The sequence below is a fragment of the Canis lupus genome, chromosome 14 (assembly GCF_048164855.1).
Source record: "Canis lupus baileyi chromosome 14, mCanLup2.hap1, whole genome shotgun sequence".
Lineage (NCBI taxonomy): Eukaryota > Metazoa > Chordata > Mammalia > Carnivora > Canidae > Canis > Canis lupus.
Genome location: NC_132851.1, coordinates 60513168 through 60585256, shown reverse-complemented (window position 1 = coordinate 60585256; position 72089 = coordinate 60513168). Strand labels below are relative to the sequence as shown.

General features: G+C 37.3%; 1 protein-coding gene across 1 annotated transcript; it reads left to right on the top strand.

The window, feature by feature from the left end:
* Nucleotides 1-21522: 21522 nt before the first annotated feature.
* On the top strand, nt 21523-71854 carry TMPRSS11D (transmembrane serine protease 11D). Its single transcript, XM_072773903.1, has 10 exons — nt 21523-21653; nt 41107-41228; nt 43138-43256; nt 51995-52062; nt 56204-56361; nt 60013-60051; nt 63024-63201; nt 66493-66752; nt 67874-68016; nt 71660-71854. The coding sequence occupies exons 1-10, from the start codon at nt 21646-21648 to the stop codon at nt 71819-71821; spliced, it is 1257 nt and encodes a 418-aa protein (XP_072630004.1). The 5' UTR covers nt 21523-21645; the 3' UTR covers nt 71822-71854.
* Nucleotides 71855-72089: the final 235 nt, after the last annotated feature.

The following is a 72089-nucleotide window of genomic DNA, read 5'->3' as shown; positions in this document are numbered from 1 at the left end:
CTGCGCAGCCCCAGGAGTGCTAATGAAACAGCGCAGGCCCCAGAGCACTGGTCGCCCGGACACAGCCCAGGATCCGGCCTCCCCCGGGACAGGCAGAGGCCGGGAGGGCCCAGGACAGCGAGGACGCTCCTGCCCCAGCTGAGCAGATCAGCGGCCCCGCCCCGGAGCCTCCAGGCCCTGCAGACGGAGAGCTCCGGAGCTACTGCGGGGGCTGACTCCAGGGCTGCAGAGCTGGCCCCGCCACTGCGGTTGTTCCTCCTGGGGCCTCACGGGGTAAACAACCCCCACTGAGCCCTGCACCAGGCAGGGGCAGAGCAGCTCCCCCAAGTGCTAACACCTGAGAATCAGCACAACAGGCCCCTCCCCCAGAAGACCAGCTAGACGGACCAGTTCCAGGGGAAGGCAAGGGACTTAAAGTACACAGAATCAGAAGGTACTCCCCCGTGGGTTTTTCTTTTTGTTTTTGTTTTTGCTTTTTGATTTCTGTTTGGTTCCCCCACCCCCACCCTTTTTCTTTCTCTTTTCTCTTTTTTCTTTTTTTTTCCTTTTTTCTTTTTCTCTTTTCTTTCCTTATTTCTCTCCTCTCTTTTTCTCCTTTTCCCAATACAACTTGTTTTTGGCCACTCTGCACTGAGCAAAATGACTAGAAGGAAAACATCACCTCAAAAGAAAGAATCAGAAACAGTCCTCTCTCCCACAGAGTTACAAAATCTGGATTACAATTCAGTGTCAAAAAGCCAATTCAGAAGCACTATTATACAGCTACTGGTGGCTCTAGAAAAAAGCATAAAGGACTCAAGAGACTTCATGACTGCAGAATTTAGATCCAATCAGGAAGAAATTAAAAATCAATTGAATGAGATGCAATCCAAACTACAAGTCCTAACGACGAGGATTAACGAGGTGGAAGAACGAGTGAGTGACATAGAAGACAAGTTGATGGCAAAGAGGAAAACTGAGGAAAAAAGAGAAAAACAATTAAAAGACCATGAGGATAGATTAAGGGAAATAAATGACAGCCTGAGGAAGAAAAACCTACATTTAATTGGGGTTCCCGAGGACGCTGAAAGGGCCAGAGGGCCAGAATATGTATTTGAACAAATCATAGGTGAAAACTTTCCTAATCTGGGAAGGCAAACAGGCATTCAGATCCAGGAAATAGAGAGATCCCGCCCTAAAATCAATAAAAACCGTTCAACACTGGACATTTAATACTGAAACTTGCAAATTCCAAAGATAAAGAGAAGATCCTTAAAGCAGCAAGAGACAATAAATCCCTGACTTTTATGGGGAGGAGTATTAGGGTAATAGCAGACCTCTCCACAGAGACCTGGCAGGCCAGAAAGGGCTGGCAGGATATATTCAGGGTCCTAAATGAGAAGAACATGCAGCCAAGAATACTTTATTCAGCAAGGCTCCCATTCACAATGGAAGGAGAGATAAAGAGCTTCCAAGACAGGCAGCAACTGAAAGAATATGTGACCTCCAAACCAGCTCTGCAAGAAATTTTAAGGGGGACTCTTAAAATTCCCCTTTAAGAAGAAGTTCAGTGGAACATTCCACAAAAACAAGGACTGAATAGATATCATGATGACACTAAACTCATATCTCTCAATAGTAACTCTGAACATGAACGGGCTTAATGACCCCCTCAAAAGGCGCAGAGTTTCAGACAGGATAAAAAAGCAGGACCCATCTATTTGCTGTCTACAAGAGACTCATTTGAGACAGAAGGACACCTACAGCCTGAAAATAAAAGGTTGGAGAACCATTTACCATTCAAATGGTCCTCAAAAGAAAGCAGGGGTAGCCATCCTTATATCAGATAAACTAAAATTTACCCCGAAGACTGTAGTGAGAGACGAAGAGGGACACCATATCATACTTAAAGGATCTATTCAACAAGAGGACTTAACAATCCTCAATATATATGGCCCGAATGTGGGAGCTGCCAAATATATCAATCAATTAAAAACCAAGGTGAAGAAGTACTTAGATAATAATACACTTATACTTGGTGACTTCAATCTAGTGCTTTCTACACTCCATAGGTCTTCTAAACACAACACCTCCAAAGAAACAAGAGCTTTAAATGATACACTGGACCAGTTGGATTTCACAGATATTTACGGAACTTTATATCCAAACTCAACTGAATACACATTCTTCTCAAGTGCACATGGAACTTTCTCCAGAATAGACCACATACTGGGTCACAAATCGGGTCTGAACCGATACCAAAAGATTGGGATCGTCCCCTGCATATTCTCAGACCCTAATGCCTTGAAATTAGAACTAAATCACAACAAGAAGTTTGGAAGGACCTCAAACACGTGCGGTTAAGGACCATCCTGCTAAAAGATGAAAGGGTCAATCAGGAAATTAAGGAAGAATTAAAAAGATTCATGGAAACTAATGAGAATGAAGATACAACCGTTCAACATCTTTGGGATGCAGCAAAAGCAGTCCTGAGGGGGAAATACATCGCAATACAAGCATCCATCCAAAAACTGGAATGAAATCAAATACAAAAGCTAACCTTGCACCTAAAGGAGCTGGAGAAAAAACAGCAAATAGATCCTACACCCAGCAGAAGAAGAGAGTTAATAAAGATTCGAGCAGAACTCAACGAAATCGAGACCAGAAGAACTGTGGAACAGATCAACAGAACCAGGAGTTGGTTCTTTGAAAGAATTAATAAGATAAATAAACCATTAGCCAGCCTTATTAAAAAGAAGAGAGAGAAGACTCAAATTAATAAAATCATGAATGAGAAAGGAGAGATCACTACCAACACCAAGGAAATACAAACGATTTTAAAAACATATTATGAACAGCTATACGCCAATAAATTAGGCAATCTAGAAGAAATGGAGGCATTTCTGGAAAGCCACAAACTACCAAAACTGGAACAGGAAGAAATAGAAAACCTGAACAGGCCAATAACCAGGGAGGAAATTGAAGCAGTCATCAAAAACATCCCAAGACACAAAAGTCCAGGGCCAGATGGCTTCCCAGGGGAATTCTATCAAACGTTTAAAGAAGAAACCATACCTATTCTCCTAAAGCTGTTTGGAAAGATAGAAAGAGATGGAGTACTTCCAAATTCGTTCTATGAGGCCAGCATCACCTTAATTCCAAAACCAGACAAAGACCCCACCAAAAAGGAGAATTACAGACCAATATCCCTGATGAACATGGATGCAAAAATTCTCAACAAGACACTAGCCAATAAGATCCAACAATACATTAAGAAAATTATTCACCATGACCAAGTGGGATTTATTCCCGGGACACAAGGCTGGTTCAACACCCGTAAAACAATCAGTGTGATTCATCATATCAGCAAGAGAAAAAGCAAGAACAATATGATCCTCTCATTAGATGCAGGGAAAGCATTTGACAAAATACAGCATCCATTCCTGATCAAAACTCTTCAGACTGTAGGGATAGACGGAACATTCCTCGACATCTTAAAAGCCATCTACGAAAAGCCCACAGCAAATATAATTCTCAATGGGGAAGCACTGGGAGCCTTTCCCCTAAGATCAGGAACAAGACAGGGATGTCCACTCTCACCACTGCTGTTCAACATAGTACTGGAAGTCCTAGCCTCAGCAATCAGGCAACAAAAAGACATTAAAGGCATTCAAATTGGCAAAGAAGTAGTCAAACTCTCCCTCTTCACCGATGATGTGATACTCTACATACAAAACCCAAAAGTCTCCACCCCAAGATTGCTAGAATTCATACAGCAATTTGGTAGCGTGGCAGGATACAAAATCAATGCCCAGAAATCAGTGGCATTTCTATACACTAACAATGAGACTGAAGAAAGAGAAATAAAGGAGTCAATCCCATTTACAATTGCACCCAAAAGTATAAGATACCTAGGAATAAACCTAACCAAAGATGTAAAGGATCTATACCCTCAAAACTATAGAACACTTCTGAAAGAAATTGAGGAGGACACAAAGAGATGGAAAAATATTCCATGCTCATGGATTGGCAGAATTAATATTGTGAAAATGTCAATGTTACCCAGGGCAATATACACGCTTAATGCAATCCCTATCAAAAATACCATGGACTTTCTTCAGAGAGTTAGAACAAATTATTCTAAGATTTGTGTGGAATCAGAAAAGACCCCGAATAGCCAGGGGAATTAAAAAAGAAAACCATATCTGGGGGCATCACGATGCCAGATTTCAGGTTGTACTACAAAGCTGTGGTCATCAAGACAGTGTGGTACTGGCACAAAAGCAGACACATAGATCAGTGGAACAGAATAGAGAATCCAGAAGTGGACCCTGAACTTTATGGTCAACTAATATTCGATAAAGGAGGAAAGACTATCCATTGGAAGAAAGACAGTCTCTTCAATAAATGGTGCTGGGAAAATTGGACATCCACATGCAGAAGAATGAAACTAGACCACTCTCTTACACCAGACACAAAGATAAACTCAAAATGGATGAAAGATCTAAATGTGAGACAAGATTCCATGAAAATCCTAGAGGAGAACACAGGCAACACCCTTTTTGAACTCGGCCATAGTAACTTCTTGCAAGATACATCCATGAAGGCAAAAGAAACAAAAGCAAAAATGAACTATTGGGACTTCATCCAGATAAGAAGCTTTTGCACAGCAAAGGATACAGTCAACAAAACTCAAAGACAACCTACTGAATGGGAGAAGATATTTGCAAATGACATATCAGATAAAGGGCTAGTTTCCAAGATCTATAAAGAACTTCTTAAACTCAACACCAAAGAAACAAACAATCCAATCATGAAATGGGCAAAAGACATGAACAGAAATCTCACAGAGGAAGACATAGACATGGCCAACACGCACATGAGAAAATGCTCTGCATCACTTGCCATCAGGGAAATACAAATCCAAACCACAATGAGATCCCACCTCCCACCAGTGAGAATGGGGAAAATTAACAAGGCAGGAAACCACAAATGTTGGAGAGGATGTGGTGAAAAGGGAACCCTCTTACACTGTTGGTGGGAATGTGAACTGGTGCAGCCACTCTGGAAAACTGTGTGGAGGTTCCTCAAACAGTTAAAAATATACCTGCCCTACGACCCAGCAATTGCACTGCTGGGGATTTACCCCAAAGATACAGATGCAGTGAAATGCAGGGACACCTGCACCCTGATGTTTATAGCAGCAATGGCCACAATAGCCAAGCTGTGGAAGGAGCCTCGGTGTCCATCGAAAGATGAATGGATAAAGAAGATGTGGTTTATGTATACAATGGACTATTCCTCAGCCATTAGAAATGACAACTACCCACCGTTTGCTTCAATGTGGATGGAACTGGAGGGTATTATGCTGAGTGAAGAAAGTCAGTCGGAGAAGGACAAACATTATATGTTCTCATTCATGTGGGGAATATAAATAATAGTGAAAGGGAATAGAAGGGAAGGGAGAAGAAATGGGTAGGAAATATCAGAAAGGGAGACAGAACATAAAGACTCCTAACTCTGTGAAATGAACCAGGGGTGGTGGAAGGGGAGGAGGGCAGGGGGTGGGGGTGAATGGGTGACGAGCGCTGAGGGGGACACTTGATGGGATGAGCACTGGGTGTTATTCTGTATGTTGGCAAACTGAACACCAATAAAAAATAAATTTATTATTAAAAAAATAAAAATAAAAACTGAACGCATTTTTACCAACAATCCAGCAATTGTGTTCCTTAGTATTTACTCAAATGAACTGAAAACTAATGTGAGTACAAAAGCATGCACAGAGGCACCTTGGTGGTGCAGTCAGTTAAGCCCCAAGTCTTGGTTTTGGCTCAGGTCATGATTTCAGGGTCATGAGTTCAAACCTGTCATTAGCCTCCCTGCTCGGTGGGAAGTCTGCTCGAAATTCTCTCTGTCTACCTCTGCCCCTCCCCATCAACTCTCTCCCTCTCTAAGATAAATAAATCTTTTTTAAAAAAACACTATGCACACAGATGTTAATGGAAGCTTTATTCATAATTGCCAAAATTTGTCAGCAACCAAGATGTCCTTCAGTAGGTGAGCAGATAAACTCTGGTACATCCAGACAGTGGAATATCAATGATAAAAAGAAACAAGCTATCAAGCCATGAAAAGACTTGGAGGAACATTTAATACATACTAAGTAAAAGAAGCTAATCTGAGAAGGATAAATACTGTGTGGTCCCAAGTATATGACATTCTGAAAAGGCAAAACTATGGAAACAGTTAAAAGAGCAGTGGCTGCCAGGGACTAAGGGGAGTGAAGGATAAGCAGGTAGGGCATTGAGGATTTTTAGGGAAGTGAAACTATTCTAAATGATATACATAATGTTTGTCAAAACCCATAGGAAAAAAAAAAACCTCATAAAATGTCCATATCAAGAGTGAATCCAAATGTAAACTTCAGACTTTGGGTAATTATGATGTATCACTGTAGGTCCGCTGATTGTAACAGAGGTACCACTCTGACTCAGGTATCAATAGAATCAATAGAGGGGAGGCTTCGTGTGTCAGGAGCAGTGGGTGTATGGGAGCTCTTTGTACTTTCTGCTCAGTTTAACTGTAAACCTAAAATTTCCCTGAATGTGAAAAATATATTTTTTATTTATTTATTTTTAATTTTTTTAATTTATTTTTTATTGGTGTTCAATTTACTAACATACAGAATAACCCCCAGTGCCCGTCACCCATTCACTCCCACCCCCCGCCCTCCTCCCCTTCCACCACCCCTGGTTCGTTTCCCAGAGTTAGGAGTCTTTACGTTCTTTCTCCCTTTCTGATATTTCCCACACATTTCTTCTCCCTTCCCTTATATTCCCTTTCACTATTGTTTATATTCCCCAAATGAATGAGAACATATAATGTTTGTCCTTCTCCGACTGACTTACTTCACTCAGCATAATACCCTCCAGTTCCATCTACGTCGAAGCAAATGGTGGGTATTTGTCATTTCTAATAGCTGAGGAATATTCCATTGTATACATAGACCACAGCTTCTTTATCCATCATCTTTCCATGGACACCGAGGCTCCTTCCACAGTTTGGCTATCGTGGCCATTGCTGCTAGAAACATCGGGGTGCAGGTGTCCCGGCGTTTCATTGCATTTGTATCTTTGGGGTAAATCCCCAACAGTGCAATTGCTGGGTCGTAGGGCAGGTCTATTTTTAACTGTTTGAGGAACCTCCACACAGTTTTCCAGAGTGGCTGCACCAGTTCACATTCCCACCAACAGTGCAGGAGGGTTCCCTTTTCTCCACATCCTCTCCAACATTTGTTGTTTCCTGCCTTGTTAATTTTCCCCATTCTCACTGGTGTGAGGTGGGATCTCATTGTGGTTTTGATTTGTATTTCCCTGATGGCAAGTGATGCGGAGCATTTTCTCATGTGCATGTGGGCCATGTCTATGTCTTCCTCTGTGAGATTTCTCCGAGCTGCTCCCGCCCCGCAGCCCCCTCCGCGGAGCCGCTGCCCTCCCCCCTCCCCCCTCCGAGCTGCTCCGGGTTCCCCGTGCGCGCTGCAGCCCTTAGGGAGCTCCGCGCATCTCCTGGGGCGCAGGTGTCTGTCAGTGTCCCCGGGAGCCCGAGGGCATCCCCGCCCTCCTGGGTCCTGCTCCACCTCCCTGCAAGCCCCTTTCCACCCGGGAAGGTCGGTGCAGCTCCTGCTCCTCCGGGACGGGGCTCCGTCCCCCCAAAAATATATTTTTTAAAAAGCCACTTGGAAATGTAATAAAATAGTATAGAGGCATACTGGTTCTAACTCACAGTGGAGTTAGTATGAATGAATCCTTCTGGAGCTGAATTGTGTTGTTGGCAGAAAATACAAAACATATTATATAATTATCAAGCTGAAATCCTGTTTATCAGTAGAATTGAGCAGAGAACAAAACTAAAAGCATATTTCTTAAATGAATACCTGAATATCATGTAGCTTAAAATTCCATGCAAACTGAGGGTAATAGTGTGGAGTGAGGCGCAGTGCGGGGACTGACAGCCTCATGAGGGCAGTGGAGACCCCCAGGGGAGTGCTACATCAGTGCTGGTGAGCAAAATCAAAAATAGAATGCAGGTTTCAGGGGTGAGAAAAAGAAAAAAACAATATTCCCTCAGATTGTACTAATCTGTCCTAAGCCAAAAAAAAAGGTGTTAGAGGTTTGGACATCGTAGATGATGTTACGTGGTATGCAGTCCCTGAAAATCCCTGCATAGCCCGTTGAATATTTTGTATGGGCTCTAATGGTCACCTAGGGTAACATCATGGTACAGAGAGAATGCTAGGTTGAGCACTTCCCTGACCGATATGTGGTCACTGCCTTCATAGAGCAGACTATGTCTGCACTCCGGGCCTCCTAGGGCCATCTCAGAAGGTTCTGGCATTCAGTTACACACCATCATCCGTAGGAATTCTCCCGCTGTCCTTCGAAGGATCATCTGCTTTCGCTGGAAACTGACAGCTAGAGGACTTCAAAATTCTCAAAATTCTCTGTCTACTTCAGCCAAAGCAACACACTCAAAGAAACAGCTGTGGTAACTGTGGGTGGTACAGGCCGCAGAAGTCTAGGCGCAAGGTTCTATGATACTGGTTCCCCTCAAAGGAATATGTTTAATGTTGAAGAGATGATATTTCTTCAGGGTATCTTATCTTTGTGCGAATGCTTTCCTGGTGAACTGGGTATAAATGGAGATAATTCCAGTTTCAGTGGTAAAAGGCAGGGTTAGTTTATAGGAGGAGGTCGGAGGAATCCCTGTCATTATCTATAGACACTACACAGTTACCTCTGGGGTTTCAAACAAACCTTCCTTCCACACAAAGGTTTGTTTCACTTCGTTTAAGTGGCCAAGGCATTAAAGTATAAAACGAATCCCTGGGAAACCATAAATGTAGGAGATCCCCACATACAAAACTGTTGTGTTGCTTACCTTGCTAGGACCCTGCCTAGATGGAGAGAGCATTCGAGGCTCCTCTTAGCACTCTTTTTGAAACTACACTAAACGTGGTAACAGTCTGGCTCGGTCACATACACACAGCGGTGGTCTAGCACAAGCCTCTGGCTGAGCCTTCAACTGTCAAAGCTCCTCCTGCTTTCCCAGCCCTCTGGGGGGGCACCCTCGTCTAGGTCAGGAGTCCTGCCCACAGCTGAGCACAGCTCTGTCTCCACTCTCCCACTGTGTCCGAGGCAATGAATACTACCCCCGGTGCAAAAGCACAAACTTCACTCCTGGTGTTTCATGAAAACCTCTCTAGAAACAGCCTTGCCCTCACATTGCCTTTCACTGAGCCAGTTTTAAAAAGAACTTAACAACATGCTCTGATTACACCATCTCCTATTTGATCTGAAGTCCTTATTTCTTTCTCATTAGGAAAAGATCAGATCAAAAGATTAGAGCCTAGGACGAAAAATACGCAGACACTAAAACACAGACTGGATCCCAGGATGAGCTGGATAGCTCCTCCCTTTGCCATAACTACAGACTATTCCTAATCCCGGACAGCTGTCATAGTATTAAAAGTATTCATCGTAGTATTAAATGTTCAAAAGTCCTGGAAAACAAACCAAGATGAATCGGTGGAAATGCACCAATATTACTGAAAACAGAAACAAAAACAAAAAAGAATTCAAGTAGGTGCTCTTCTGACAGTCAAGTGAGAATTGTGATCTTTGTGTCCGAAGGATGTGATGCTGCACATTCATGGCTCCAAAAGGCCCCAAGTTCTGTTTAAGTACCTCTCTACAGTCACGTATTTCACGGTTTAGTGGAAGAGTGAGACACAGTACAAAACCTGACCATTGATGGCTCATTTAAATCAACCAGAAATTGAATAGAGGTTCAAATATTCTTTTAAAGTATTTGTAAAAGATTACACTACCAATCACCCATTTGCTGAATGGTGGACAGTGGAACACAGAAGTAAACAGTATGAAGTTCAGTGGAATGTATTTGAATCCCAGTCCCACAAGCTACCAGGTGAGGGATGACGGGTCTGTTCTTTGAACTTCATGATGGTTACTTTTATGTGGCATCTTAACTGGGCCACGGTACCCAGATATATAGTCAAAATTTATTTTGGATGTTTCTATGAGATTGTTTGGATGATGTTAACATTTTTCCAGGTTTAAGATATAACTGACAAATAAAATTGTATATATTTAAAGTATAGAACGTGATAATTTGATAATACACATACATTGTGAAGTGATTAGCATATTAAGTTAATTAACGCATCTATCACCTCACAGTTGTTTGTTTGTTTTTGTAGTGAGGACACTTAATATTTGCTCTTTTAAGAAAATTTCAAGTATACAACACAAAATTATTCACTATAATCACTATCGTCCTTACTATGTATGTACATTATGTTCTCAGGGGCTTAATGGGAGACATTGGTTAAAGGGTACAAATTGTCAGTTATCAGATGAATAAGTTCCATGATCTAAGGCATAGCATGGTGACAGTAGCTAATAATACTGGATTGTATACTTGAAAGTTACTGTAAGAGTAGAGCTTTAATGTTCTCATAACAACAGCAACAGCAATGGAGGTGAAGGGTCACATTTTGCGATATTTATGTGTATCACATCATCCCATGACACGCATTAAACTTACACAATATTATGTGTCAATTATATCTCAATTAGGCTAGAGGAAAACCAGGAGATTACCTTGAATTTAGCCCTAAATACCTATAAAAAGAAATGGGAAAAATTAACCTATTCAAAATAACAACTACAAATTTAACAAAACCAAATCAAGAAATTTACTCTAGCAATCCCCAGGGCCAAGGCAGGAAGAAAAATCCAAGTTCAATAAAAGGTCTACGTGACTAAAGATCTTGTAGGACATGTTAGGTGTAAGTATAACTAAAAAACGGAGTTCTCAAATCCCAACCCTGAAGTGAAGATCATGAGGGCAAACACTGTAAATTACAAGTGTTTGATTTGTAATCTATGTAAGTGACCTTATGCAGCTTTTTCTAGATAAGACAGACCCCAGGGTTTATTTATTTGAATACAGCCAATAATTCTCAGAATGGGATTGGTATACTTAATGTTCTATCAGATTTTAATTAATCAAGATAATGTCAGCTTTATAAAACTCACTGAAAAGTTTTCAGCATGTTCCATGCAGTCAAGGGAACAGCCAAGATAGCATAGAAAAATAACTGTTTTCCTGAAACAATCAGGAGTCCAGATGCTTTTAGGAAACAAATATTTATATGTTTTTCATTTCTTCCACACTTGTTTTCCTGTCCAAGTTTCCTAGTTCTTGAATCAATTTTGATAATTTTCATATTTTTTTCGGAAATCTATTTTCTGAACACTAAATACTTTTAGCATAGTGTCACATATTATAATTTGTCTCTTCTACATCTCTTGTTATTATCGTTCTCAACTTTTTAATTGTCGTGTATCTGTGTACTTTTTTATCAATGCAAGCTACCCTCTTTATCCTGGTTAATGTCGTAGCTTTGGACCTCCATTCTTATCCTATCTGTATATTCACTTGCTTTATTTTTCTTCTCTTTAACTTTCTTCTTGAATTAGTTGTGCATCTAATAATGTACAGGTTTCTGACAATTGAATTTTCCTTTTAAAACCATTAGAAGAGACTTCACTTTTTGCTATAGCTGTTGAAACCATTCATATATATTGGCGTAGTTTTTATGTTCGTTATAACTTCTGTTGCCTTTCTTTCTACTGTGTTTTTTTCTTGTGTTGCCTGGCTAATTTTTTTTTTTTTTTTTTTTTTTTTTTATTCATGAGAGACAAAGAGAGAGAGAGGCAGAGACACAGGTGGAGGGAGAAGCAGGCTCCATGCAGGGAGCCCGACGTGGTACTCGATTCCAGGTCTCCAGGATCACGCCCTGGGCTGAAGGTGGAGGTAAACCGCTGAGCCACCTGGGCTGCCCTAATTTCTTAATTATCTATATTTTATTCTCCAAAAAACATGCCCATCCCCAGAGCAACAGAGACTCTACTAAATATTTCTGTGTATTTCCTCACTTGGGGGAGGTTTTCTACATGGTATTCATAGTGGTCTAGTAACTTTTAAACATATATAAATTGTTTCCTTTAAAACTTCTGAAACAGATATGAAAACAAAAATTTTTATGCCAATACTTAATGTAATGTCATCTTCCACAACACTTCCTCTCTTCCCTCCTCTCCAGGGAAATCCCTCCTTTGCCAGAGGCCTGGTTTGTACTCTAGAGTCATGGTAGCTCCCAGCAGGGTATTCGGAAAAATACTCACCATGGGAATCCATACTCATAACTTAATAGGTTCTAAAGTCCTTAAATTACAACACTGCACAGATAGAGATATATTTTTCAAAAATAACTACTTTAAAAAATGTTACCATATATTCAAGTCAATATTTGATGAGGCATTGTCTTGGACCTTAAGATTATAATCAAATCCCTTCCACTTTTTAATCATCTTTGCTATCTTTCATACCATTAATGATATTAGAAAAAATATTCTAAATAATACTATCTTAACACTGAGCAAGAGCCATGTCCAAATGCTTGTGGGATTTTTATACTATTTTTGATACAATTTTAAAATCAATTTTAAAGACCAGTGCATGGTTTTATGACTACTCAAGAATACTTCTAAAATGAGAAGACAGATACAAAAAAATATGACGGTAGAAAAAGCAAGCCTCCCCATTGCACACCCCAAATCACACTTAGTCATAACCTGAAGAGAACATATTTCATAGCCAAAAACCTGTGACTTCTCTGGTTATTTTTTTTTCCCTACATGTCAAAAAAAGTGAAAGTAAATGGCAGGTGGTATTTTCAGACATTCTCATTTCACTTTTGAATGCACAGGACAATATGCAGTACTTTTAGTGACTTGAAACAATCACAACGAAATCAGTTATTAAAGAAGTATCTCCAGATTTTGAAAACAAAAGAAAAAGTTATACTCGTGATTATATGGAATTGACCCAATTAGAATGTTCACAACACTCCAAACAGTGCTGCTGGCTATGGCCTTCTGGGTAGGCAAGACAAACTCCTATCCAGAATAGATGTCTAGTCCTATAAGAAAGAAATGGCTGATGCTTTCAGGATGGAAGGGTTCCAATGCAGTCAATACGTTATCAGGTGGCCAGTTGGTCTCCTTATGGAACAGTGCCATCTTGTGGATTCAGTGTGTGTCTTTGATGATGATGGTAGGTTGGACATTCTAAGAAGGCATTTGTTAGACCGGTGTTGGTTAAGTGGTAAGCACATGCTGTTGGACTCATATGGAGCCCCCATCTCTCCCACTGCAGCCATCTCATTTATGCACCCATCATGCCAACACTTAGTGATACTGCACTAGAGTGACCAACTATGCCAGTTTACCTAAGACTGAATTTCCAGAATGTTAGACTTTTGAGTTTTAAAGCCTGGCAGTTCCAGGCAAAATGGAAGAAGTCAATCCCCTGTTGATACCCCTCTCACCAGCACATTCCTGATGGCCTTGGTGAATGGTGTATTATCTGGTCTCGCCCATGCAAAATAATTCTGTGATGAGGTGTTGCATAATATATCCATTCCACCATGCCTGAGTCTCTGAGCCTTTAATCCCTTGTCTCTAACCAAAATTCTGGAATTTTGACCTTGTTTAATATGGGCCATTGTTTTTTCCTGGCTCTAAGAGCCACTCCAGCAGCAGATAGGCATCATTCCCTGAGTACCTTGGTAGGTACTCAGTCCTATATACTGAGAGACTGCCCCGAGTCAATCAACCCCTCCTTATCCAGCTTTATGTTCCAGACTACTTAAGTAGATCAAGCATACCCAAATCCAGTCAAACAGAAAGTACTCACACAGCCCCTGATGGCACCTACTGCTAATTTTTGCAGCAACTTTTTCCTCTCTCTTTAGCCCTGACACATGCCCAGATGTAATGTTATGTTGTGACCAAGCCTTAGTTAGAGGACTGGCAGCCAGGAGAGGAGATGCATGCAGCTCCTGAAGAGGACAGCTATCACCTCTAGGAAAGAGGCCTCTGCATCTCTGCAGAACACTAACTCTCAAAAGAGAGAAAAGACCTACTTCTGTGGATTTAGAAGGCTCAAAAGAAGTCTGCTGAGCCAAAATCTTCAGGGACATCTAGCCAAATATCTACATTCTATGTATCAGGTCCCAGGTCTTCCCAAGTAGGGTTCTGATTTTAGAATAATAGACCTGTCTCTGTTGAGCATTCAACAATCATGGGAGTTCAGCCAGTCTATCCAATCCTGTGTTTGGTATTGTTTTCCTGCCTATCTACTGCATGAGATGAGGACTTCTTAATAATTGAACAAAGAGAACCTCTGGATCTCATACTCAACTTTCAATTATGTTAATTTCCCTCAAAATTTCATTATTATTATTATTGCATTATGCAGCATACACACAACCTAGCAGCAACCATGCAATTTGACTGTCCTTATGTTTACCACCCCCTCCTCTCTACCTTTCAAATACATGAATCAGCACACTGACCAGTGCATTCACCTCTACTAACATGCTGGCCTAGCTCACTAGTGGTAAGAGTTTTAATATCACGCCTGTGTTAGAGGCTGTCGGCCTGCCACCTACCACCAAGTCCTCATTACCAGCTGGGAGGTGAGTCATCCAGGCCCCAAATCTCATTTTATTCCTTTTTTTTTTTAAGATTTCATTTATTTATTTGAGAGAGAGACAGAGATAGCAATAAAGAGCACAAGTGGAGAGGAGATGGAGAAGCAGGCTTCCCACCTGGCAGGTGTCTGATGCAGGGCTCCATCCGAGGACCCTGGGATCATAACCTGAGCTGAAGGTAGACATTTAACTGACTAAGCCACTCAGGCACCCCTCCCCCACCAATCTCATCTTAATGCCTGTTTTCTTGGAGCTCTCTCACTACCACCTAATGCAAGTTGGATTTTCTGGAAACAAACACTTCGGAAACGAAGTACAAAGGTGAGTTTCCTTTCCCTGTTAAAGGAAAAGGAAGTGGGATTGGGCAGGGGAGTTATCAGACAGCAATGCCTATCTGACAAAATCTCTGCCTACCAGCTGGGAACTCTGGAGTAAATATGACCTGTTAGAGAAATGCATATTATGTGGCAATAGCTGTACTTTTATATCACCACCTCACTCAGTCATTGAATGGGAGCCACCAAGAGAAGAAAATGCCCTTGACTTTAAAACTGAGGCAAACCTGGACAAAGGTAGCAGCTACGGCCTGTCAGGGTTGTATTAAGCATATCTTTTTATTCTCATGATTTGATATCTGGGACTTTGCTAGCCCTAGAGGGACTGCTGCTCCCAGGGCTAGCTAATACCTAGAGACAGCAAATAGCTCCACCCATGAGCGAGTCCTTCATAGGCAAACCAGCCAAGCCAGAGCTCATATCCCAAACATCTCCTTTTTTGAGCTCTTACACTCTGAGCTATTATTCCTCTGCCATAGAGGAATGCGCCCTCTATTATAGTGAATGTACCCGGGCTGTGTACCAGACAATTTAGGGACAGCTCCTATACCACAGGGCTCACTGAAATTATTCAGACCTACATCCTGTAGTTGCTTATCTTACCTCACTTGCTTCTTCTGATGAAATTACAAGAAAGGCTTTTGTTCATAGTTCCTCCTTTTTCTCTCTGCCTCCTGACTAACCCTGGTGCTTCCCCAGGTGGCCCCACCTAGTATGGCATGCTCCTTCCTTTTGGGAGCAGTAAATAACAATCTTTTCAATAGCCACCATCTCCTGATCTGCTGGCCTTAAAATACCTAAACAAACATAAAATTTATAAATCTATATTTTAAAATACAGTTACTCATATACTTTGCAGCTGAACACTTTATCTTGAAAAATGATCTGAAGGATATCTCCATGTATCCTACAAGAATGATCTTTTTAAAAAGCTCAAACATAGCTATGGTACTTCTCATCCATATGAATGAATGCTTAACCACCTGCCAGGCAGAGATGACAAGCTCTGAAAACTTAACAGTCCTTTCCCCCACGGGCCTATGGTCTACTGTGGAAGAATGTCAGAATGTGTATTGAGTTCTGAAATGAGTATAAAAGGAGAAGCAAATTGATGTGGATCATCCTGAAGAGGAACCAACCAACCTATCCTAGCAATTAAGATGTTCTGGTGGAGAAAGAAGCATATAAGCATACCTTAAAGACGAATCAGATTTGAGAATTTAAAAGAAATTTATTTAAAAAGGTGGAAAAGGATGGTGAAAGCCAAGGGAATAGAACTGGAGGAGACAGAGAGGGCAGTATATTCAAGTATCTAAAGGAGACTCAAGGGCAGCCCTGGTGGCTCAGTGGTTTAGTGCTGCCTTCAGCCCAGGGCCTGATCCTGGAGACTAGGGATTGAGTCCCACGTCGGGCTCCCTGAATGGCACCTGCTTCTCCCTCTGCCTGTGTCTCAGCCTCTGTGTGTGTGTGTGTGTGTGTGTCTGTCTGTCTGTCTCTCATGAATAAATAAATAAAATCTTTTTAAAAAATAAAGGAAGTACAATGGATAGGATATAGAGTGAGGGGGGAAAAGGTAGGAGAGGAAGGTAAAAAGGAATAGACAAGGCCTAGAGTCTGTGGGACTTTGCCACCCATGTAAAGGAGAATGAACTGTATGTTAAATGCAAAAAAGCTACTGAAGAGTTTTTAGGATGGTGACATAACTCAATTTGCAAATGGTCATTCTTATAGGTATGGAGAATGTACTACAGTGAGAAAAGATTAGAGATAGGGAAGCTAATCAGAAGAATGGTAGTAAACCAGCTGAGGGATTGTGGTGGTCTGGAATCACATGGAGGCAGTGGGGCTGAAGACAGAAAGGAAATGGGTTCAATAACTATGTACATAAGACATTTAGAGATGGAGTCAAGAATGATATCCAGATTCTAGTGTGAGAAACTGAGTGAATGGGAGGGAACATGGGGAATACTGGAGAAGCAGGTTTAGGAAGAGGAAAGATGAAGATGTGAACACCAAGCACAAATGGAAAGATTAGCCTCCCAAAGGAGGACAGAAACCTCTTCCACTATAATAGGAAGGATATAGGCAGACACATAAGATATATGGATATGACAATAAGTAGTCGAAGGAGTGGCCATCTGAGAGTGTCTATATCTTTCTCCAACAATAGAACTGTAAATAATCTGTTAAAAGCAAGAACAGGGAATAAAGAATAGAAAATAAATATTTGGGGAAGAGTAGAGAAGATCTGAAATGGTTTTTATAAACACTAACCTAGAAACTGACCAGAGAAACCTAGCTATATTGCTGGACAACACTGAAGAACCAGTTAAGCCCAACGGTCGTTAATCGATAATGCAATCAATCTGAAAATAGATACTACTTAAAACATTTGCAGGTATTCATATTAGTCCCTTGTTATCAACCAAATAAAAAAAATCACCTAGGAGACTTTTGTGGATATACTGGATAACTTTGAGTTTATCAGCCAGAACCTTCAGTTGATAAGATCACTTACATTATATATTAACATGTATTAGATTAATTTGCCTGGATTGCTTTTCTGAAGGTAAAGAAGAAGTGCAAGAACCAAATTTATGTTTACGCTCAGGAATTTACCCTCCATAGGAGAAAATAATTCTATGCAGCACAAGGGAGATTAATGTGGAAACCTTCACAGAGGGGTAAATGATACATACTTCTTCCTTTAATAAGATTAAAAGGAGGGGATCCCTGGGTGGCACAGCGGTTTGGCGCCTGCCTTTGGCTCAGGGCGCGATCCTGGAGACCCGGGATCAAGTCCCACGTCAGGCTCCCGGTACATGGAACCTGCTTCTCCCTCTGCCTGTGTCTCTGCCTCTCTCTCTCTCTCTCTCTCTCTCTCTCTATCATAAATAAATAAAAATTTAAAAAAATTTAAAAAAAGATTAAAAGGAACCTATGACCAAGATGCATCTTTGACCTCTTACTATTAGAAACTGGTTTAAAAAACTTACAGGAGGAAAGCACAAGAAATCACTGGCTGCCAACCTGAAAGCCATCATAGGAGGTAATAAGCTCTGGATTACTTAAACCACATTTGAACAAATGCTTTAAGAATAAGATTGATTTGGAGAAGCAAGATCACATGTGCAAATCTAGGTGGGTGGGGATTTTAGAAACATTCAGGGCCATTTCCAAAGTACATGCTCTCCACATCTGAGGTAATTTTAACCCCTACACACATACATGCACATACTACCTTGAGCATCAGAGGTGAAGGAATGACTACATTACATGTTGAACATGCCCCTGCTTTAAACGAATTTGTTCATTCATTTGATTTGATTTGACTGAATTTAAGTTTTACAACTCTATGAGAGTAGTACTTTAACTCCATTTGTACATGTAGGAAATCTGAGGCTTATAAACAATTTTTCTGAACCCTGTTGGGTAGTAAGCAGAGGAATTTAGATTTGATTCTAGGTGTATTCTAACTCCTAAGAGTGTCCTGTTTGCACTGCAACGTGCCTTCTGAATAGACAAAGGCCACTGAAACATAGTGAGATATGCTGATTCCCTAACTTCCAACTACCTACAAATGATAATATGCAAAACTAAATTTGGCCACACAAACAAAATCCAATTATTACCTGATTTTAAAATGTACCTTTATAATAAATGTAAGTGTGTATATTTAAATAACATTTTACAACTTTCAAATGGTGGGCACATCAATTATCTTTCTTTCTGTATCTATATAATAATTCTGTGAGGGAGCCCATGACACATTCACTATTAACCATAGCCATATGACTGCGCTACCCTGAACCTGATGACTAAACATTTAAGTTCCAAATTCAAAGAAGATACCACTGGCCCACACTTTCTTAGATCATCTGCTTTTTGGTTGTTTTCTCTGCTCATATTGTTATGACGGGCTCCACTGAATGATTCATACTTCTGTCAAAGCAAGGTTTATTAGTACACATTTGCATATTTGGAGATATTCTCTTTACCATGATATCTCCCCCTCAGCCTAGGCAGGCAAAAGACCAATTTTGATAGCTCATACAGGGCATGATTTATCTTCCACTAAAATAAATTATCTCTTCTATTTTCCCGAACCCTATTCATGTCAGTCCCCTTAAGTTGGGTTGTCTTGGTTTTGTGAATGCACAACTGGAGAAGTAAAATCAAGCATATGACAAGGAAACAGAAGATTCTGTTATTTTTGGTATAATGTCATTCTATATTCCTTATTCTTACAATAGGCTGCCCCTCAAGAATAGAAAAGTCAAGACTATCCCGCCACTCTCTGAGGATCTGAAGATTAAGATTCAACATCTTTAGAACTAATCTCTATTAAGAGCAATTCCTTTGCCTCACAAACTATAATTTCATGCCCCACCTCTCTTTCTGTGTTGAGCTCATCACAGGCAAGCAGGAAGTTGCTTTCAGACTGTATGCAGTTTTTTTCCCCATGCCACTCCTCTGATTCACTCCCAAGATCTGTTGTGAATAGTGATAGGGCACTAGGGTCTGTGTTAATACACTCAGTTACTGAACATTTAAATAATATGTGTTGACTAAGTACTTACTCACTAAAAAAGGCTTTTGCTAAATTTCCAGGAAATACAAAGATGGAGGAGAAAGAGCATGCATCATTGGGGGAAAGTGCTGTCAACAAAAAACAGAAGGCAAATACTTCACATCCTTGAAAAAATTATTTTTAAAAAAGTAAATTTGTAAAACCCATTAAAATATTTATATAGTTTGGCCCAATACATTATTTTTCCTTTCCATTTATTTCAAGGGAAAATTTAGCAGTGGAGTGAAAAATAAAAAGTATATTAGTTAATGATAGTCATTGAAAGAATCACCTACTTGGGGTGCCTGGGTGGCTCAGTCTGCCTTCAGCTCAGGTCCTGAACTCAGGGTCCTAGGATTGAGCCCTATTATGGGCTCCCTGCTCACTGGGGAGTCTGCTTTCCCCTTTGTGTTCCCCTCCTCAAATAAATATGTAAAATCTTAAAAAGAAACCCTACAGTTAATAAATAAATAAAATCTCAAAAAAAGAATCACCTACAGATTTTATGATAAATCTATTCAGTATAAGATGATTTACCCTTTAAAATGCAAACATTGAAATTGTTAATAATTGATGAATCTATATATTATATCAGTAAGTTTTCTTGAAGTTTGAAATTACAACAAAATAAAGTTATAATGCACATTCTAAACAACTATTAAGTCCATATACAACTACTAAAATAATATATATAGCTATTAGACATAAAAATTTAATAACAGAGGTATACTTAAAAATTACATTAAGTATAAAAAGCATAATACAAAGTTATACACTATGATATAACTGTATGAAAAAAGCTTATACTTGCTTAAAGGTTAACATGCAAAATGAAGATAGTTTGCTTAGGTAACTCACAAAAGTTTTTAAAATATTTTTTCATGTTTTTACTAAAAAAATTAGATTATCAGGCATGAAATATAGGATCTGATGAAAATATATAAGGGAAGGATGGGGAGGACCCACTCCTTCAGTTCCTCTTGTCTGATGTACACATTATATAAGAAATTGAACACTTGTCTAGTTGAAGTCCTAGAATGAATTCATTAGCCATTAGCTATCAGTGATTTACAAGATAAAGGCATAGAATTTGAGTTGAAAACAGTCCTCTAAAGCCACCTGATTCAGCTTTCTTTCTCAGTAGGTTAATCAGATTCATAAAGGAATAAGTGATTTTTCCCCTTAGACTACACAATTAGTTGGTGAATAAACTAAGAATAAAATTTAAATTTTAGTACGCCGTCTAATTCAATTCCACATTCCAATTCTATAATATGCAGGAATTCCCACACAGTTACCTCAGCACAACTTTCCAGATATATTTCCTACTCCTTCCCAACACATGAGACAGAGATGTCCTTCCTCACTTCCACACTGTCCCTGCCTCTGTGTTTTCATGGGCTCTGCCCTGGCCTGCAAACACTGCCGACATCCCCCTCCTTACCCTCACCCCACACATGCTCTGACTACAGTCTACCATCCACTCATCTGCTACCGGTAGTGAGTTAGAATACTTTTTGCAAAAGACATACTTGAAAAAAGACAAAGTCAACTTTAGTTACAACTGTTCTGCTTCCTTATCCAACAACGTGTACTCCTACTCAGTTACTTCTCTAAATCTCTGTTTCACATTCTATAAGAAAAACAGTATTTTAATCACAGAAAAGAGTGAAGTCAGAGGTAGTACTACCATGAGTGCTTAGAAAGTATTTTCTGATCACCCTCAGCTTGCAGAGAAGGAGGTGTGTAACAACACCACACAGGTAAGAGGTTGTCATATCCTCTTGAATTAAAAATTCACGTGGAGTAGTTGCAAGCTTTCTCAAAATAGTTATCACCTGCTATCATGTTTTGTCACAATTTACCAGAATAAATAAAGTTTTTACTGATTTGTGAAGTCACCTGTTTCTGATTTCATCCCGCAAGTCATACTATTGGTTCAAGTTGATTCCTTCAGACTTGTTTAACAAGTTAGATTTTAATTATGTGGGATTTCCTCCTTTGTCTTCAGCTCCTTCATAGATCACACATAATACATGAGAGTCATTCATTTGTGTAGAAATCTCAGAGAAGTTAGATAGGCAGCAGAAAGGATCTCTTCATTATTCAGGATCAAAATGTATAGGTAAGTCCTGTTTTTGTCTCTGTAGTTTTAGAAATTTTATGATTCACTTAGGGCATGTGAAAAATACACAGAAGCTGAAGAAATTTGGCTGTGTCTAGCAATCTTCTTGTTACTTTTCCAGAGCCTTCACTGAAACTTATATTGTTTAGAGAATACATTTGATTGTTTAGATAATATGTTTGATATTGTTTAAATAAGGTACTTGCTGTGTGACTATTTTTACAAAATGAGTAAATAATACAGTTGAGGGTTATAACTTTAAGGAAGTGTTTTTGTTCTCTCATGCTTAACTGTGCGAAGAGTGATGTGTAGATTTAAAAAAATGTAATCAGTAAAAAAAATCCTCTGTTGTTCTAGAATTTTTCCAGGATTCTGTATTTTGACTTCTGTATTATTACTAGCTTGAAATACACAATGAAACCTGAAGTCCTCTTGAAGAAAATAAGATAACATTTGTCTACTTTTCATATACCTGCCATATCACTATTTTTGAGTAAATTTTTATTAATATGTAAGAAAAAATAGTATTTGTTTAGTTTTCCTTTTAGTTAATGAATACTGATTTTTATATACATGCACACACAAAAAAGGCAACAAATTGTGGTATCATCTACTGTCGGTGCAATCTCAGTCATGATATAATTTGATGTGTTTGTATGTGCATCTATGAGTGAACATATTGTTCATTTTGTTTTTCCGTGAACACAGAAAAATATGATATAAGCCATTTTAAAAAGGTGATAAAAGCATAAGCAATGCATTAGCTATGTTGTGTAGCTCAGTTTACTTTAAATCTACCAAACTTTAGAAAACTCAATCAAAATTTAAATTATTTTAGTAAAATATGTATACAGTTATTCGCATTTGAATATAAATAAATACACAAGTGAAAAATGGGTAGCCATCTAAGTTTCTAACAAGAAATAATTAAGAATTAACAGTAATATAAATAAAATAATTTCATATTCCATAACGGATATGATGAATTCATTAAAAGAGGTTAAAGCCTATGAATTTGTTATATACTATACCTGTCCTCACTTTATACAAAAAAAATCACAGAATTGTATTTATTTATTGACTATCACTTCAGAAAGTATACATCTGAGAAAGTCTAATGGAGTATATAAAACACTAATCATATTTGTTGGATTACAGTGGTAAGCTTGGGGCACCTGGGTGGCTTAGTCAGTTGAGCAGCTGGCTCTTGATTTCAGCTCAGGTCATGATCTCAGGGTCCTTAGATCAAGCCCCAGTGACAAGCCCCATGTCAAGTCCCAAGAGGAGCCCTGTGTTGGGCTTCATGCTCAGCGAGGAGTCTGCTTCAGAATTTTCTCTCCCTCTGCCCCTTCCCCCACCCTCTTTCTCTAAAATAAATAAATAAATCTTAAAAAAGGAATAAGGTGGCAAGCTTATGAATTATATTTTTTCCATTATTTTAAAATTTCTATAACAATGTAATATTGTCTTGATAATCACAATACAGTCTGAAATGCATTTTGCTGAAACATTTTTAATTCCGTAAAGAAGTTTCTCTGATTTTTCAAAAATTGACCCTTAAAAGCAGCTAAATGTACATCAAAATATCATTCAAGGGATAATAAAGAAAGATAAACAATGCAAATAAATGAAAGAGATATACAATTTCAGAATGCCTTGACTCAATCTAATTCCTAAATTGATTTACCCTTACATTAAATGACACTCAATCAGAACCAAATTTTCTGATTACAAAAGACTCTTTGAAACCTTGATTTCTACAGATCACAGTCCGAGATATTTTATCCCCTTAATAGCCTACATGTATTAAAAACCAATTCATTGTTCCTTTTTTAACCTAAAATTTATGTAATTCCCAATTAATTTCATGGGTTGGTTTGTTTTTACCAAAATGAGATCATCAGGGTTACCATGTCAAATTGATGAAATTTGGAAAATAACTTACGGATCCTCATCCACCAATTTGAGGATCCATGGCTAGAAAACTATGCCATCCACCAACCTGAATAAAGAGCAGACTTTTCAGTAGAAAGCAGAAAGCATATTCAAGTGGACTGGGGAATTAAAATTAGACAAATTTGCAGTCTGATAGTTTTACTGCAAAGCCAGTTTAATATTACAAGCAATAAATTAAATCATAGAGTTTCCTTCTCTGCTGGAATATTCCTATCAGCATAAAGGTATGCTATGCTATCTCCAACTTAAATCTCAACCTCCATGATTTTCCAATTCCTCCATATGCTCTGAGAAAGCATCCAAATTGGATAAGGGGAGGAAAATAAAAGTGTATAATATATTTTTTAGGTGATTCGAGGTAATTTTTGGTAGATCTCCAGATGGAAAATAGATGCTCTTGGACTGTTTGCTTACTTTTATATATAAATTAAAGCCCCAGGCCCTTCCAGGTTGTCCTTTCCTAAAGGTTACCCACCTTTTTTACACCTCTCCAAAGAAGGAAATCCTATCACAGGGCTCAGGAACCTGGACAGCTACATTATCATGATATAATTGTTATTCACTTCAAATCTCTGTGTATTCCAGACTTTGTCAAGTCTACATAAGGTGTGCGTATGTCCACCAGATTACAGTATGAAAGTATGAAATGAGGTTTGAAAAACAAGATAAAGATTTGTAGGCTGGAATTCAGAATGCAGTTTAAGGAAAGACTTAAGGTAGGGAGCATATCTCAGCTCAGGAAGAGACAAGTCTTAGCAGAATGCCTCAGACCATAACAAATCTTATTTCCATTTTCTTCCCTTTTGTCTGTGCTTGTGATATGATTAACTGACTAAACGGACATGCCAAAGCCAATCAGGTGGCTTGCCTTCTACCAACCCAAAACAACATGAGACAAAAGTAGGGAAAAAAAGCCATAGCTGTCAAAAATACATTTCAAACTCTGCCTTTTGCTTTAATCCTGCTTTATGAATTGCTATGTTAACTTTCAAAAACCATGCTTAAAATTGCAAAGCATTAGGCAAAGAATGTATCTCTTAATAGCAATTAGACAAATGGGCCTTATCTTTACAGTCACAGAGCCCCAAAATTGTGGATTTAAAGTTCAAGTTCTGCCCACAAACACCTCAGGCTGCATGCTAACACAGTTGCCATATTGAGCCAGAATTTTTTTTCTAATCCTCCAAAATTTGTTACTTACCTGATTTTTATGATGCTTAAACCCCTAACATGACTATGGTTGAAACCTCTAGAATAAGTCATGAGGATAAAAATCAACATCCACTATTGTAAGGAAAGTTAAAGATATTCAATCCAATTCCTTAAAAGGTATTGCTCCAACTTGAAGGATCTCATTCTCTTGAGCAAAGAAAACTTGCCATAATCTCAGTTTTTCAGAGTATGCTTTAAGCCTAAATACAGCATATGCTTATAATATGTAAAATAGAAGCACCGTCCTAATAAAACCATTCACTGGGTAGCTATCTAAAATGATTGAAAATAAAACTAACTTTTGAAAAGTTTACACACTAACGACTAACTCAGCAGAAAGAAAATGGCAGATTCTATTGAACATTTAGAGTATCCATTTGCCAGACTTATGAACAAGTGTCTTAGTGATTAATAAAAGAATATGTGAGCTCAAGCTTCAAGGAAGTATATTAAAAAGAGCCATTGAACATATTTTTTCTAACCTAGACAAATTTTTATTCTGCCAATCTTACTTCTTAGCCAGGATAATCGCCTGAGTTCAATATTGCAAAGAGTGAATTAAAACAGTTTGCTTCTCTGCTAAAAAATTACCATCAGCATAAAGACATACCACACTATATCCAGTTAAACAATAAAACAAAGCAAAAACCTTCTTCTTTGACCTACAGCCCCCTTCCAGCTACTGCCTTATTTCTCATTTCCTCCCCTCAATAGCAAAACTCTTCCAAACGTTTCTCTAGACCCATTGCCTCTGTTTCAATTTTCCTACCCTAGTCAGTCCCTTCACTTTTTATACTTTTTATTGGGAAATGTATCACATCAAGACTAATTTTAAAAATTAATCCCAAAGTAGTCATCATTAAGAAAAATAGCATCACCAGTTAACATCCTGTCTGCTAACTGCCCTCTCCGATCTTGCCCAATCTGTAATCTGACATGTTATCTAAATGTCCTTGATTTTCTTTACACTTTTACTGTTCATAGACAGAACCCCAAATACCAAATCATTTGGTTCTACCTATATATAAAATTAATATAAATGGAATCAAAATTACGTTTCATAAAACACATAGTAATAATTTGTTCATTCACACAACTATATGATGTTCCATTTTAAGAATATACTCAAACTTACATAGCTGCTCTTCTGGTCCTTTGCCATTACAAACACTGCAGCTCTGAACATTCTCAAATGGATCTCATGGCACAAGCATGCTAGAGTTTCTCCTGAAAATGGATTTTCTGGGTCATAGAGTGTGCACCTGTTTAGCTTTAACCCATTCCCTCTTATCTCACTTCAAAAAAGGTTCTCATCCCTACAGCACTGAAATAGCTCTTTTCAGATCATCAGTGATTGTCTGCATTGCAAAATCCAATAGTAAGACCTCAGCACTCATTGTTAATTAACTACTCCAGAGCAGATCATTCCCTCCTTGAAATACAATATTCACAAAGCTCCTCAGACACCATTGTTCTTAATTTTTATCCTAGCCCACTTGTCAAACTTTCTGAGTTTCTGTTACTGGATTTTTTCATTTTTCTAGTCCCCAAATTCTGAGTAATTTGAGGTACAATTTCTCTTCTGTAGCTACACTTAGCTTCTGTGTGATTCCAACTGGTTCCAAGGTTTTTAATACTATATAAGCTGATGGTATCCAAGGACAAGCAGTGTTCCCTCAAGTCCTCAATTATTCATTGGTAAACCCAAAGTGCTCTTGCTTTAAAGCAACTTTTAATTCAATGTGGCAAAATAAGCCATTTTGAATCTTATATACATAAGCACTTTATTTATACTTTTATATTTTAGTATTCCTTATAAGTACTATGAGTACTCATGATCATTCATTCATTCATTCATTATTCATCCATTAAAAAATATATGCTTTTTTGAGGGCATAATACCTGAGAGTAGCTGTGTAGTGCGCTAGACATAAAAAACAGAACACATAGTCCTTAACCCTGATCCCATATTGTTTATTGGGAAGACAAGCACTAAAACATTTAAATAAGCAAGGATCTATCTAGTTATAGCTGTGGTAATACTATGAAAAAAAGTTTGAGAGGGTGGCTTTTACTAATTAAGATGAATGGAAGGAAACAACTGTCATTGAACACATTTAGTCTATGGAAATCTCAGGAGAGCAAAAGATAGTCTTTGATGAAAATCACAACCTTCCTAGACAAAACCCTATCAGTGATTCATATGAAAATATGTGATTTCATTTTGATTTGTTTAATAAGATGATGCAAACAGATCATGCTGGTCTTCAAATGCCATATTAAGGAGTTGGGATTATATCATGAGAGAAATGTAAAACTGTTAAAAATTTGATGAGGGCAGGGGCACCTAGGTGGCTCAGTGGTCGAGCATCTGCCTTTGGCTCAAGTCATGATCCCAAGGTCCAGGGATTGAATCCCTAATTGGGCTCCCAATTAGGGAGCCTGCTTTTTCCTCTGCTTATGTCTCTGCCTCTCTCATAAATGAATGAATAAAATCTTTTTAAAAAATCCAATGAGGGCAGAGACATTATTATATTAGGATTTTTCCCAGATCATTCTGGTTGTCTATAAAGGATAATCATTGGGGAAAGAAGATTGATGAAGAAAGACCAGTTGAAGGCTAGTTCATTATTTCAGGAGAGGGATGAAGATGGCATGGACAAAAGTGGTGGGAATGGCAATAAAACTGAAGACAGACATAAATAGAAAGGATGGGACTTGGTGCTTGATTGGATATAAGAGGTGAGAGAGGTGGTGAATAGGACTTTCAGTTTTTCCACAGAAGTAACTATAGGGATGTTGGTGTCATTTACTGAAAAAGAAAATGCCGACAATGGGTCTATTTGATGGCACAGAAAGACTTTGTGAGTGTTAGGAGGGAGCAGACAATCAATTCAGCTTTAGAAATGTTGAGTTCTAAATATCAAGTGGTAATATGTGAAAGATGTAATTGGTATTATGGCTTTAAAATCATGTGTAGATCAGTGTTTTCCGGAGTGTATGTTTCAGAGTATATAATCTCCATCTCAATCCCCTAAAATACTTATTTAAAAATGAAGGTTTCTGAGGCACCTGGGTGATGCAGTTGGTTGAGCGTCCAACTCTTTGTTTCAGCTCAGATCAAGATCTTGGGTCATGAGGCTGAGCCCTGCGTCAAGCCTGGCTTGGAGCCCCACATTGGGCTCTGCACTCAGCGTGGAATCTGCTTCAGATTCTCTCTCCCTCTCCCTCTGCCCCTCCCTCTTATGTGAGTACTTCCCCCCCCTCTCTAAAATACATAAATATTTTTTTTTTTAAATGAAGGTTTCTGAGTAGCAAGACCAGATCTACTGAAACAGTCTGCCTGGATGTTGGATGCAAGAATCTGTTTTTCCAAGCTTCTCAATTGATTCTTATGCACACAAGAACTTGAGAACAGTTGGTTTAGATGGTAATTGAAACTAATTGAATGAGATCAGCTAGAGAGAAAAGAGAACACCCAGACAGAGCATGAAGCAACATCAGAAACTTAAGATTAAATAGAGGGGAAGCAACCAGCAAAAGACATATAAAAGGGAATAAGAAGGATAGAAAGAATGTGGAATCATGGAAATTAAAAAAAAAAAAAAAGACAGTATTTCAATAAAAAAAAAAAAAAAAAGAATTGGTCAGCTGTGGAAAACGTTGCTAACAGACATCTTATCCTCCCCCAGAAAGACAGGAATGCTTTAAGGCAAGGCACATTTTGGCCATTTTTAAGATCTCCCCAGTTCTTAGCAGAATGGTATTATAAGTAATCAGTTACTATTGATTTCTCTAACATATATTTAATAAATACTGTTAATAGAGTGCCCACCACGTCCTGGGTTTTAAAAAATATATATCAGGCAAAAAAGTCAACAGGCCTCCCCATAGCATCATCTAATCTCTCTGCAGATCAGTGTATTCTTCTGCATAATGGGAAGTCAGAGTGGTTCTTCCTGAAGCTCTCTTCTATTGCTAACATTCTGTGATTCTATAGGATGTTATCACTCTTGAGAAATGCCATTTATAAAAAATTACATTATTTGCAGCTAAAGCTAGGTTATACCTAAAAGAGGAATGTAAATTTACCATTATTGAACACATGTCAGAGTTCTAAAGCACTTTACAAATAGCATCCCATTTAATCTCACAACCCTCTGAGGCATGTGATAATCCTTATTTTATGAATTAGGAAACTAAGGCTCAGAGGGGTTTTATCACTTGCCAATGGGTCACTTAGGCATGTCTGATTACAAAAAGTCATGATTATCACGATTGTACTATATTATCTTTCTATATTACTTGTGTAGTAACTAAAAATACAGATTATGGACAGGACTGGTGTTTCATAGAAGATTTATATAAAAATAGAAGAAACCCAGTTCAAGAGACAGAAAAGAATCCCTATGTGTGTATCTCTTCATGCCCATGACAGGAGCCATGTTTACAGAGTCGACAGGGCCTCACTTCCATCATCAAATCCATCCTCCCCTATAGAGCCCCACTTAAAAACTTTGGGAGATACAATGGAGAACTAATCACCAGAAGTGCCTGCCCTCCTTTATTTGATTGACCAAGCACTGACACAGGGCCAAGTACCAGACATAATTCTAGTTCTGTTAACAAATGTTTAATTCATTCGTCCTCACAAAAATCTGGAAGTAGATACTACTGGTACCTTCATTTTGCAGGTCAGGAAATCAAGAAGTTAAGTGACTTCCCAGTTTCACAAAGTAAATAGCAGACATGGATTAGAACCCAGTTAGTAGAGCTTCAGTGTCTACGCTCTCAACTGCTGCCACTCATGGAGCTTACAGGCTACTAGGGAGGAGGGGTGAGGGGGAAAGGGAGGGAGATAAGGACTTTGTAAGCAGACTTTCTTAAAAAATACAGTGTTTGCAAAAATAGAGCGGGCAGTAAAAGTGAGAACATGTACCAATAAAGTGCTCATGGAAATGAGAAGGAGCCATCTTTTTAAAGGAAGAAAGAATAGTGGGAAGGTGACAAGAAAACTCACTGATTCTTTGTATAATGACAAATGAGAAAACTGGAGTCCAGAGAAGTGATTTGCCTCACGTCAAGCAGTTTTTCTAACCACTTCAACAGTGTTTTTTACCCACCGCTATACGTACTACTTCCCAAGATAAGTGATGTGTCTGCATTTTTCCTAAGCTCTGAGGAACATATTTTATTGTGTAGGCCTCAAAAATATTAGTATCACTGTTCATTTCATTATGACACAAAACCATCCTGGGAAAATGATACTGAGAGTATCAATTCTTTCTTCTGCTTCTGTAGACAATGTGGGCAGGGAGCCTCTAGAATTAAATTCAGAAGAGGTTAAGTACTAGATGTTTTAAAAAACATATTGATGTAACTAAATATTACTCAAGAGCATTTGAAACACCTAATCTCGGTTTTTCTCCATGATTCACTAGAAGTCACCTTTTTTTCCATGAGAATAATTATCATGTACTAGATATAATAAAATATAACTAACTATAATGAATAGATGTGGGGCTCTGATTCCATTCTCCACTCATTCCCTCTGAGTTACAGATAATAACCCTCTCCTGAGAGAAGCATTCCAGGAAATTCTTGGGTAGATTCTATCCAGCCCATTAACCTATGCCATCCAGATTGTACTGAAATGTCTTTTTTGCTTTAGACCCTTCACTAGTATATTTTTACTTCCTTAACCTATGCATTTAAAAATACTTTTCTTTTTTCTTTCTTCTACCCTGTCATTCACAGTATCTCCTTCCCTGCCTCCCTGCTCCCCTCCCCAAGCAAAACGTGGCATATATCCTTCTATACAAATTAAGCAGGATGGTTTCCTGGCAATCTTTAGATTTTTTTTTTTTTGTATTTGGGTCTATATATAATAATCATATCAAACACATTTAGGGCCAAAAATGCTGCCTTGTGCTTCTTTAGAGTGTGATGTACCAAATTCTTCGCCTCAGTGGGACTCACTTTGTAGAAATAATGAAATATCCTGACACTGTCAGTTTCCCATTAAAAATCAAGTCAGATTGAACTGGATGTAAGGTACCCTAAATCCTTTACTCATTTATTTTCTGTAGAAAGAAATATGTATCTAGTTCCATGTTAGGGTCAGTAATTTTGACAATGCACTAAACAACTACAATTAAACTTAACAGCTAAACAGTCATTTCTCAAGTATCCAAAATGGGGAGAGAGGTAAGCAAGAAGCATCCTTGTATATTTAGATATGAATAAGCATGCCCTCTAAGCTGGGTGTGCAATAGTTCCCATGCCTCTCCTGCAGAAACACTTAAGGCTTTGGGCAAGTTAGAACTCACAGAGCAGCATTTTCTTATATGCATTCTGGGAACATTGTATTCCTCAAAATGTAAGGTATTTCAGGAATAAATACTTCTGTGCTCAACTAAGCTTGGGAAACATTGCTGTCAAGTCAGGTCATGGCACATGTGGGAAGGAAGAAACAGGAGAATTGGAGAATATGTAAAGAACAAATGGGTTTTATCATTTCACAGCTTGAATTTAAATATAAGCTTACTTCTGAGGCTTACCAGCCTTTCTTCCCCACCCTGACACATGACAATAATATGTGTGACACACTCCCATGTATCTAACCAGGCTTATAAGCAATTCCCCATGCACTACTTGTAACTCCACCCCAAAATATAAGAAAATGCAAGTCAGTAAGAGCAATGTTATGCTAGAATTATCTGCTCTGAATTGTGTAAGAAGTAAACATTTCAAAACTCTGAGGCTTTAACTATTATTTGAAACCAATTGCTTGCTATCAACAATATTACACCACTGGATCCCAGTACCTCACTGAGAATTGCATGGCACTGGGATTGAAACTTGAATTGAATGGGTTATTGAGTCCTTTGCTGCTTCTGGGAGTTCAAGCCTACCCTCACTGTCAATTATTCACTGACAGCTTGATAATTGTGTTACTGGAGGAAGATAACAATCATTTAAAAATGACTTTAAGGGCACCTGGGTGCTCAGTGGTTGAGCATCTGCTTTTGGTTTAGGTCGTGATCCTGGGGTCCTGGGATTGAGTCCACATCAGGCTCACCACAGTGAGCCTGCTTCTCCCTCTGCCTATGTCTCTACCTCTCTCTCTGTGTCTCTTAGAAATAAATAAATAAAATCTTAAAAATAAATAAATAAAAATAAAAATGACTTTAATTTTTAACAGTTTTTTGAGATGTAATTCTATACCATAAAGCTCACTTGTTTAAGGGTACAATCCAGTGGTTACTAGCATATTATGGAGTTGTGCCACCATCATCAAAATCATCCCAGCAGATATGCTTAAATTTAAAAATCTCAGGTACTCATTTCCCAAAGAGCCTTTTGAAAATAAAATATCACATATTTATACTGTCATGAATATTTCCTTATAATTTTCAGAAAGTCGGCTAAATCATGTTGATGCCAATAGAGGTTACAGATCATCTTCAGTCAAAAATAAAGAACAAAAGGAAAGGAAAACAAGGAAAAGAATAAAGAAAAGAGAAGGGCGGGAGAAAAACACCTAATTTCTTGAAAACTAAATCTAGTTAAGGACAAAAATTTTGTTTGGCGGAAAGCAGACATGGAAGCAAATCTTCAACTAAATAATTGTTCATTGCTTAGAACCTGCTCTAGGTTCAATGGTTCTGTCAATAGCTAACTTTCTAGAGCTCAGAAGGAATACTCACATTGAATAGCAGTGCCCTCCAGAGTACATAGAGTACATGCTAGGCTCTCCCTAACATTAATTAGCAAGGAGATGGATAAGTAACTTCTCTCAGGAATTTCTGTCATGACTGTTGGTATTGAAACACTAGGTATATATTCTTCGACAATGGTAGAGTCAACAAAATATTGCTCCCATTACTTTCTAGATTGATGAATTCTACAGAAATGCATTTAAAGTATCAGCACCATGAGAAGAAATATTTCTATCTGTTCTGTTGTTTCCAAATCATCTAGGTAGGCTCACCTTCGTAGATGCCACCATCTACCATAATGCCACTGTGCCCATTTGCATACTGCGAAGCCTCCATAATCTCAATTAGGGGAGCCAGAACCTACCCTTTGGGCAGCTGTTGAGTTCCAGCAAAGATGGCCTTTCTTATAAAAGCAAGTATAAATTAAGTGTAGCAAAGCAATAACCAGAATATGCCTCCAAGTCCTTAACTGACTCTGTCAATAATCTTTAGACATCTTCTACTAATAATTACACAAGATTAACTCTACAATGTAAATCCCCTAACTCCAGGTCTTTCTCCACATCCCCGTAGAAATCTTTTACAATGTGAGAACGAAACACGATGCTCAGAAGTTTAAAGTCAACTAAACAAATCTTTTATATCTCAAATCTTTTATTTCAAAAATATGACTGCTATTGGAACAAAGAAAATCTCATCAAAGAAGAAATCATTTTTAATTGCAAAAAATGTCAGTATCTGCCTTATTTATTGCAGAAACATAAAGTGAACATTATTAACAAAGAAAATATTATAAAACTAAAACCATTTTTCAACTTATCAGGGTCCAAATAAATTAAGATTTGATACACTATGATGGAGCATGACCATCATATTCTTTCTCTAGTAGTTGTTTAATGCAGCCTCAATCACTAGGACTCAATGAAATTTTTCTAAATCAGGCAATAATTGTGGTAAATTATCTTGAAATACATTTCAATAGTATAATAAAATAAAATGGAGAAAAGGCCCATGGACTTCAGTATAAGAAAACGATTCCTTCAATTTTAGGACCAATTAGACAAGTATGAATAGAGCATCATTAGAGAAGGCAATTTTCCCCCCAGCAATAAAGGTAGATTTGCCTTCTTGTGGCCACACTCTCTCCTGGGATTCATTCTATGACCTTGATTTATTTAGAAGAATCTGAGTTCCAGAGTATATATGAAATCCTACGAAAGAAAAAGCTTAACTAGCCTGTGAAGCAATTGAGTCCACACTCTTAACTTCATTAACGGCAGGATCTCATAAAACATCATCACCTCCCAACTCCACTACTAGATACATACATATATGCATGCACGCACGCACGTGTGTGAGCACACACACACACACACACACACTAGTCATTTGTTCATATCAACTTGCAAACTTTGTGAGAAGAATTTGAATCCTGGATTGGCTTTTCCTATACGTAGAAGATTCCAGAACTTCAACACACCACTTCAGGTCTGCTATATACAGTTGTGAAGTTTGTGCAATGGACAAAATTGCATGGCTCAGGGGAAGATTGGAAGCTGAGAAGGAAGGAGCCTATGCTTCTTGCCAAGTTGTCTGTCCCAGAGGGTAGCTGCATGCAGCCCAAGGAGCACCCTTTTATAATTGTCTCTGTCTCCCAGAAAAGCTGCCTTTTCTTAATTCTCACCAAAGTATTACATAAGTTAGCTCAGGTCCCTGACTACTTGAGCAGCCTCTGTATCCTCAGAAAGTATAAGGTGATTTTAAACTTATTTAAAAACTAAAAAAATAAAAAATAAAAAATAAAAAAAAACTTATTTAAAAACTACTAAAAATAAACTGGCACATAAGTCCCTAAATTAAAAGAAAGTCACATAGTACATTCCAAAGGCATACACACATAAAGTGGTGTGGGTTTGTGATTCAAGGATAAGATTCTAATCTTCCATATGAACCTAGAGTTTTCAGAATGCACCATGGTTTAATAAAATAAATATATTCAAGAGGTCTTAAAACTGTGGCACTGACTCTGCCACCATGCAATCAGAATAATCCTCGTGTCTCTCTTTCCTTTTACACTGGACTTGAGTTTACCAAGAAGAAAAAACCTTAAGAAAAAAAGAAAAATATTGCACTAGATCAGTGAAAATTTGCTGGAAAGAGGAGGAGGGGATCCTTTTCTCCCATCCCAAATTAAAGCAGAAAATCTATTCCATTTAATGTGTTTTCCATTGTTGAGCTTCTAAACAAGACCTTGTTTAAACGCAGTGTTTCTCAACTGAAAAAAGTTAATATCCTGAATTAGGTAGTCTCTACTTCCTGCCTAGTGATAAACATCTAGAGTTAATGAAATGGACTAAAATAAACTAAGTCCCTTTACTTTGGACTATTTCTCATAGTCTTCATAACTCCAATGTATAATGTAACATAAACACACACATATTCAAATATTTGTGTTTGAATATCCTGTAACCTAAGGTCTACAGCAGTATTTTTGAACCTTCCATTTCCTTGCATCAACAATAAGGTAGAGTGATAGAAATGAATAACAACAACAACATAATTAACAGAAAAATCTCTTCCCATTTGATGTGGACATTTGCAATTTGAGCTTGACAGACCTGGATTCACATTCCAGCTCATCACTTACTAGCTGAGTAAGTAAGCTTCTATTTCAACATCTGTAAACTAAGCTTATTTACAAGGATTAAATTAAATGATGTAGAAAAACTCAACACAGTGCCAGGTACATGGCAAGCACTCATTAGATGGCAGAGATTATTCTCCAGTCTATATTTTGCCAGTATTTAAAACAAAAATGCACATTATATAATCCTATATAAAGTTCCTCCAAATTATAGTCAAATTTTTTAAACCCCTCTTTGCATTGTTATTCATCAATTTTTTCATAAATAATTCCTGATGTGGACTCTGTAATGGGTGTTGTGCTAGGGATGGGATATGTCCTGACAGACAAGATATACGTCTACTCTTCATGAGTTAGAGCCTAGAGGCAGGTGCAATAAGGACTAGAATAGAGAAATTCACTGGGCGGTATGAGATCGGATGAGGGGAAGCTCTGGGAGAAGAAGGTATCTACCTGGAGGGAAAAGAAAGATGGTTGAATTACCTTAAGAACAAAATGGGAATCTAGCACACAGTTGAGGCATAAGATTTTCTAGGCAAAGGGTCATCACATAGAGAAGTGGCTGTCTCATTTGGGCTGGCTGGGGTTAAGAGGGGGATATGGCAGGAGCTGAAGCTGCACAGGGGACTGTGAAGGGCTTTCAGTGGCATGTGGAAGGTTTGGATGACATCCTGAGGATCTGACAAGCTATACAGATAAATGTCAAGTGAGGCAGGGGAAGGGGAGAGTGTCCAAACTTAAGATGTAAATTCAAACAACTCAGGAAGGATTTGAAAAGTTGATTAGAATGAAGTAAAAATCTTGAATTCAATCTAGATTCCTCTTTTTCCCATATTTCATAAGGGAATCATCAGCAAATCCTTTTGGGGCTAAATTAAAAATATATCCAAATTAGACATTTCTCACCACCTCCCCTACCACCATGCTTGTCTAAACTACTATTATTTCCCACCTCAATTACTGAATGACCTGTCATCCCCCTCTTCATCCCATCACTCAGTGATCCTATTAGAGAAATAGATCTGATGTCACTCCTTTGCTCAAAACCCTCAAAGACTTTTCATTTCACTCAGAAGGCAGACCAAAGCCCTTACATGCAAAGCCCTAAAAGATCTGCCCCACCTGCTAACTCCTATTCCTATCTTTCTGACCTTATCTCTTTTTCATGCTCACCACCTCTCTACCTTGCTCATTCTACCCCAGTCCAGCTGCCCCCCCTCCCACCCTGCTGTTTCTCAAATTTACCAAGCAAGTTCCTGGCTCGGCACCTATTCTTACCTCTGCTGAAATCATTCATCTCCTGGTATCTTCATAGCTTGCTAATTCACCTGCTTCTGGTCTTTATTCAAATGTCACCTTCTCAGTGTGGGCTTTCTTGGCCACTCTACCTAAATTTTCAGCACCATATACACACTTCCTTTCCCACCTCTATGCTTTTTCCCCTTATTTTATTTATCTTATTCATTTCTGTTTCCCTTCACCATTAGGACTGCTATGTTTGTCTGTTTCTTTTCATTGTATTCCAGTTCCTAGAACATTGAAGTCACTCACCAAATGCCTCTTGTGTTAACTAATTAATAACAGTAATAATGACTGAGTTAATGGAAGAAGGGAGACCAGTTAAGAGGCATTTCAAGTAATATAAGTCAAGTGGTAACAGTCAAAATTAAGAATAAAATAGAGGGCATAGGAAAAAAAGATTTAAGTATAAGATAAAAACTGTGTGGTGACCTCTTGAATGTGATAAGTGACCAGGAGGGATCAGGTGCAGCTAATTCCTAGGTCTCCAAATTAGGGCATCAGGTAGATGGTAGTGACATTCATCAATTTTAGAAATAGTAGGGAGTGTGGTGCTGGGAGAAAAGTTCAGTTTCAGAATGGGTTTCTTTCTTTCTTTTTTTTTTCTTAGATTTTACTTTACTAGGTAAAACTCAGAAACTAATAACCAATTCACAGCCCCTCATCTCCTTCCCTTTAAAGAAAGAAGTTCCCCAGAGACATACAGGCTGTGGTTTGGGTATGAACCACCACCTCTAGGTTTCATACTTGGGCAGCCCGTGGCCTGGTAGTCAGGCCTCCAGACCCAAAGCTCTCAGGCAATAGAGAAAGCAAAAGGAAGCTCTCATTTCAGAGACAATGAAGCTGTCTCACCTTTCTTTCCCCCTACACACAGTCTCTCCTCACACCTACAACCTAAATAAAAATAGCAGAGGACAATGCGTGAGTGCGAGATATACACTCATAAATACAACACACACACACAGCTTCCTTCCAGCCCAAGAGCTGCAAAATCCCTCTCTGGAGGGACAACAATTGGAAACACCAATCAAGGCTTGGTGATCAAGTGACAGTTGGAATCCTCTGAGACTGGTAAAAATCCAGGGAGAAAACATCTCACCTTCACCCCATTCCCAGACCTCTCACATTTTGGGAAGTTGTAAGCATCCATAAGATGTCTGGTGGTGACTGGCAATGATGGCATGGAGCTCAAAGACAGAGTTCTGGGCTGAGGATCTATCCTAGGAAATGTTATCCTATAAAGTGCTTCCTGATACCATGGTCTTTAACTGGGATTATCAAGAAAGAATGTTTCACAGGAGAAGATGACTGTGGACCAAATCTTGATTACTATGATACCTGAAATCTTACTTAAAAGGACACAAAATTGTCTATAAGTCCTTTATATACATACCATATGCATTTGAATTTGCAATTACCCTGTCACTGTTTTCCTCCATTCTTGCAGATAATGGAAATGATTGCCAATTGGCTCTATTAATCCATAGCCCTATATTGGTTATAACTATGTGTCAATGGCAAAGATTAATTAATATTCCTAAATAACTTTGATATATTAATATTTTTCTTTCAAATTAAAATTAAATGAATAATTATTTTATTGCACACTTGCTATGTGTGAGACAGAGTCCTAACACTCAGTGGATGTTGATCACTTTTGCTTCCCCCAAATGAAGTCAAAAGAGATAGGAGAGTCCCAAAGCTTTCCTGTCTTCCGTAGTGTGAGTGAGGTCTTGTCTGTGAAAGGAAGTGCATGTGCGTTGATTTAGAACAACCTAGTTTCAGTTCTCAGCTCTGCCACTCCTGAGTAATTTTGAGTTATTTACTCTCTGAGCCTCAGTTTCCCTATCCTCAAAACAGGGATCATAATACCTGCTTTACAATTGAGAAGACTGGCGATATACATGTTCAATGCCTGATGCTTAGACTCTCAAAGGTATTGAATAAATTTTCCAACATTGTTAACTTTTCCAAGTCAATAAAAGAAAGTGAAAGAGAAGGAGAAGCTGGCTAAACATGTTATAACTGAATTATTTGTTTTACTTTGTTCAAACACAAGCACTAAAAATCTCACTGATCAGGAACCAGCTTTGAAAGCAAAGTATTTTCTTGCACAGATTTCCATCACATCGAGTCAAAATTCAGTGTTTGCAAACATTTATCTCTAATAGTCAACAAAGTAAATATTGCACACAACGTACTTTGCGTTAGCATAAGCTTTGTCATCAACCACATACAAACGTTCAATGACAAGTTGCGCTACCAACAAGAGAGTAGATAATTCTTCAGCTGTTTCTACGGGGTGGAACATCCCATTCTTATGCAATTAGTTATGGCATGTGAGATTAAGGTGATTTGAGCTACACACCCATTGTTTATTGAGTCATATGTCTCATGATGCTTTTTTAGTCATTGAGTTTAAGGTGTTTTCCATGAACTGAAGCAAAGTCGGCGCTAAAGTCATTCCCATGGGAGCCTCATCCAAGCTAACACAGCACATGCTGACTCTAGCCTTCGGTTTTTGTTTTCGGCCTCCAGCTTACTCCTTGTTTGTCAGCACTTCTTCTCCACACTCATAAATCTTGACACATTAGTTCATTTCCGGTTGAGGAAAAGGATCAATCAGTTTGGAAATTATTCAGGCTTTGGGGTTTACCCTGGACCCCAATTCTGTCTCCTTTTGGCTCTGCCACTACTCAGCACCCACTAACATTTACTGACATCACAAATGCCAAACACTGTGCATTTGTGATCGCATGTCATTGGTTCCGTGACTACATATGGTGACAGATAAGTAAACTGAGTCTCTAGAATCAGCAAAGGTTAAAGTGCCAATTTTTTCCATTTGGAGCTTACCACAGTAGGAGTTTCCAAATGTTGGACTCTGGACAGGTGTCATTAAAGGTCGATTTTCACCAGTATAGCAAAATGAACAAATAAGAGCAATATAGTAAAAAGATATAAAGCTAAAGCTAAATCACTCATTTTATGTTAGCCTGAGACTATGTCCTTCCTACTTCATGTGAATGACCTTTCACTAACTGATAATGTTTGAGCATGGTCTGTATGTTTAATGTCTTTATTCTCCAAAACTGAAAGTTGGCCAAGTCTAGGTTGGCTTCTAACAATCACCTGATATGTTACTGGTCCCAGAACCACAGAATACAATGTGCAGTTGGTACATTGCAAAACACCAGGAAGTGCTCTTCTATAAGTCTGTGAGTTGTGTAGAGGCCAAACAACATCAGGCAACCCTGCTATGGAAACTAAGTGTCTGGGAATCACTGACCCTCAGAGTATTCTCTTTACACTTATATCAGAATGTTGGCAAAACAAATAGGAAAAATGAAAGACTATATTCTTGCTAAATGTAACTGCTTTTCAGCTATGTTAAGGCTTTATATCGGAAACATGCTCAGAAGTTAACATATGTAACAAATATTTTTAAATATTATGAATATTTATGAACTGCCTATTTGTGCCAGGCACTTTGCAAAGTGTCAGAAACATAAACATGCATACTGTCTTTCCCCTCAAGAGGCACATGCCCTAGTAGATAACCTATTTAACTAGAAATATATTTCCTAACATAACCTCATTGATCTTCAAGACGGCCTGTGAGGCAGATATTATTAATACCATTTGTCAGAATAGGAAAGTCTCAGATAAATGACAACATGATCCCTAAGCAAAGAAGTGATAAAACAGAAATTCACACAGCCCTTCTGGTTACCTCCCCAGTGCAAGTGAATGTGGTTGTGGGGAGGGGGTGAAGAAGATAGGACCTAATAATTACCAGATATTATATTAGCACAAATGTATTGGCTTAGACTGCAGTTGACAGATTCATGGGGGAAAATAATAAATCACACAAATCTGCTATTGGGACAGTTCTAATTCACTTCAGGAGCTTGCTACTCTCCTAGATCTGAGCACTTAACCTCTGGTCACACCCCATTTTTAATAATATAGAGAATATGACAGTGAGAAATGCTACGTTCTGAATCCCTCCGCCCCTCTCCCCACCCAGAATGACTCCCCTTCTGTACACTGGTGGAGATGGTGCCCAGTTAAGGGAGATTTATTATAGTAATTGTCCAACATAGTGTCTTGGAAAGACAATAAAACAGTACAATTAGTTGTTACTCTTGAGAACCTCATCAACTGGCAGAAGAAGGGAAAATAATTGCAAAGCGTAGGCCAGATTTACTTATCTTTTCATCAAACTACCAAAATGTCAGCATTTTTGTGCTGAAAAAATTTTGAAAGAAAAGTCATTAAGGAGAATGTTGTTAGTTCAGGTTCAATTTCAGGATCATCTCCTGATCAAGAATCATGTTGTTTCCTATAAATAGAACTATGTTGGGGCACCTGGGCGGCTCAGGAGTTGAGCCTCTGCCTTTGGCTCAGGTCATGATCCCCGGGTCCTGAGATCGAGCCCCTCATCAGGCTCCCTGTGGGGATTATATATTCTCTCATGAATATATAAATAAAATCTTAAAAAAAAAAAAACTATATTCAGGCTAAAAGACTTAGGAAGGCAGAAAATGTTCATGAGCACTGAAGTAATGGCTTCTCTGAGTGAAAGGATTAGTCTCTGATCATTTTCTCTTGTTTTAAGGCCAGCACGGGTGCCATCAGGCTCAAGATTCCTGAATCCATATGTAGTGTGTTTCGTTGTTGTGGCAGGGGTGGTAATCCTGGCCGTAACCATAGCTCTACTCATCCACTTCTTAGCGTTTGGTAAGTACTTAGAAGACTCAAAGTTCTACTTTTCAAACCAAATAACTAAATATGTCTTCAGATGGAAAGTCTGGCATTCTCTCTTCTATTGCCACTTTTCTTTCTTAATATAACATAATTGTATGTCTTATATATCCCTAAATATATGTTTATGTCTATATTTTCCTTCAATCAGTACTTTTTTCTCTTCTCTCTCTTTTTTTAGCATAATAAACATCATTACCCAGGCAAGAATTTTTCTAGCCAAAATAGCCAAAATTTGCCTATTTTGTTTTCTCATTTAATATCATTATTTCCTTCTTCATATAATAACCCAATAAAATTGTAAAAGTGATATATTGCAAAGAACTTTAAGTTTCAACATCTAAAAATCTGTTAGTATTTGTTAATTCATGATCTTTCTCCAGATAAAACAACCTTGAGAGGACCATTATGAAAGATAAGAAGTAAAAACAAAATTTAAAAAGAATCTCTTATTATTTCTCTTATTATTATTATAATACAAAAATATAGGACACATGGGCAAGAAACAATATAAAGAATACATGATACCCTGTTTACTCATAATGTTCTTAATATCCCAGTGAATATTCTTTCAGATGTTTTAATGTAGATAAATAAAATCTGTCAAATTCACTAAATAATATATGCTATAATCTGCTTTTTTCACTTTAAAATGCACTTTGGGGTTATTTTATTCCAGTTATAATTCTGTGAATCATTGAAATCACATGTGTGAGTATGTGTGTAGGTATATGGGTATGTATAAGTATGGAGAGACAGAACATAATTTATTGTATGTTCTCTTGTAAATCGGCAAAACTATTTATGTGAAAGTTGAAAAACTCTTGAGGGTATAATAAAATTACCAACATTAGGAAAACCAGTGATAATGAATAATCTTTTCTGTCATGCTAATTATAAAATTATAGCTACATTTTGCTATCAAATCACCTGAAGTTGACTACATCTAAGGTGAATTACAGAGGCATGAAACCTCAAATTTCCAATAAATTAATGAATTTTCACTCTTAATGGCACTATATTATCACACAGGTGGAGGAGTCTAGGTTAGTGCTCTTCAGAATGTGTCCCAGTGACCATTCATTGCCCTCAAAAGACTTGTCCTTCCACCACAAAGGACTATATTACCCTTCCACCAGGCTCTCCAGCTCTTTCCCCTGATTGAGGTAATTCACTGCATAAATTATACATATGAATGATCAAAAGAAAGCAGAGATTTTTCCTGGGACAGGTTAAATTACATTCATGTTCATAACGTTTCTAAGAGGTATACAGCATGTTTTGGAAATGTTTACTTTCTTCACATGGCTGAATATGTCCTCTGGAAGGCTTATTTTTGGTAAAAACAATTCACACTGGACAACCAATCTGTTATCTTGTTCAAAGGCTTATTTTCTAGCTTAGTCTAAAAAACTAAGGACAAGCCATCAATTCCTCTACAACGATAATTATTTGAAATAATTTTTAAAACTATTCAGAATTCATTTGGGTTATTCCTTAGTGATAAATGAATAATAGCATATTATAGACATTCATTAATACTTCTTGAATGAATAAATCAGCAATCATAAATCTCCCTAAAACATAATAAAAATGAAAATTATGATACATCTCAGCAGTTTAATTTCACAAATAATGTTGCTCTCGTTTTCTTACATCCTTACATAATTACATCCTTACATCTTACATCCTTACATTTCTTAAATCTGTCAGTTTTTCAAAAAACTGAAAGAAAATAATTTTATTATAGCTACATTTCTAATAAGTTTGGGGCTTTCTCTAAGAGAACCAAATTTTTTTAATTGTGTAATATAGCATCCTGTAATCCAGGGTAAATTAAAGTACTTAGTGGTGAGACTGACTCTGCCTTTTCTTTGTTTTCCAGATCAAAAGTCTTACTTTTACCATAGCAGTTTTCAAATCCTAAATGTCCAATATAGTAATCAATTAAATTCACCAGGGACACAAGAATACAGGACTTTGAGTGGAAGAATTGAATCTCTGGTAAGTTAATATTTGTCTTTGCTCTTTATTCCATCATAAAACAAATTTGATAATAAACCTAATATTTTGTGATCTATTTGTAATTACTAAATGCTCTGCATATTTTAATTCCCTGTATAGTAAAAGATGTGGTTCTTTGGGCTTTCTCCAAGTTAATTTGCTAGTATAGTGGTTCTTTACATTTTTTAAGTTATAAGTGAAAAGCATTAGAAAACTCTTGAGTAAATTCTTATTTTATATGATTATGACTTCAAAGGTTGGAAGTCTGCTGTTTGTTCAAGTTGAGTATTTATGACTGCTCTCCTTGAAACTGCCTTTTTAATTCTTTCCATTTTGCCTTCTTTCCTTTTTTCTTGTCCAATTAAATACACAGGTAGCAGGTGTTAACAGACATGTTTGCATGTCAATAATAACATAGTTTAGACAACATCTTACTCTGGTTCAATGATAGGCATAGAAAGTATGCAAAGCAAGGTCAGGCTTTCACTTGAAGAGGCCTGCCAGGAAACCCCACAAGTGGACCTTTTGCATTCATTTATGACCATGGACTAGAGTCTGGTCTTTAACCCACAGAGTCAGAGTTGACCAATCTCAAGGCTGCTTACTTACCTTTTTAAAGAGTCCTAAGAATACAAATTAATCCAATGGCTCTAAAACTTTAGCATGTAACAGAGTCACCTGTCATGCTTGTCAAAACATGGATTTCTGAGTCCTGATGTCAGAGCTTGCTGATTCAATAGGTAGGTCTAGGGTGGATCCAAAAATTTGCATTTCTAAGTTCCCAGGTGATACTGGTGCTAATGGTCCAAGGACCACACTTTAGGAACCACTAGGTTAATCTATAATGAGAACTCTTATGGCTGAAGGACTGAATCATTGGCTTGTCTAACACATTTTCCCCCAGAGGCAAACTTCGCTGGAAGCCAAGTTATGAAACATCTGCTTAGTTAGCATGGGATTAGACCAAATGAAGTTAGGTATATCATTTAAATGTTTAATGAGATCAGAATAAGTAGCTGAATCAGTGATTTGGGGAGAGACTCTATGACAGTTCCTAAGATGTTCCTTGTTTTTGAGAACCTTGACATTCTGCAGAGTACTGCAAGTGGCCTTTTTTTCCCCAATATTTTCTCTTGTTTAGAGTGGAGTTACAAGTTTTGAGGAGGGAAGAAGACCAAAGAGGAACAGTATCATTTTCATTCCATCACATGAAGGGGGTTCATTACACTGTCAGTATATGACTTATCACTGTTGACTTAATCACCCAGCTGAAGCAGTGATCATCAGGTTTCAACATTGTAAAGTTATTCCCTCCCTTTTCCATATCATACTCTTTAGAAGGAAGACACTATGTCTAATCCACACATAAGGAGTTAGAAGAGTGGAGAGCTATGCTCTGAATATTTGAAGACTATTTAAAATTCTTCTATCTGTATATTCTCTCCATATATTTATTCAATCACTTGCTTATATCAAATTTAGTGGCCTAATGCATTTTTAAGATTAATTTTTAGACTAAACTCCAGAAGTGCTCCAGTTCACATTCTCAACAGCAGTACATAGGTATACGCAGGTATGCTTATTTCCCCACAGCATTAATATGATGCAGCATTGTAAATCATTTTAATGGTTGCTAATCCAATAGGTGAGAATTGCCTGGTCATGACCTTTCCCATTTTCTTCTGGAGCTCTTGTCTATTTTATGTGGATTTGGAAAAATAAAAAACTTATCCTTACTAGAATATCAAAGCTGCCTATCATTCAAATTGCATATATTTCTCTAATAATATGATTTGACTCTCAATCTTGTTTATATTGTAGGTTTTTCTAAATGTTAAACATTTAACTTTTCGTATAGCCAAATTATCAATCTTTTTTATGATTGCTCACTTTTGTGTCAAGCTAAAAATGGCTTTCTCCACTCTAAATTCTCTTTAAAATATTCACCTTCGTTTTCTTTTTATAGTTTTATTATTTCAGTTTTTATAGTTTTATCTTTTATTCATCTGTAATTTACTTTGCAATAGGGCAGAGATCCAGCTTTATTCCCAAAATACGTAGGTGGTAGTACCAAAACAGTGTGTTAAATAGTGCAATGGATTTGTCAGGCCACCTTTATTATACACTAAATTGCTCCTTTTCTTTTGTCTGTACTTTTCCTTCATTGATTAATCTTTGCCTGTACCAGTACGATGCTATTTCGAGTACTGTGGTTTTACAATATATCTAAACATCTGGCAGAGAAAGATTTCCCTTGAAATATTTATCCTTCTGTGAAAACACTTTGAACATTAAAAACACTATATAAAAAAACACTATATGAATTATACTCTAATGCAGTGTTAATTTACAGTTTACAAGGCACTTTCTAACCTCCGGTTTACGACAGCCACATGAATTAACAAATCATTTTTATAGATGGGTAAAGTAAAGGTTGTGAGATGAGGAAACAGGTCAGTCAAGTGAAGAGTAGTAGAACCAGAATTCAAACCAAGGTCTCCTGACTCCAAATCCAAGGATCACACCATTTCCCAATGGTAACATGAGTACCATCATTATCCTTGTCCCACAGACAGCATTGTTATACTTAATAAGCAGAGTAGTCTCAGAACATTCTATTACATTAGGCAATTCACATGTATTTTCTAGCTCTGTTTACTCATCAGTGAAATAAAATCATTAGACCAGATGATTTTTATAGTACATTCTAACATAAAAAGTCTATGATTTTGTGACTTTCAAGCATGATATTCATTCATCTGTTTTTCCTATCCTGCCTCTCCAGCCACTCCTCTGTGTCCTTACAGGATCACCCTCCTGTACACTAATATTCAATGTTGAAATTCCCCAAGGTTTTGACCTTGCTCTTTTCTCCAGTCACACTTTTGTATCTTTAGATGATCTCATCCATGAATATTACTTCAACCAATACTTATCTAATGACTCACTTGGTCTCAAGCCCAGATTTTTCTTCTGTACTTCAGACCTTTTCACCCAGCTGCCAGCTTAATATCTCTACCTGGCTGTTGTTGTTTTTTAAATCTCAAATATATTATGTCTCATAATCAAACTCATGTTCTCCCCACATTATAGTAGCCTTCTTCCAATAGCCCTGTTCCCATAAGGACAACAACATTTATTCACTTTTCCAAACCAAAAACCTAGAATTCATCTTTGACCTACTGTCCTCTATCATTCTAAATATCCAATCTATTACCAACCCTTGTGAGTTTTATCCCCTCTATGTCCCTCATATCCATTCATTTCTCTTCATACCTAACACCATGCTCTTCCAAAGCCACTTCTACTCTCAAGCACTAAAATAGCACAACTGGGACACATGGGTGGCCTGGATTCTGGAGTCTGGTGGCCTCTGGTGATCCTGGAATCCCAGGATCAAGTCCCAATCAAGCTCCCTGCATGGAGCCTGCTTCTCCCTCTACCTGTATCTCTGCCTCTCTCTCTCTCTCTCTCTCTCTCTCAGTGTGTGTCTATGGATAAATAAATAAGATCTTTAAAAAAATTAAAAATAAATAAAATAGCACAACTAATTTGCACAATTTCTTCCCTAATGTTGAATTTCCATATACAACAAAAGAAATTATTCTTGGGGCACCTGAGTGGCACAGTCAGTTAAGTGTCTGACTCTTGGTTTCAGCTCAGGTCATGATCTCAAAGTCTTGAGATCAGGCCCTACATCAGGCTCCACTCAGCAGTAGAGTCTGCTTGAGATTCTCTCTCCCTCTCCCTCTGCCCTTTCCCACCATGCTCTTCTCTCTCTCTTTCTCTCTCTAAAATAAATAAATCTTTTACAAAAAAAGAAATTATTCTCAAACTGCAAATCTAACTATATTATCCTTTTGTTTAAAACACTTCACTGACTGCCACCATTTATGTTAAAGGCCAAAATCTTTACACACTAACAAGACCTGCATGGTCTGGCCTTTCTGTCACCCTAGCCTCCTTGCTCTCCATGCTATTGTTGCACTGGCCTTCTTTCATTCCTAAAACAACCTGTGTGTTCCCATCTCGGGACTTTGCATGAACCACTGACTTCATCTGTGAGGCTTTTCCTTCCTCTTCAATTAGCTGACTGATTCTTCCTAAAAATCTCAACTCCATAAGCATTTCCTCTGAGGAATCTCTCTAATCTCATTGGTTGGATCAAATGGCTCTATAATATTATTGTACTTATAATTTATTCAAATGTGAATAATAACTTGATTGGTACTTGTCTGCCCCCCCTTAAATATAAGCTCCATAATGACAAAGACTGTTTATTTTCTATCACCATTGTATCCCAGTGCTTGATAGAAGGGATGTGCAGTGCAGGAAGTGCTCAAAAACTGTCGTTGAATGAGTGAAAAAAAGAACAAGGTCATCTAGAAATAATGAAAGAAACTGTTTGCAAAATACATGCGTCAAAACTATGAGTACATTCTGATTGGATGGGTCTTTCTAAGTAAAACAAAAGACCTCAGTTGGGATTCATACCTGGGATCAGCTAAACTGTTGAAACTCTCCTTTGGTATCGGGACTGTTATTGCAACAGATTCTGCAAACAATTGCCATTTTTTCCAAATATACCTAATTATAGTCCCATAAACAAACTAGGACATAGGAAGATAGAGAAAACAGTTATCAATTTGAGATTAATCTTATCGCATCACTTAGACCAGCAGGGCTTCTGGATAAAATTCATTTCAGGCACATTCATTTAATGAGCATCGGTTGTTACTTAATGCCTAAAAAATAATTTGGTACACACTTGACATCAAATGTTTTTTGAATGAATAAATAAATGATCCATTCTGTCTTTTGGTTCCTGTGCCAACTCTTAGGGACACAAAATAAAGACATCATTGCAGTTAGGCTCACAGCGGTCTCCAAAATGGTGTTGTGCATTCCAGGAAGAGATTCACAATAATTGTGAATACTCAAATAATCAGATATCACTCTACATGTATTTTTCCCACAAAGAATATTTTTTAGAAGAAAGGAAGTGCTTTCCTATTATTTAATAAGGGAATTGACACTGGCACCCGTGTTTGGTTTTATGTCACCTGCTCCCACACAATGTGCGCAAAGATATTTTGAGAGAAGAGGGGAAGAGCAGTGACACAGCAGAACTGACTAGGTTTCAGTATATTTATGTTCTCTGAATAGATTTCAATCATGTGCAGTTTCAGCTAGATTTAAAGATTCTATTACCTAGTTTTAAATAAACTGAATCAACAAGGAAAACAGAAAATCCTGCAAAACACAAATTTTAAAACCCACAATTTGGAGATCATTCTAATATGCACGGACAGTAGTGAACCAGTAAGAGAACAGAAACATAATGACAGAACTGACACTTTACTGCTCCTGACTAGAGCCAAATTACCGGGTGAAGCAATACCTTTCTTTGAAGACACATACACACATGTACACATCCTGTTTCTTCATGTGTAAGTAAAAGAAATTAGCCACATTTTACATAAAACTCATACCATGGAGAGAAGACTGAAAACATGTTTAGCAATGAGTCCATCATTAGGTTTTTGGATTTTCTTCTGTCTTACTGAAAATGATGCATGTTATCTATGAAACTGCTTAGACGTACACACATAAAAATTAGCAGAGGAGAAGGATTAACAATCATGCTTGGTTGATTTGGAACACATTTCTTTAAAAACATATAATATGAAACACATTTTATTTGGTTTGCAAGGATAACCAGTTGACCTCAGGGAAGATGGAAAGTCACTTGCTGAATTTCAAGAAAACTTTTGCACAATGTGTGGGATGGACCGACAGCTTTGTGTCATTATTTATTAAATTCTGCAGGTGATGTACTTTATGCATATGAGCCACATAATTCTGTGGAAACTTCTTCAGAACTTCAAACCAAGTATTTAAATTAAACTTAGAATCATAACTTTGAGTCATTTTATCACAAAGTGTTTCAAAAATTAAAAATTCTATCCAGTCACATTAACAGGGAAAATATTATTATTAAATATAAATGGAATACAATTCCTTAATGTTTGCTCTATAACTCAGCCTTTTTAATTTCTAATTTTGTCAATGTTTTATAATATATATTGTCAGCAGTACAGTATTATTACATGTATATAATTTATAAATAAATAATACATGTTTTGGCTACTCATGCCAAAATGCTTTACCCATAGGAATGCATAATCAAAAATATTTAGAGACCACTGTAGTAACAGATCATATTGCTACATATTTTATCTTTTCTTGAAAACTGAGCTTTCCAGATCTTCTGGTTAAACAGAAAAGAAAGTAGTAACTGGAAAGTGGTTGAAATCACAAAACAACATTATTTCTATTATTCAGCTCATGAATAGTAACAACAGAATTATAGGTATTAAGGAAGAAGACACTGAAAATAAGGTGCTTTATTTTTATGGGTAGCTAATAAGATCTTTTTCTCTAAGGATGAAAACGTGTGATAATTACAAACTTTCTGTATGTAATGTTTTACCTTTTAATGACTTGTCTACTAACAAACTCAATGATTCACTTTGTTGGACCTTAAATAATCAACATCTCACTTCAATTCTTATCAACTATGAATATTACTGAAGTATGGTAGTTCTATTACATACTAGAATCCCAAGATAGTATTGTCACCTTCAATCAGGAGGGAAATATAAAATATTTCTTTTTTTCCATTGTGTACTTGACTTTTGTCCAAGGTAACAAAAGTGTTAATAGTGCAGATGACAAAATCAAAGAAGTGTGAAAGTGAACTTGTTTTACCTTTTGAACAGTAATAATTTTGAAAAAAGAGAAAAGGCTAAGTGCTGACTGTAAAGTTCACTAAAAGCAGGTGCATAGTCTTTGGAAGTTGCAGTAGTTAACTGTGTACAGATAATTTTTTAATACACTTTTGACTGTACTTTTTTAAAGATTTTATTTATTTATGTATTCATGAGAGACACATAGAGAAAGGCAGGGAGCAGGCAAAGGGAGAAGCAGGCTCCCTACAGGGGCAGCCCCATGTGGGACTCCATCCTAGGACCCCAGGAACACAACCTACGCCAAAGGCAGATGCTCGACCACTGAGCCACCCAGGTGCCCCTTTTGACTGTACTTTTACAGATGGAAAAACTGAGAGGAAGAAAGGTTACAAGGCTCATTTAAGTTCTCATAGTAACTTATCTCTGTGTTCTTCATCAGCTTCCTTTTTCACTATCCTATTGGAATTCTCTTCAATCATCTGCTTACTGATTTTCTACCAAACATTTGATAATTTCTAATGAAAGGGTCAATAACATTCCACTCTGGGAAATATAAAATCTTATCCATGGTCCTCTTCTTTTATCCTTGTATCTTGAAATCAACCAATGAATCAACTTGCTTTCTTTATGTTGCTTATTATCTTAGTCTTCACCAAAGTTTTCCACATAACAAAAATGTCATAATTGAGGTGGATTTTTTACTTTGGTCCAATCTAACCTGTGCAGGTGCAATGACAAGCTATGAATTAAAAAATAATCACAGGAAACATTTATCCAAATTTTAGCAATTCTTTCGCTTTAAGTCAGTTCCTTTTACTTCTGTTAAAATCAAGTAAAATTAAAGTTAAATCATTTTATTAAGATACCTCCTGTAATATACTATATTAATAAACATATTAAAACCCATTCTTTGTAGTTAACTGGAATATAGTTCACCAAATAACAACAACCATTAATTCTAGATCATAGAATTTGGGGAGAGTGGTTTTTTTTTCTGTCTTCTTAACACTTACTAGTATTTCCAAAATTTTTAATAAAGAAACATGAACTATCTCCATAAAACCAATAGTCTCATTACTCTTTAAAATGTAATGAAAAGAAAGAAAATTATCATTTTGTCGAACAACTGGTTGGTCTGATACCAGCCTATAGGAACAGATATTTTAAAACATGGAATGTGGTGTAATAGAGATTGCATAAACATTACAATCTCAAGAAGGATTGGTGTCAGAGCCTGGTTTAATGTAACATTCAGTATACTACTTAATTTCCATGTCCACCTCTCCCTTGTTTCTGCCTTACCATATAAGCTGGTGGAATCTGCTCCCTTAATAGGAAACCTCAGTACCTCTGACTGACCCTGCATCATGAAAGAACCATTCCAGTCACAGAACAGCCCCTAGTTCACTGCAAAGCTGAGCTTTATAACTCAAGAGCACCATCCTTGCTGGGACTGAAAAATGATTCAGGGAAATGGTTAAGGTTAGGTCAGGAAATTACCAACTGATGTTAAAAATAATCTCTGATGTTTAGATATTAGAATTATCAAGGAAAAAACTGCCCTTTGCATCTTGTGCCCCTTTTCATCACTCATTTTATTCTGGTTTTACCCACTTAAAAACAGTGGTTGGGGAATCACACAAATATAAATTGTATCATGGACTCCCCTAGTGTGGGCTTGGCACCTACCCGAACACTCATGGGGAGAGCCACCAAGTAAAACATCTGATGTTGAGATGACTTCTAGTGAAGACACATCTTGTCCATTATCATCTTTGTATCATAGATGAGGAAATAGGCATTGCATCAGAGGGCTGCATCACCAGCCTAAATCAATCTCATGTGTTCTGAGATGGAATTGAACTGAACTGAAAACTCTAGTCCCTATTCCTCATTAACTTAAGCCCTATGTTGCAAGGTTGGGAGGAAGAAGGAAGGGGAAGAACAACTGAAACTATGAAGAGGTCTTTTCCTTTCTTTCTACAGATTACTAAAACATTCAGAGAATCAAATTTAAGAAATCAGTTCATCAGAGCTCATGTTGTCAAACTGAGGTAAGTGGAACTATATAAAAAATATATGAGTTTAGATACAATTTGGCCCATTTGACTTGTTCACAACGTGGATAATAAATGAGACATTCGTGCAATTTGTCGCAATATTATGAAAGTAGTATCCTGGGCAGCTTAAAAAACAATGCCAAAACCAAAACAAAACATGCCACATATGATCTAATTACTAATGTAGCTACACATCTCATTTCAATTCTTGATAGGAAAGGAAGAAAGGTTAAAGAGAGTCAGGTGAAGGTATGGTAGCAAGGGCATCCTACTGTATAAATCCAGTGGATCCCATTTACAATACAGTGTAGGTAAACAGTTGTGCAATGCTTTGGTCATGGGCATATTCATACAAAGATCAGAAGTCTATGACCAACATCAAGCTTTTTGGTTTGTATCTGCATGGAATGCTATAATATAAAGGATGCTGTGGCCAAAGCCAAGCATGTTTTGCATGAATTAATAATAAGGGGAGTAGCAGTAGTTATTTGACATTCGTGCCTTAGTTGAATGTGTACCTATCTGTGTGATGTGATGAGACAGGCCCTCTCAACTAAAATACCAACCCTCCCACAAATGCCTCAAATGCTCACATTACCCAATCCTTCAAATAAGCAAAGTCCTTTGGAAGAGAGAGAGGTATTTCTCAAATAACACCACTACAAGAAAATTAACATTTCTTATTTTTGTAGAATCACTTAGTAAGTCCCAGGAGCATGAACATCTGGTCAGATAAATTTTGTTAAGAAATGAGTGGAGAAGGAAGAATCCATGGGAAGAGTATTTATCAAAATGAATTTCAGTCAGTTCAGGGCACATTCGCCTTTGCACTTTCTTGTGAAAATTTCTGTACTGGCCACCAGCTCTCAAAATCCATAGGACGGATGAACCATCTGCATTTCCCCCTCCACCTTCCCACCTACTGCTCAATCCCTTACAGTCTCACTTCTTACCACAAAATGCTAATTACCCTTGCCAAGTTCAACAAGTTCCAGGTCACCAGCTCCAAACAAACTATACTTGTCTTCTTTTTGGACCTCTCAATGGCATTTGATACTGTTGTAAATTATTTCAATCATCCTTGAAATAGTAGCACTTCGGGGTTTCTATGACCCTGCATACCTCTATTTTTCCTTACCTCTCCATTTACTCCTCAATTTTCTTCACTAGCTCTAATTCCTTCTCTGCACATCCTTCAAATATTATTGGATATCACCCTGTGCTATAAACCTCTCGTCTTCTCAGTTTACATTCTTTCTTTTCAGCGACTTCATTGCCCTTTATACGTTCTATCTGTTTATTCTCAAAATTGCCTTTCTGGGCCAGTCCTCTCTTCTCATCTCTAGACGTGCTTGTACATAGCCACTACTTGACGTCATCATACAGATATCTCACAGTCAGCTCAGCTTTACCGTATCCAGACCTGAACCTATTATCTCTCCCCAACCAAATGTTGTTCTTCTACTTGCCTACCTCCCATCAATGGCATCACCTTCAATCTACTTGCTCAAGAAAGAAATATGCAAGTTATTTTTAATTTCTCCTCCCCCTCAATCATCTAATCTTTCAATTCTATTTCCTAATGTCAATTCTATTTGCCTAAATGTCTCTAAGATCCACAACTTTTCTTCAAATAGTGCCCTCAACCATCTCTTTCCTGGGCTATAAATAGTCTCCCTAATGAGTCTCCTTTCCCCTAGTCTTGCTCCACTCATTCTACACAGCAGCAAGAAAGACTTTGTGAAACAAAATTCTAAACATATATACTCCCTTAGTTAAAATCCTTTTCTTGACCACTTTCTTGCAATATGTCAAATATTATATATAAATATATGTATATCAAGCATACATGTATTCTTGATATATATAATGTGTGTGTATATATATGTAACAAAGCTTACTGAATCTTCCTTTATCTGACTTCCTCTTACCATCTCCTTCTATGGGCTTATCTTTCACTACCCTCCATCTAGACTAGTCTCAGTTTCACTAGACTTCACTCAGTTCTTCATTATGCCTAACCTCAAGAGCAGTTTTCAATATTTCATTTTCAATATTTATGTATCCTTATAGGTTATACATTTCTCCTAAAACAGAAACACAGCTAGTTATATTTTCCAATGCATTCTGATCATCTTTGCCTTATTTTAGTGATTTTCTTAAAATTTAAATGAGAGTTGGCCTAATCCACTATCCTTCTTCCAAATAATGGAGGGAATTTTGAACTCTTGTTCATGCTATTATGAATGATGTTTTAGTTCAATCCTACTTGTAATGACCTCAAATTAGTCATTGTAATGACACAATACCAGTTTACTATTTTCTTTGCTCCCTATTTCTTACTCTACCTCCTGGGTTCAATCTCCTTCTTACTGAATTACTTCCTTTACATATTTTCACACGAATCCATGTACCTTTAAGTATCCTTTATGTTTTGCTTTGATGGTGATAATGCAAATCCAAAACTTTCATGCAGCTAGGCTCATGATCATGAATTATCAGGAGAATCTTCTTTTTTCTGTCTAGACCTGGAACTGTGAGATACATAAACTTCTTTTTTTTTTTTTATGATATGATGAGCACATTTTTTTCTTTCCTTTTTTTTTTTTTTTTTAAATTTTTATTTATTTATGATAGTCACAGAGAGAGAGAGAGGCAGAGACACAGGCAGAGGGAGAAGCAGGCTCCATGCACCGGGAGCCCGACGTGGGATTCGATCCCGGGTCTCCAGGATCGCGCCCTGGGCCAAAGGCAGGCGCCAAACCGCTGCGCCACCCAGGGATCCCACATTTTTTTCTTTCCAATCCATGCTTTCACTTTTAGTTCTTTGAGAATCCTGGTCTTATTTAGAAACCTCACATTCATCTCCCTAATTAGCACTAGCCCAGAGCCTCCTCTCCAGCATACATGTAAATGCTACAACTCAAGTCTGTTGGACATTCTAGTGATTACTACATAATATTCATGTTTTTTATGTTTGGTCTTCCAAGATTTCTCTTACTTGAATGTGAGCTTAGTTCTATATTTCAAATGACATTTATTACATTTTATTGAGCATTTCTGGTTATTTTATATGGAGAAGTTTTTAAAAACTATTTAGGCTTTCATGTTGCTAGAAATGCAAGCTATAATTATTTCTTCAGTGTCTGCTCCTTTATCTAAACTGCAAAATCCATGAGAATGGCAACTATGAATCTTGGTCACAGGTAATTTTTGAAACTAAGAACAATGCCTAGTACAAGAAGATGGCTATTTAACATTTGCTAAGTAAATATTAAATTAATATCTGGAATGAGTTTTATTCTAGAAATGACAATTGAGAGGAGAGGAAGAGACCTAGAATAAATACTAGGAACAAACTTATCTAATGCACATTTTCAGAAAAGATAATGGCTAATGTTAGGTGGAAGAAATTATTTACATGGTAATTTTCATGTAAGGAGGTGGAAATTATATCGATTTATGATAATCATAGCCTTTAGTCAAATTACTAAGGCTCATTGTGGAGAATATCTGTGGCTAACTGACAAAGAGTTAAAATTTTAACATATGACTACAAAAGTTAAATTTTGCTTTTGTAGCCACATTAACACACTTAGGTACTAGAAAATTAACCTGATCCTTTAAATCACATAATTTGGAACCTCTTCTCTTTAGAGTTTTGTTTAATGAGATAATGTTTTCTATTTTTTTTAAGATTTGTGAAGTCTAATAATAGCTAACAATTATTCACTTACTGTATGCTATGTACTCTTCCCAAAAGTTTAGCATGTATTAATTCACATAACATTCATTACAATTTATTTTAACGTGAAGAGACTCAGATACAGAAAGATTAAGGAACCAATAACTTACCAAAGTTGAACAGTAAATGGCAGATTTGATATTCAACCTCTGGTGTTCCGACTTCAAAGCCAGCTATACTGCATGGTGGGTAGTATACTACGCTCTGAAATCAAATATTTGTGGAATAGCATTGTGATATATCAGTAAGTATGCAAACACTGTTATATGAATCTGTTCTAAAGTCAAATTCCCCAAGTAAATTTTTTAATGTTTAATCAATAAGAGTATATATAAACAGAATAGCAGAAAATTATAATTATTTATTTTTTAATATATTTATGGTTTTTAGGCAAGAAGGTAATGGTGTGATAGCAGATGTTGTCATGAAATTTAAATTCACTAGAAATAACAATGGAGCATTGATGAAAAGCAGAATTAAGTCTGTTTTACACCAAATGCTGAATAATTCTGGAAACTTGGAAATAAGCCCTTCAACTGAGATAACATGCAAGTACCATTTTTATATGCCATTTTATACTAAAATATCAACTTAACCAGGTATAATTCAGGTTTTAATTTAATGAAACTGACCTTTTATTTCCTTGAAATTAACCTTTAAGAAAACAATATATTATAAGGGTAGACATAATGCATAGTTTTCCAAAATAAAACATTCTAAAGTTTAAAGAATCATTTAGTATTCATATAGTAAATTTTATTAGCTAAAAATTCTTTAGTAATTTTCCATCTCAACACTCCTTATGAGAAATGTTGTTGCCAGATGTTCAATCTGTAGATATGCCATAGAAATGGTAACTAGCTGCTCAAGATCAGAACAATTTTTTTTAAAGAACACTTATTTTAATAAATGTCATTTCAATTTTTCTACAGTAGAATACATACTTGTCTTGATGACTGTAGATACGTAAGGCTGTTTGGTAGCATTCAGAATTACCACAAAAATCAGAGAACAATTTAACTGCCACTCCACCTCATCCAGAACACAGAATGCAATTGGAAGGTATCTGATAAATACTTGTAGAATAAAGACGAAAATTAGATTTAGCGACATCCCTAACTCCTCTCTGAAAATATCTGTAACTCTGCTTGTCTTCAGTCTATTTCCACTTTTTTCCCACCCTATTGCTACCTGTTTGGTCCAAGCCAACATAATATCTGACTTGAACTACTGCAGTAGCCTCTATACTATTCTTTTAAATATTTTCTTGGCCCCTTCCAAAATACTGTCCACATGCTGATCAAGGAAATATTTTAAAACATAATTTCAATATTACTTAAAAGCTTCCCATGACTTCCCACAAATAAAATAAACAAACAAAAAATACCTGTAACTAGGATACCAAATTTCCTGGCTTACCTGGGACAGTCCAAGTTCATGCCAATTGTCCAAGAACCATTATTAATATTGATCCCTTGGTATCCTGGCTCGACACTAAATGATATGACCATCGGTTCTAAAGCACTGCATTATCTGGTTCATAATTGACCCTTCAGCTACTTATTATACCACTTACCACTCTTCCTCATTCACCATAATCCGGTCACACTTTCATTTTTTTTCCACCTGCCAAACTCCTCTCCTTCCTGCCTCAGGGCTTTTGCATACATTGTTCCAGTTTCTTAAAAAAAAAAAAAAATATATATATATATATATATATATATATATATATATATTTATTTTAAGGAGAGAGAGAAAGCAAGAGAGAAAGACAGGCAGGAGAAAGGGAGAAGCAGTCTCCCCACCGAGCAGGGAGCCTGACACAGGGCTCAATCCCTGAACCCTCAGATCACGATTTGAGCCAAAGGCAAGCACTTAACCATCCAGGAGTCCCCATTGTTCCAGTTTCTTATGATACTCACTAGATCACCCCCTTGAATCCATAGGTCTTATCTGAATCACAGCTTTCTAACATAAGCCTTTTTAAACTTCCATTACTCAATTATTTACCTGTATCACTGACTTCATTTTCCTTCATAACATTCGTCACAATCGAAACCACAAAACATTTTGTGTGATTTTTGTATTGTTTGTCTTCATCCTACTCTGTAAGCTTCCTGAAGGCAAGAATCAGTCTGTCCTGTTCATCCTAATGTCCTTCTACTACCCAGTATCTAACAAAAAATAGATACTCCATTAATATTTCTTGCATGACTAAAAAAAAGACTTAATATGTGCATAAAATTTAAAGACTCTCCTCCAACTTTGTCATGCACTACTATCTTAATAAACCATGATTCCCTCATAATAAGCTCAACATTAAAGGATTTTGGTAGCCCCCACGCTGGACTGGTATTCAATCAGTATACACCTGTGACAGCTACACTAACTGTTAAGATATTGAAATGTTTTCCTATGTGTTGACAAACCACCACTGCACTAGGCCCACAGAGGTGTCGTCCCAGGCTCTTCAAATCCTCCCATCCCTACCCTGGACTCCCAGCTCATCCCCCGTAACTGAAGAGTTAATGATTAGCATAGCTAGGACTTCCAAGACGCTGCTCTAGCTCCAAGGTTTGTTGTGTCCTTTCTGACTGGCTAATGCTCATCCATTACAGTTTGCTTAATCCTCAGAACAATCATGTCTTATACTTTTATTGTTCCCACTCAAAAAAGAAGAGAATTACCCAGGGTTATACAATCAGCATGTAGGGAAGGCAGGATTTGAACTCAAGTCTCTTATCCAAAGAACAAAAAGGGGTGGTCAGTTCTTTCCTGCCTCTAAAAGGATGTTTTGGCTCCTCTGACACTCACAAAGCGATATAATTCCCAAACCCTGTGACACTTTTGGCAGCAATTAAGTTTGGATAAACTGATTTTAGAGAGCATGAAAACTTGTCTGAGACGTTTTACGTTTATTTTATGGGAAGTAAGCTGATTTCTCATTAAAAGTTTTCAAGCAAGGAAATGTCTGACATACATTTTTTAGAAAAAAAACAGCCTGGCAAAGTAGAGATAGACATACTGAAAAGTACAAAAGTTGAGGCAGGGAATTCAGATTGAAAGTTATTGTAATTAGCAAAGATGTCAAATGATGAAAGTATGAATTAAAGTTACAGCCAGGGGGATGGAGAGGATGGGATGCACCTAATTCAAAGGTTTGTTAGAGGCTAGAAGGTACAAAATCTGAAAAACAATAAGAGGTGAAGATGACAGGAAGGGAAGAATTAGAGACTGTTTCAGATTTCTAGCCACGGGTAGAAGTGGGATCATTTCCTAAAGGAGGAAATATAACATAAGTAGCAAATTTGAGGTAAATTTGGTCACGTTGAGTTTGACATGGCTGTAGGACGTGCAAAGAAAGCAGCTCTGTAAGCAGACCTTAAATTGGAATAGACAGACCTTTACTATCTGCTAAACATTTTTTGTCTGTGCCCTCCCACCATTTCCCTTTTGCTGCACTTGCACTGCTCTACTGACTTGATGATTCCACATCATACATCTCCATACACTTGGACCCACTACACTTTCCACCTGGAATACCTTTTCACTGCTTGTCTGCCTGGAAAGTTCCTTTTAGGTCTTCAAAATGCATCTGAAATGTTTTTCTCACCATGATAACTCAGTGAATCCCTCAGGTAGCATGATAACCCTCTCCCTTTTCCTCTCCACTTAAATTTATTTGAATGAGTCCTTGAATAATTTCTAGCTGTAAATTATGTGAGGGCAGACCTCCTGTGTTTTGCTCACTGTTATACCTGCAGTACCAAGAATAGTATCAGTATTCTTGTACTAAAGTAGTACATACATCTCTATATACCCACATATATATTCAAGTAAATGAAAATTTAACTTCTCTTATACTGTTTTCCCAACTAAATCGAGTGACTTGAGGGCAGGAATATCTTTTAAATATCTTTTAAATGTCTTTTAATGTTTGATGAGAAATTAAAGCACAAACTTTAATATAAATAACAATAAATTGGGGGAATATTGTAAGTGCAGAGATTTCTGGGGCTTATGACTCAGAGGTTCTTTTAGCAGGTCTAGGAAGAAGCCTAGAAATCTGTATCTTATCAGCTCTCTGAGTGATTCTGATGATGGCTGTCTGAGGACTACATTTAAGAAATTAAGGTGAAATAATATACAGTCCTTCTGGTATTGATCTTACTCTCACTTTTTTTTTTTTTTAACACCAGCCATTACTGACCAGGATACAGTAAATATTTTCACTGAAGGTAAGTTTCAAAATTATCTCATAAAAATGGTTTACCAAAATATGAATAGTAAATGTTCAAGTGTTTGCACTGTTTGCCAAGGTAGTTTCTGTTAAGGTGTTATCTTTATTCTCAATTCACTCTTGTGCCTGCTGTTGAGATAAAACATCACTGATTCCATTGGCCCATGGAGTGATGTTTAGGTTTTCACCTCCTTTTAAAAGGAGGTGGCCGCAGTGACATTCTGGGTCGAGTCTGACCTCAGGATAATTTTCGTGGCAGCCTTGGGAACCTTTTCTTATCCTGCTCTATGTTGGCATTTCTGTAGACTTGTAAATTATGTTTGGTGATACCATTTATATGGCTCCCCCTAACCACTAGAATAGTCTGCTTTGTTGTTTAGGGTAATTTAAGTTAATTAAAAAGAATAATAGGGACGCCTGGGTGGCTCAGAGGTTAAGCATCTGCCTCCGGTTCAGGTCCCAGGATAGAGTCCCACATCAGGCTCCCAGCATGGAGCCTACTTCTCCCTCTGCCTGTGTCTCTGCCTTTCTCTTTCTGTGTCTTTCGTGAATAAATAAATAAAATTTATTTTAAAAAATAAATAAAAAATAAAAAGGAATAATAAAAAAATTATAAAAGTATTGTCAGTTTAATTTCTCTAATCTGAAAGAAAAGTCACTACTTTTCAATGTAATTCAGTATATTCTCAGGCTACCACAACAGAAATATAAACCCTAGAAAAGAGCTCTTTACTTCTCTAGTGATGAAAGTAGTTAGAAACTAGTTCAGTGTACCTCAATAGCTGGCCTATATCAAATACTTAATTGATGTTACAAGGTTATGCTACCTTTATGGGTATTTTTCACCTTCATTATGTATTTAATTCATGCTTCCTTTTAATGAAAACGTGCTTCAGTAATTTACTAGGGAATTTGGTTGAAGGATACAGGGGAGGAACTTATGTTCTGTGTATACTCTTAATGGAAGTCTGGCCCTCCTTTATCTGGAAAGTCTGTTAGGAAAAAATACCTTTGGATAGATGTCCTATTGAAGCAATCTCACTACTTTAGAGCAATAGAAATTATTGTTGGTGACTTACTTCTAATTTCTTAGTAATCAACTTAAAAAATGGAAACAAATCATGGGGATGGGAATTGGGAGGACTTGAATGATCATTTCAGCTTCACCCATTGGAGTGTTCATGGGTTTTCTCTCTTATGATGTGTAAATAAGCCTCTCTAGATACTGAGAGACCGTCACTTACCCTCAAGAATAGTCTGTGGACCTGAAGTAACTCTTTTTCAAGGGCACATCTGGTAATGTAGAGTTGATTATGGAGATGGCCCGGAAATTACATGAGGAGTTGAATTACCACTATGAAGATTTCTTGATAAGAACACTTTTCCAACGTCAGTGTACACATGAGTCACTTGTTAGAATGCAGCTTCTAGTAAGTTCTGAGGATCTAACACACAGCACGGTGCCTATGGTCAATAACAGTATTGTATGCTTGCAAGTTGCTAAAAGTAGACCTTCATCATTCTTACCACACATGCACAAGAAGAGTTAACTATGTGAGCTGATGGAGGTGTTGGTTGCCTTGATCTTGGCAATCAACAATGTATACGTATATCAACTCATTGCACTGTACACTTTAAATATACAGAATTATATTTGTCAATTATTCCACAATAAAGTTGAGGAGAAGGAGAACACAGCTTCTCATTTTTCCCTAGTGTGGGTCTTAGAGTCCATTTTTTTCAGCTTTGAGGTATAATTGACAATATTGTAAGATATTTAAAGTACACAAGATCATGATTTGTTATATGTATACATTATGAAAAAATTCCATCTAGTTAACATATTCATAGCCTCACATGTTTAACACCTCTCCACACACTTTTTTGGTGAGAACATTTAAGTTCTATACTCCTAGAAAATTTCAATTATACAATAGTGTTATGAACTATAGTCATCATGTTTTACACTAGATCCTCAGACCTTATTTACCTTATGCCTGAAAGTTTTTACACTTTTACCAAATTCTCTCCATTTCCCCAACCCTCTAGCTCATGGCAACTACTTTCTACTCATTCTTTTTAGGAGCTTGACTATTTTTTTTTTTTTAAGATTCCACAACATAAAAAAGAAAAAGATTCCACAACATATAGGTGGTACTATTTGTCTGACTTACTTTACTTAGCATGATACTCTCCAGTTCATCCACATTGTTGCAAACAGAAGAATTTCCTTCTTATTTAAGGTTGAATAATAACCCTCTGTGTGTGTGTGTGTGTGTGTGTGTGTGTGTGTAAACATTCTTTTGACCCATTCATCCACTGATAGACCCTTAGGCTATCTTCACACAATGGCAACATTTCTAATAAATTTCCAGGGTATGCCGGTACTGCAGGTACACAGACTGCACTTTTGAATAGGAAAGCTATAGAGAAGATGGAAATTTCCTAGTAAACTTGTGGCTCAAGCTGTTATATCCAGCACTGACCTATCTTAACTTATTTTCATGGAAAATTCCAGAGAACACAAGCTGCTCCAGAATTTGAAGCTCCATGTCAATTAAATTCAGAAATAATCTCTAAAATGCAATCTATAGGGCAGCCCAGGTGGCTCAGTGGTTTAGCGCCGCCTTCAGCCCAGGGTGTGATCCTGGAGACCCAAGTTCCGCATCGGGCTCCCTGCATGGAGCCCGCTTCTCCCTCTGCCTGTGTCTCTGCCTCTCTCTCTCTCTCTCTCTCTCATGAATAAATGAATAAAATCTTTTTAAAAAAATAAATAAAATGCAGTCTATAGTCAATAGTAGTCACATAAATACCCTAAAAAATAACACACTGATCATGCTTTTGGAAAGCCTAGCATGTCCTGGGGAAGAATACATAAAAGACAAGTTGTAAAAGATAGATTCTTGGCAGCATCTCCCCAAAGTAAATGAATCATGATCTTCCAGCACTTTAATATCTTTTTCTCATTAGGATGTGGGGCCCGTCCAGACCTAATAACTTTGTCTGAGGAGAGGATCCTAGGAGGCAACAAGGCTGAAGAAGGAGATTGGCCATGGCAAGTCAGTCTACAGAAGAATAATGTTCACCACTGTGGAGGTGTCCTGATCAGTAGCATGTGGATCCTGTCAGCAGCTCACTGCTTCAGAAGGTGAGACCACAGCTTACCTACCCATCCAGGAATGACTAGGAGAGACATATATAGAAGAACTCCACCCATACCTCCCAGGACTGAACATAATTGGATTATGCTAAAAGGAATTGAATGCAAAAAGAAAAAATTAATGAGTGTTTTCTTCCTATTCATAATAGCAAAAACAAACTTTTTTTTCTCCCTTCAGCTTGCTAAATTTAATCCAATTTTTTTCTGTTTCAGGCAATAGCATGCCAACATGATAAAGAACAATGATTTATATGTCAGAATGTTTCACTTAAATCCTAGCTATGAAAGCTTGGGAAATTTATTGAACCTTTATAAGCCTCTTTTATTTTTCTTCCAAATTAAGGGCATACTGTTATCTATGTCTTAGTGTTTTTGATAGGATTAAATACACTAATGTAAACATATGTTAAATCGTAGCAAAATGAATTGCTACAGGGGATCCCTGGGTGGCTCAGCGGTTTAGCACCTGCCTTTGGCCCAGGGCGCAATCCTGGAGACCTGGGATCGAATCCCACGTCGGGCTCCCGGTGCATGGAGCCTGCTTCTCCCTCTGCCTGTGTCTCTGCCTCTCTCTCTCTCTCTCTCTCTGTGACTATCATAAATAAATAAAAATTTAAAAAAAATGAATTGCTACAGGATGTTTGCACATTATATCATGAAAGCTGATCAGCGGGCTGATGGCTGATCTGAGACTGTTGTATGCCATTAACTAATTCTCTCAAAACAATTATTGAATATCTACTATGAGCATAGTATTATCAGAGAAGCTAATTAAACACTGCTCATACTTTAAAGGAGCCTACATTCTAATGTTAGAGATAGATATGCACAAAAATAATGATCAATAATGATGAGTAGCGTAAATAACATGAATTTAAACTACTTAAAAGTTCTTCATTGATGTGACTGAAGGTTATTGCTAACATGAAAGTAATAAACTGTCAGGGTAGAGTAGGATGAAAAACTTACTTAGAATAGAAGGACTTTAGACAGATGAGTAAATCTGTTAGGGAAAGACACAACCTTATTATTGGAGCATCCTAGATCCCTACAGTTGCTGGGAACTAAACTCAAAATGTTCACTCAAAAAAGTGAAGATCTAAATCAAATGTGCCTCTGACCATATCTATCCTCTTCTCAGACTCACTAAATAGCCACAGTCTAAAATCCAACTTACCACATACCCAGAGCCCTCCTATCCGATCAATCCAGACATTTCTCAAAGCATGAACCTTGAGTCCCAAGCAGACTGAATTATTCTCTTCTACTGGACTCTACGTACTTTTTCGGATTTAAGAGTATCGTGCAGTAGTCTTGTTAAACTTAACTCCCTCATAATAGTTTTGTAACAGGCACTATGTTATGCAGCAGTACCCTCAAATCTGCAAAGGACTCCCTAGAAATGGTGAAGATTCTTCAGAATTCCAAAGGGAAGAAATGGGGAAAGGGATATTAACACCTTATGGAAAAGAAACAGATTGAGCAACTGCTCTTAAATGCAATACCTGGATTTAGCAGGCACTTAGCATCATCAGGGATATAATACAAACTGTACTGTATTCTAAGCCCTACACAGATCCAACCACCAAATGCTAAGTAAAGGATATCACTATAAAGAAAACCACTGTTATAAATATCACCGATTACCAAAGGAATTCATGATTTTAAATGCTTGAAACATCTTCTTTCCTGCTTTGTCAAAGATTAATTAACCATATAATTGTGGGTTCATTTCTAGGTTTTCTATTCATTTCTAGGTTTTCACTGTTCTATTGATCTATGTGTCTTTGTGCCGGCACTAAACCGTTTTAATTACTAGAGCTTTCTAATATAACTTGAAGTCCAGAATTGTGATACTTCCAGCTTTCCTTTTCTTTTTCAAGATTGCTTTGCCTCTTGGGGGTCTTTTGTGGTTCCATACAAATTTTAGGGTTGTTTTCTGTAGTTCTGTGAAAAATGCCTTTGATATTTTGATAGACATTTCATTAAATGTGTAGATTGCTTTGGGTACATAGACATTTTAATAATATTTGCTCTTCCAATCCATGAGCATGGAATGTATTTCCATTTCTTTGTGTCCTCTTCAATGTATTTCATCGGTGTTTTATAGTTTTTAAGAGTATAGGTCTTTCATCTCTTTGGTTAGGTTTATTCCTGGGTATCTTATTGGTTTTGGTGCAATTGTAAATGGGATTGATTCCCTAATGTCTCCCTCTGCTACTTCATTACTGGTGTATAGAAATGTAAAAGATTTCTATATACTGAGTTTGTATCCTGCAACTTTACTAAATTCATTTATCAGTTCTAGCAGTTTTTTGGTGGAGTCTTTCAGGTTTTCTAGATATAATATGTATCATGTCATCTGCGAATACTGAAAGTTGTACTTCTTCCTTGCTGATTCAGATGACTTCTATGTCATTTTTTGGGTCTGATTGCTGTAGCATACTTATTTATATTTTTGTTCCCAGACATTCACACTGTTTCTTATACAAAGTAGACACTTAGTAATGCCTTGTTCAAATCTAACTGATGAAAATAATTGTTACCTTCATTGAATGCTTATTGTGTGCCAAACACTGTGCTTGACACACTCTTCTCAATACTTACAACTGTGTTAGAGGATATCATCAATCATATTTTATGCAAAAATAAACTAAGAATTAGAGATATGAAATGAGTTTCCCTAAATAACACTGTTAATGTATGGCATGGCCAAGATTTAAATCTAAATCTAACTGGCTCCAAAATCATGCTCTTATTCACTTGCTGGATGAGAGAAAAAAGGAGGGAAGGAAGAGATGAAGAATATCTTTAGAATCTTCTCTGTAAAGATCCTGAGCAGAAGTTCAATATAAAAAAAATCATGTAATTTGCTTGTTGTAAACTACTTTTTTAATTTTTTTACTACTTTTTTCTTTAGAATTTTTTACTTAGCATTCACTCTCACACAAGCTACTGTACCTTATAAAATTATTTCCTGGACATAAAATTTTTATTTCTGTATCATCTCTATTTAAATTCCACAAAACTCTTACATTATTATGTGGTTACATTTTATTGTTATTCAACATTAGGAGCAACATTGAGTTAATCAAGCCCAAATCACAGACCCTTTAGATAAATGATCATTCATTTACTAGCTGTGTAATCCAGAAATACATACCAAAGAGATATTGATCAAACAGTTGCTAGCTGGTGACAGGGATGACAGACACAAAATTCAAATGTTTGACATGCTCACAAATTCCGTATTCAAAGTATGTTTTCATATTTTTTTAGCCAATCTAATCCTCGTCAGTGGACTGCCATCTTTGGTGCTTCAATAGCATTTCCTAAACAGAAAAGAAGAGTAAGGACTATTTTAATCCATAACAATTATAACCCTGCAACTCATGAAAATGATATTGCAGCTATACAACTTGAAGGAGGTATCAACTTTACCAAAAATATCCATAGGGTGTGTCTCCCAGAGGCTACCCAGAATATTCCACCTGGTTCTTCTGCTTATGTAACAGGATGGGGATCTCAAGAATACGGTGGTAAGTGTCTCGGGAAAAATAACAACAGCAACAAAACCTCCTGGTACTTGCTGCTATGCAATATTTTTTAATTAGGGAACACGTGAAGGACATGTTTTATGGAAGAAACCATTCTATATTCTGATGAGCCCAAGCTCTGGTTATTCCTGAGTTTCCTCAGCAAAGCAAAGCAGTGTCCCTACAAATTGTAGGAAATTTTCAAACATATTAATAGGGACATGTAAAAGAAAGTGATGAAGAAATATGAGTTCTTCAATGATGCAGAATCCCTAGGTCTCAAATGTCTCCCCTATAAAGAAAATTAAAAATAATTGAATAGAATATTTGGATAGGTATTCTCTAAGGGTTTTAACATCCTTTAAAGTATTAACAACCATTAAGGTATTCTGAGATGAAATGAATCCTGCCTCTAAAGCAAGAAACTCTACATGTGCATTGCCCACCCTTGTTTATTGAAGGAATAAAATAGGAATAAAAACGAGGGCAATGTGAAAGAACAAATAGGGCCATGGTGAAAATAAGAATATCAGCCAGGGCGTGGAAGGATGGCATTAACAATTTCCACATGCTTCAGCTCATGTTGTAGATCATGTCTCCAAGGAGTAATATGAAGGCTTAGTTGTCCTAGAAAATATTTCACTGTGTTTTCATGACCCAAAAAATTTAGTTTAATAGATAAAATTTGTGCCAATCACAAAAATGGCAGTGCCCCTTTGAAGGAACATCAATATAAAATAAATCAGTTCTCTAGCCTTGAAATCCAACTGGTTTCTCTTTCATTGTTAGACTAAAGGTTATTCAATGTGTTATTTTCCCAATTCAAAGTCAGTCAGTGAATAATTTAAATCCTACTAGTAGATCTTAAAACAGCAGTTTTATTTTGCTCTCAGGTTCTAAGGGGCACAGCATGGCAAAGCTAAAGGAAAAAAATAAAATTGACCTGTATAAAGGAGTTATTCTACTCTACTATAGGAATCTCTTCTGACAAGAAACTCTGACATATATCTTCCATAGCTTCCTTTGCTGCATAAGAAATTGTGTTTGGGATACATTTATTCCTTCACATATTTATCATAAGGTTATTAATTTATCCATTTTATTTCTGCTTTTATACTTCACAGGTAACACAGTTTCAGATCTACAGCAAGCACGGGTCAGAATAATAAGTAATGATGTATGTAATGCACCAACTAGTTATAACGGAGCTGTCAGGCCTGGAATGCTCTGTGCTGGCCTACCTCAAGGTGGAGTGGATGCATGCCGGGTAAGTTCATGACAATATTATCACATCATTATCCAAGTTTGTAAGTACTTACTAGCATGTGATACTGTGATAGGCATAGAGGTAACATAATTATAATACACAGCCTTGATCCTCTAAAAACTTAACTAGATTTTAGAGTTAAAATTCTCTTATGCAGTTGAACACCAATTTTTGTTGCTGTGGTTATTGAACACCAATTTTGAGAAACCAAATTCCAGAATGTTAACCACCCAAGTTCAAGAACAGGACAGAACTGCATTGAATTCCTTAACCTCTATGACAAATTTTTTTATCTGTAAAATGGGGATAATAATAGTACTGAACTTTAGCCAGGCCTGTGCTAAAAAACAAAGAAATCTCAGTCATCTCAGCTATTTTTCCTGTTTTTAACCTAGACCATGACCACTGATGTAATTTCAATCTCTGATAAAAAAAAAAATTCAATCTCAAACTTTCAAACACTATAAAGGTTTAAATAAATTAATCCGTCCCCTGAGAGTCATAGACAATAATTGATTTTAAAATATAAATAAAACCTGAATATCAGCACCTTGAGGATAAAAAAAATGTACACAAAAAGCTTAGTTACTATAGTCACAACAGTTTCCATAACTGTAAAACAGCATAAATGAGGAGGGGGGGAAACTATTAGATCTAGCCTGTCATTTTCAACCAAACATAAAAATGCGAATAATTATGAAATCTTAAAGTAATTAGAATAGCATTTTTTTAAAGATTTTATTTATTCATGAGAGACACACAGAGAGAGAGAGAGAGAGGCAGAGACAGGCAGAGGGAGAAGCAGGCTCCATGCAGGGAGCCCGACCTGGGACTCGATCCCGGGACTCCAGGATCACGCCCTGGGCTGAAGGCGGCGCTAAACTGCTGAGCCACCTGGGCTGCCCAGAATAGCATTTTAATACTAACATTTTAATTATATTATCTAAACAATTAACGTGTTTATGTCTTTTAGTAGATTTTAATCCTAAGTCTGAAACTCCATATTGTAACAGCAACAACTACTTACTATCAGAAATTACATTTCTAGAAATTTAGAAAAATTAATCTTTTCTTGAGGAATCTGCTGCTGTTTTGGGGGGGGGCAGATAGTATGCAAAAAAATCAGGTTTATTCTTTCCTCAAACATTACTGAGTTTTTTATTTCGTGCTCACAATCTTGAAAAAGTAGATAAGAAGTAGCTCTTCCACAGTTTTCTCAAAGATCCCAATCTATGAGCATTTTCCCAAAATTAAACATTTTTATTGACTGCAAGGTTGTGTAAATGGAGAGGAATTGTTTATCAATTTTGAAAATACCATTAATTACCCATTGGCCTTTTCCCTTTAAGTGGAGATGTCTTTGTGATAGAGAACACTTCTTGTTCCACTTCCTGTTTATTTTTTATTGCTAGCTCTGTATCAACAAATTCTCAAATTTCATAGTGATTTTCAAAAAAACTCACCAATCAAATAAGCAACATACCTGTACGCTGACAATTCTGGTTCTACTAAGAGCATTAACTAGATTGAGTTAAGGAAACACCTGAAAGATAAAAGGGTGTTACTCATGCTTCACTCAAGATGCCCCTTTCCACCTTCATACACAAATTCTGCTCTTCCTTTTAAGCCCAGATCAAGCCCTAATTTATCATGAAACTTCCCCTGTGTGTTCCACTCCAGAACTCAATAATTTTCACTGAAATACAACAATACATAGAGTTTGTGCCTCAAAAAGAAATCACAGTTTACAAAAAGGCTTATGAGATCATACTTGTTTCAGTTCATCCACCCATTCATTCATTCATTCATTCAGAGAAAACGTATGAATTACTTTCTGTACACCAGATACTGTGCCAGCATAGCAATGTAGTCCTTGCATTCATGAAAGCTATATAGTCTAGAAGACAGAACACAAGCTCAAATGTCTGATCAGGCAGTGAAGCTGTCCAGAATCAGGAAAATTATGTGTGCCTCTTAGGTTAACATCTGCTTGCCACTCTTGGTAAGACATGCAGAGAAATTTCTTACTAGAAAGGAGAAGAAATCACAGCAAAAACACAATGATGAGTAAGTGCTGAGAACTGGCTAACTGAAGTGCAAACACACAACCCAAAGGATGCAGGTGCCAATTAGCTCTATGCAGTGCTTACCATGGTGATTCACACACTGACCCTTCTCCCCATCTAGACCAGTAATTAAGTAGGTATGAAAAGCTAGCTACTAAGCATAGTCAAATGAACAGCAAACTATTTTAAACTCACACGTGGTAAAAGCTAACTTTTATTAGTACAGACCATATGCCAGGTTGCACTGAAAGTGTTGTGTGTGTAAAACTCATTTATAGAAGCATTATTTGCAGATGAGGAAACCAAGGCAGAGAGAGCTGAGCACTGGGTGTTATACTATACGTTGGCAAATTGAACTTCAATTAAAAAGAGAGAGAGAGAGAGAGAGAGAGAGAGCTAGGTTACTGAAGTTCATATGGCTGATAAGCAGAGGATTCCAACCCAGGCTCTCTAACTCCAGAAGCCACAGACTTAACCTACCATGCAGTATGTCAAACAGACTAAATTTGTCTCCCCATCTAGATTACTGCATTAAAATATTTGTTGGTTAGTTTATTATAATTGGTGAGTAGGTATTTCATAAGGAATGTTTTACTCATTGCCATATAAATGTCTTTTTCATTATTCACCAAAGAATACTTTTTGATAATATATTATGCCTCAGACACCATGCAGGACTATGAAAAGGAAGATAAGTGAGACTTCTGAAGACTCATTCATCCAACAAATATTTCCTTAGCATCACCAATGAGATAGAAGTTTAGGATACAGCAGTGTCCAGAATAGGTAGGCCTTCCCTGGCAGGCCTTCTAGAGTAGCCAAAAAACCAGACAATTAGCAAGTATTCTACAAGCCGTGAGTTTTGCAGCAATGCACAGATGCCACGAGGGGAACTGGTACAAGGGAGTAAGTTCAAACAGTCACCCGAGGTGCTTGTAAAAAATAACACAGGAGGGGGGATCCCTGGGTGGCACAGCGGTTTGGCGCCTGCCTTTGGCCCAGGGCGTGATCCTGGAGACCCGGGATGGAATCCCACATCGGGCTCCCGGTGCATGGAGCTTGCTTCTCCCTCTGCCTATGTCTCTGCCTCTCCCTCTCTCTCTCTCTCTCTGTGACTATCATAAAAAATAAAAATAAAATAATAATAATAATAATAATAATAATAATACAGGAGGGAAAGAGATGTACACAAGATATGGGAGCACAGGCAATGAAAAACTAATCCAGCCCAAAGCTAGTAGGGGTGACAGTGGGGAGGAAGATACAGGCCAGGGAAGGCTCCCCAAAAGAGGTAACGTCTGGGATGGGAAGCACTCAGCCAGGCAACTGAGGACAGTGGGAAACATGCTTCTCATCTTCTCACATTTGCTGAAGGAACAACATGTGGTCTTGAAGGATTTTGGTAATTTTCACTTGAAAATTGGTATAGTATTTCAACGTTGTATAATGTCTCAATAGGGAATGTTAGACTAAATTTATTTACTGTCATAATGGATGTGACTTCTGACATAGAAATAAACTCCTTAATACTTTCGGTTGTCTCACACTTAAGCAATTAATCATTGTGTTTCCCTCAGGGTGACTCGGGTGGCCCACTGGTTCAAGAGGACTCACGGCGGCTTTGGTTCCTCGTGGGAATAGTAAGCTGGGGGGACCGATGCGGTCTGCCAGATAAGCCAGGAGTGTACACTCGAGTGACAGCCTACCGTGACTGGATAACTGAAAAAACTGGAGTCTAGCACAATAAATGCATCTTTGTGGCAAAGTCTGTATGCAGGTGTACATCTAAAATTCCAAGACTTTCCTTTTCAGCTGCTAAAGAAACCGAAAGTTCCCTATTTTAACATCCTGTTACTACATAGATATGGTTTCATCAACACTATATGTTCTTTATTACTCTGGATTTTATGTTTTGTCAAGAAAGCTATATGAATGCTGCCTCGTATCATGGCTTGTGCCAGGGGTAACATGTAAACTAGCTACAGAGGTAACAATTTTATAGCAGTT

Excerpts from the sequence above, each read along its gene's own strand:
- TMPRSS11D (XM_072773903.1), top strand. Across the intron at positions 41,229-43,137 it reads CATCCACTTCTTAGCGTTTG|ATCAAAAGTCTTACTTTTAC; the intron begins GTAAGTACTTAG and ends TTTGTTTTCCAG. Across the intron at positions 68,017-71,659 it reads GTGGAGTGGATGCATGCCGG|GGTGACTCGGGTGGCCCACT; the intron begins GTAAGTTCATGA and ends TGTTTCCCTCAG.